General features: G+C 30.9%; 1 protein-coding gene across 1 annotated transcript; it reads left to right on the top strand.

Annotated features, from left to right (window-relative positions):
* Positions 1-22,167: 22,167 nt before the first annotated feature.
* On the top strand, positions 22,168-53,141 carry LOC134713800 (neuropeptide F receptor-like). The gene is made up of 2 exons (XM_063575082.1): positions 22,168-22,392; positions 51,766-53,141. The coding sequence occupies exon 2, from the start codon at positions 51,773-51,775 to the stop codon at positions 53,054-53,056; it is 1,284 nt and encodes a 427-aa protein (XP_063431152.1). The 5' UTR covers positions 22,168-22,392; positions 51,766-51,772; the 3' UTR covers positions 53,057-53,141.
* Positions 53,142-72,089: the final 18,948 nt, after the last annotated feature.

Below are 72,089 nucleotides of genomic sequence, written 5' to 3' on the forward strand. Positions count from 1 at the left end.
GAAACCCAGTAAAGACCTTTGGAAAATGTTTTTTGCAAATACTTATGGCATGAAAATTAAACGGAGCATTTACAAGTTATTTAAGGGGTTACGATGAAAAAGTTTTGGAAATCCGTCAATGAATCTTCAAAATCAAAAGTAAAAGAGATTCCAAACCAAAATCATATAGCTGATATCTACTCGTTCCGAATGTCTAAATAAATTTCCGACAATTTTTCAAGAAAATCAATTTGTTTTAACGAGAAAAAATATTCCCACATACGAGTTATTATTTTTAAAAAGAAAATGTCCGTCTTTTTCTTAGCTTATTTATTTTTTTTAACCTGCCTCGTTGTAAATATCTTTCTGTTTCATTATTTGACATTGTGTCTTGGTGAAAAAATTCTGATTGGCAATAATTATTGCGTTTTGCTGAACAGAGACTGTAATTTTCTACAGAATTCATCGACAATTGTACAGACAATTTAGTTTTCAAATTTAACAAATAGAAATGGCGATTGTACTGTTTAATTGAAGTCTATGTACATCCAACTGGTCTTTTTGTAATATTCACTGTTAATTTGCCAATATCAGAAGGCAAAGTCCGTACGGTGACCTATAGTTGTCAATGTTTGTGTCATTTTGGTCTTTGGTGGATAGTTGTCTCATTGGCAATCATACCACATCTTCTTTTTATTCACTGCATGATGATGTGGCATTCGATATGTTATTGTTTTTTCAAAACTGGTGTTGTTATTTAATTTTATTTGACGGTTTCTGTTCTGATATTGTACGTTATTTAGGCTACATTGCTATGGGTTCTCAATGCTCTTCAAATTTATACTTGTATGGCTTTCTGACTATTTTGATCTGATCGTCACTAATTGGTCTTATGTAGACGAAACGCGCGTCTGGCTATCGAATTATAAGCCTGATACCTTTGATAAATATTATAACAGTAAGCAACCTATAAAAGAAAAATGTCGTGTTATGCAAATGCTTTGTTATGTTCTTTTTTAGTAGTTTTTTGTGATATTTTTATCATTTTTAATTGTTATATATGTATAGATTTTTTTTAAAAACTTTCTTGATTCATATTGAGGAACAAAATCATGATTTCTAAATTAACAGCAACTATGATTATTCAACATATTGATATTTATTTTTTGATTGCCTGAGGTGTCTCGTTTATGCATCAATAAAGCGAAAGAATATACAATAGATATTATAACTACACATTCAAAGTAATAAAATGTTTGTGACGAAATAATTTCATAAAATTTCATTGTGTGAAAATTTGGATTTTACCAAACAAATCTGGGTCAACCCGTTTGATTAAGAACTTTCCGTTTTGAATTTCCTCAGTGTTCAGTATTTTTGTGGTTTTACTTTTTGGTAAATAGGGGAACTATAATCTTTATGAAACCTTAATTATGATGAGACAATCTCTTAACTTGAACGTGACATATCACTTTTCAAGTTCATGACAAGAACTAACAAATATATTACTTTTACTATCACTCTGAAATGAAAAGTGCATATTTACCATTGTATAGTATAACTGATCTGTTTGTAGAACATTTGTAGACTTTTGGCAGAAGAATCTTGACATAATGTGTTTTCTGTAACTATATTTATAGACGTATTCCCATGTTGGTTTGAGTTTCATGCACATTCTATTTTTCAGTTTAGTAATTGTCTCAGGATTCCAATGACATGCGGTAAATTTCTTTAGAATTGACCTGTAGGTGTTTGGAATTATTACGTTAATCCTTTAGGGTAAATTAAATTTAAGGGTTTTCGTACTTAGCTAAAAGTACAAGAATGTTAATGACCTTTTCTCAAAAAAAGATTTGATGTATTCAAATGCAAGTGGTCAACAAATTCAACATTTACCAAATATTTTTTGCAAGACTTGGAGCATAATATGCTTGTATAATGGTCCAAGGCAAGACTAAATAATAAGTCAACACGAATGGGTAGAAACATTCGTATTTTGTGTTATTTTATAATCGCCTCTAAAAGACAATATACTCAAACAATTTTTACACATGTTATGTTTATAAATTTCGAGTGATTCTTATTTATCTTACTCAATTGAAAATATTTAGTTGGCGTCGATTTCCAGCACGCGATTGACACTTATTAAAGACCAATTTACTTAAAAACAAAGATCAAAATTCCTTTTAGTTAAACAATTGCCTTCTTGCCTTGTAGTTCATTTAGAGATTTCAAAGGTCGACACATAATGTCATATAGTGTTTTGTAAGAATAAATCAATAGTGATCATAGAAAATAAGATTGTTTTAAAGAATAAAACGTATTTTGTCCAAATACTGATTTTGTTTGGAACGTATACAAATATTGTGATGTTAAATTCCGCTATCTGACGACATGCACTTCTTAAAAACTGATAAATTGCCTATATACCTTACTATAACATTTGTTAGAGGCAAGTGGCTGTGTATGTTACATGTCTGATGAAGAAAATGTTTATTCAGATGAGGTGAAATTTATCTTCAGATATCAAATAAGACCAAACATTTTACTATTTCTTCATTAATGCGGTCACCTGTTTAACCTTTTATATTTGTATTTTCGTTTTGTTTTTATAAGATAAACAACAGTTCATAGAAAGGATGCTATGTGATTAAGAAAGCCTTCTACTGTAATTAGAACATAAATAATTGGACCTTTTCGACATTACATTTATCATGATCAGTTGAACCAGGAATTTAGAATTTTCTTTCCCCCGCAGATATGGATCAGATGAAAAATATCCTCTTGAAATGAATTTGTTGGTCATTTCCTTTTTGAAGATTAATTAGTTTGTCATTGGGTAAGTGTTCTTGAAGCGGAAGTAAAAAGTTGAAGTATAGAATACAAAACTAGTTAAAGTACAGAGGATGTTGCTCATCAAGTAACGTGAAAAATGCGGACATTAAAAACGAAAACAATACCATACTTTTAAACAAAGACATACAGCAAAAAGGTGGAAGAATGAATAGAACTGCATAGATTAAAAAGAATGCATAAGGTCGAAGCAAAATTAGTAACATGAGCTTAAGGCAGAATTACTTTATATGTATAATAAAAGAGCGATTAAGATTCACACACATAAAACATAACTGGGCTTTTGCTGACTCCATCTGATATCAATATTGTACCACATTTTAAGATATAGTTACAATTAAAAATTCTTATACTTTATGTTTATTGTAATAACATGGTTTAACGCATTCAAATAAAGTTGACCCTTGACCGTTTATCAATCGTGTATATAAAATCTCCTTTTTTGTGCGTCCTAACATTTTTGGCTTGCTTAGCAAATGGTTTAAATCAAAGAATTTTATTTTAGAAAAAAAATAAAATGCTGTGCCAGTTATAATTACATGAATGTTGTAAACGATGGAAATATAGGTGCAACTTTATAAATACTTAATATACGTGTCACGGAATGTTCGTAGTCCCAAAAATACAACTAGTTGATCACCTGCGTAATGTGTGTTTTGTTGGCTTTCTTATAAACATTTTAAATTTCTATGTTGTGTTGTTAAAGCTGTTGATTTTTATTCTTTGTTTTAATGGTGTATGTTTTAACTAAGGCTTTCTTTTCCCTTGGACTTTGTTTCATCTGTTTATCATATAGTAATGTCAAAAGTTACCAAAAATGTATAATCGTGCAGTATTGAAGTAATTGTTATGTATAGAGTTTGTACAGACCAGGTCCAAGGTCCAGTCTTAAAAAAAAAATAAATACCAAACCCCGAGGAATATTTAAAAAGGAAAGTCCCTAATTAAAAGGCAAAATTAAAAGCTCAAATACATCAAACAAATGGAAAGCAACTATGATATTACTGACTATATACAATAATACTAAGTCTCAAAATAGATTAATTGTCATTGGGTTGTTCTTGATGCGGAGGTAAAAAGTTAATGCAATCAAACGGTAAAAGTACAAAGAGGTTTAACTGGATAGAAGGAAAGTTTAAGCCGAATTTCCTTCTATCCAGTATAGTACATTTTCTAACTACTTGCTTGATGTTTTCTATATATATAAACAGCTTCTAAAAAAAGTTGGACATGAAATAGTTTTGACTTCTGCTTTTGCAATAGTACTGTTCATTTGTTCAAGATTTGAAGTTTTTGACTAATCTCTATAACATCTGAAACCTTGTTGCTAGACAGTCAAAGAACTGTTTACGTAATGATGATAAGTACTAGATATATAGCTACCATCACACATCTTTCTAAAACCAAATGTTTCAATTTGAACACTCCACTGCAATAAATAGTTTATAGCGACATTCAGATGTATGATAAATATATAGTATGAAATACAATTTAAACGGAAGTGGGGAATGTGTCAAAGAAGAAACCATCCGATCAAAGACCGGAAAGCAGCCAAAGGAATGAAGCACACAAACTGAGGAGGTGCATTTGAAAGAAATACAGCAAATTTGCTGCGTGAAGGGGAACGTAATGGGCACATACAATTAAGATAAAACGAAATGCTTTTCAGGATTAGCATTTTCTCTTTTTGAAAAATTTAGCTTAAATGGTTGTTTTCAGTTTTGTTGTCTAGCATTAGTGTTGTCAATGATGAGGGGTATGTGCTGGTATGAGGAAGACCTCTTTGCTCTCATCCTAACCTATCATTTTGTAGGTAAAGATTGGTAAATATGGATTCATACAGTAAATTAAATTAAGTTATCATGTTTTTTTCCCTTTTTTTTTATTTTTGAATTAATTCGTTTGTGATATTTTAGCAATGACGATTGGCAGGTTGTGTATTGGAACATATTTCAACTGAATTAAACGAAAATGAATCGGTTAAACACCACCATTCTAAAAAAAACTTTCAACAGATCAGCATATATTTTAGATCCACAGAATAATGAAGAAATTATATTGTGAAACTAGCATTTTATTATTTTGAACTTCCTTTGGACAGTGATTACTGAAGAAGCTCATATCATTGAAAATACCAATTCAAATAGTTCCTTTTTCTAGAAACCGATACTCTTTTGATATCGTTGAAAAAGAAATTTCAGAAACAAAACAATATAACACACAACAAACAGTAGTTCTGATGCGGTTTGATTGACATCAACATTAATTGGTAATTGAACCCTTGACATTCTATGGCTTCAATAATCTTACAACTGTCAACTTTAGATGAGTGGAAATTTGAATATTTGCAATAAATCTGTCAATAAAAGGTTTCAATTTTTAATACAAATAGAGAAAAATACTATTCAATATTCAAATTGAATTTTCTTTCCTGTGGAAAAATTTCATAAGTGACATTAAAACAGATAAAGACATACGACTTTGTAGAAAAAAAATTAATTGAATTCGAACAGCAATGAATACGACTTATCAAAATATAGGCCATTCGAAGGATTTGACATAATAATTATTTCAACATACTAAACAGAGAGTACCGATTTTTAAACAGTTGTATACTTGTGTTGCCTTTCATCTTTACGCTAGACGCAGTTTTTACAAAGCCTTACTCATGCACACCCTTGACAAAGGCTTATAAGGTCTTGCTCAATGAAAAGGTAAAATGGTTTCCATATTAATATGTTGTATCGTATCATCAAGTATTTCTTCTTAAAATACTGATGAAAGTTATCAATTCGAGATTAAACTCTAGGTGGAAAATAAACTGACAACGTCATGGAAAAAAAAAACCAAACAACAGTATACAAAAAAACAAGACAGAAAATAAACTGAGCAACATAAATCTTACTAACACCGGAGTTGATCACATGTGGTCCGAAACGTTAGACAAATTCTGCTCCACACGTGATACCCGTCGTGTTTCTCGTGTTAAAACAACTCGTTTTATTCGGTAGGTTACATAAAACTATACACCTATTGGGTGCCGCTTTTCGTATAGTTTTTTTTTTGGTCATATAGTGTAAATAAACAATCACCTGATATCCTCTTATAACTGTTTATTATCTGTACACCGATGCAATGTGTCTCATCCCATGTTTGCTTTCGATTTCTTACTGAATTGTGTGCGACATAGTATCTCTGCATTGATATCATACCGTTTATTCATTGATAAATTGCAACATATTTCTACATCCATGTTATACCATCTTATCAACTTGTTCATTCTTACAACGTACATTTGCCATACCCATATGATACCGTCTTATCAGCCTTTTGGTTTTGCAACGTATTTCTGAAGGCAGAAGATCCTCACCCTGTCGACGCACCCTGCCTATATACATCGATATTCTTTTGGAACGCATGAGCAATACCGTTTTATCATTTAATACAATCTATTTTGCCGTCTTATCATATAATACAATATTTTTTGTAACTTTAGACAATGTGATCACCGTCTTATTAACTGATGGATTCTTTGTAACATAATTTGTCACGTGTTACTTCGTACTTATGATCCACATAATTGATCATGTCAGGGTTACCGTGAAGAAACTGTATTGTAATTAAGATATTTAATTTGTCCTTCTTGAAATGAGTATTGCATTCGACAAAAGCAATTTGAAGTCACGTTTTCCTCAATGAAAATTGATTTTTTGTTTCTATCGTATAAATTATTGCTTTCCACGCGCTTTTCTAATGTAATTCTTATTTAAAATATTCCTTAAATTGCTATTACTGGATATTCAAATTTAATTACAAGTTAATCACGCATGATATTATTTTCTAAATGAAAGAGGTAAAATCATGTTCAAAATAAAATTTCATTAGGATCTCCGTGGGCAAACTTTATCTTCTTTGAATGATCGTTTGCTGGGTTGTTTTAAAACGGTAATTGATTGCAAATTGATGTCACGAAGTAATCTGCAGTTAATTCATTTCATTGCCTTTAAGTTTTGTATTGAACATTTTCACATTCAATTTCAAATGATATGGTGGGTTATGAAATTACAGGACATAAAGTTTGATACTAAATTTATAGAATTATATATATATACAAAAAAAAACTTTTTTTATAAATAGTTGAATACCAAGGGCCATTTTTGTAATCAAATTTAACATGAATAATCTTAGTATCTACGGATTAAAATAAATGGTAATGATGTTTTTGATTCAAGTTTCTTTCTTACATTTTATTGTACATTTGCAATTATTAAATGCTTTCACGAAGCGCACACACATAGTGTACAAGTTGGCAATATGATTTGGTTAACATATAATTAGAGTTCTAGCACATTGAAATCTAATAATGTCAATGTACGAGGATGATCGAGTACTCCTTTTACCCTTCATCCAAAAACAAATTACTATTGATATTAAGATTACATTGCCTTAAGGAAAGCTTCGTGTCAAATTAGATTGATTACTAAGAAGTTCAAGTCCAAGGATTGGAAGTTCAGTAACGCTGAAACAATTTGATGTTCCAGTCTGATAGTATTAGATTACATATTATTAAAGGCATCTCTGTAAACTGTTACCATACACAAAAAGTCACACTGATCTATTTAGTTTTGCATTAAATAGTTATCAAAAGTACCAGGCTTGTAACTTTATACGACAGACGCGCGTTTCGTCTACATACGACTCATCAATGACGATCAGATCAAAATAGTTTTAAAGCCAAACAAGTACAAAGTTGATTTAGAAATTTTTGATAATATTTGTAATATTTTTGCAAGGTCAACTGAATCGTAAACTATAATTGTGAATACAAGGAGAAATACAAAATATGTCCAGACTTTATGAATGCTGAATGTTGAAGTTATGTTGGAAAATATTGAGAAAATACTTTTTGATAAAAACAATGGTATTTTTAAAATTGCATAACACATAGAGACGATACCTGTGCTGGTGGACTATTAGTTCCAGAGCGAATCATCCGCTCAGTAGTCAGTAGTTCGGTACTGACATGATTTATGTAAAACCTTTATTTAATTGCCCGTTTATAAATTTCTATATTTTTTAGAAACTAGGGTTCAAACTTCTTTCGGTAAATTTGACTTTAGATGGATCCTTGCCTTTTTGGCATTAAGGTTTCATGATGAAAGCTAATCCAAAAAAGCGTGTGACCATGAATTTTATAATGTGCCGTTTTCACTTATGACGAGTACGAATAAACAATGAATCAATGAATCAAACTGGTAGTTATGCAAAGGAAAGCTGACCGCTTAAAAGAGTTCGAAATTATGACTGCAATTAAAAGAGATGATATGCTGGAAAGGTCCAGAATTTTCCCGTAGAATAGAAACTCAAACAAATTTTTGCTATGTCAACTTATCTTTATAAATTCGGAAAACATGGAACAGTGATGAATTGACTGTTAAAGGTTATTTTATGTAAGCAATACATTATGTTTAAATAGTTTGGAATAGTTTTTCTATTTGTCTAATCTAGTTTGGCCCTGACAATGTCTTTTTTTTATATTTAAGTATGCTCTTCCTCTCTATCATCTTGATTGTTGTTTTTGAAAAATATAATCTTTATTCGTTTTTGTTTGACTTTCATATTATTCTCTTTAGGCTTTCAGACTTTTACCTCTAGGCTTTCGTTATGATGGATAATCAAGGAAAACAAATTTTCGTCTGATTGCTTTTATTTTTCCATAAAGTCATCGTTTTTCTTAATAGAGATGATCAGTTGAAGGACGCCTCCGGGTGCGGGACTTTCTCGTTACATTGAAGACCTGTTGGTGACCTTCTGCTGTTGTTTATTCAATGGCCGGATTATAGCTGCTGACTATATGCGGTAGGCCTTTTATAGCTGACTATATGCGGTATGGGCTTTGCTCATTGTTGAAGGCCGTACGGTGACCTATAATTGTTAATGTTTGTGTTATTTTGGTCTTTTGTAGATAGTTGTCTCATTGGCAATCGTACCACATCTTCTTTTTTATATTGTTGTCTCTTTGATACATTCCCCATTTTCATTCTCAATTTTATGATTAGAATTCAAACCGATATTATGGGAACCCGTATGGAGGGGTTTAAATCAATTAATTTTGCATATATGTTTCAAGAACATCAAATCTGTAAAAAGTGAATACAAACGGCTGATTTTACATATATTATTGTATTCTGTAGGGTAATGAGAGTTTCTTTACAGTTTTCAAGTCCTGTCGAACCAATATGAAGGCTAACTAGGTGCAGCAATTTCTAGTATCAATCAACCCCAAGATACAATAAACTATATTTACAACTAGACGTAATCTGTCAAGTGATGTATATATATATTGTACGTTTATTTCCCCCGTAATATTAACAGCTGTAGAACTGAAGACATAAAAAGGTAGGTCGGGGGACAAATGACCGGTTGTTATTAAGGTTCAACCGCAGTAATTAGTTGTAGGCAACGTTACATTTATCATTTTCTGTAAATGACTTGTTGTCAATGACAGTCTTCAATTTGTAATTTTCGGTAATTGATAAGTGACCATCTACGAATTGCGAAGTAAATGCAATATAGACGAACATAAGTAATTTACAGAGAAAAGTGGAAAGAAGAGGAAATTTGATCAGATTATATTGCTATGTTTACATCACATCTGTTTAAATTGTAGCATTTTAGAGCCTATAGAAAATTGATGGATAAACCAACTTGATTGCGATGGAAATTTTGAAGCACATTAATTTTGATGCGATTTCATGCACAGGCTAAATGAACCAACTTTACTCTTGTGATTTTAGACTATTAATGTAATGTTTATGATATAATTTGAGGGATCATCGATCTGATAAAATAAAATACACATTTCACCATATTATCTCACGTTTAACATGATGTTTATATGTAATACGAAATAGAAATGGAATTTATAAAACACTGTTCACACTGAAATGAATGCATAGATTTCATAATTAGGATGTAATGATTAAGCATTCGAGTCATTGGTGTTTATGCTATTGATGCAAAAATGTACCGCCATGTTCTTTAACCGAATATTGCTTTAGGAAGGGATGAGGAAATATATTTTGTATAAATTTAGACGCACAATACCTTGGATATATTGTATAAAAGAGAGACGAAAGATACCAAAGGAACAGTCAAACTCATAAATCTAAAACAAACTGACAACGCCATGGCTAAAAATGAAAAAGACAAACAGAAAAACAATAGTACAGATGACATAACATAGAAAACTAAAACATAAACAACACGAACCCCACCAAAAACTAGGGGTGATCTCAGGTGCTCCGGAAGGGTAAGCAGATCCAGCTCCACATGTGGCACCCGTCGTGATGCTTATGTGGTTACAAATCCGGTAAATAGTCTAATTCGGTAGGTCGCAGTCATGAAAGGGAAGGGGATTGTAGTTACGACGTAAGGAACATATCCGATATAATTTGTGAAACGTTTATTCCATAAAGGTCAACCAACTCGTGATGGCGTCCGTAAAAGTTTTGAAGGAATGATTTCAACTTCACCATTTAGAACTCTTTGTTTAAAAGATTCCTTGTGAGCAGCAACCCTCTATCAAGAAAATCATGATAGGAAATGCAAGCACGGGAATATCGTATCAATTGGGATATATATACCCCGTATGCAGGTGCTGCTGGAATGTTGCTACTTAGAAATGGACAGTTCACAATTGGAAGGCTGAAATCATCTCTTTTGTCGTAAAGTTTTGTTTTCAAAAGACCCTCATTGTCAATTTCTAGATGTAAGTCAAGATATGAAGCCGACTTAACTGTATCTGTAGTATCCTTTATCTCTAGTTCGATGGAATTGATGCGTTCCACGTAGTCACCAAATTTTAAATTGTTTAGTGAAAGAACATCATCTATATAGCGGAAAGTAGAGTTAAAGGATATTGCTAACTTCTTATCTTTCTTCCTAAGAAGTTCCTGCATGAAGTAAGTTTCAAAATAATAAAGAAACTAGTCGGCAAGTAGAGGGGCACAGTTTGTTTATAAATTTAGACGTAAAATACCTTGGATATATTGTATAAATTTAGACGTACAATACCTTGGATATATTGTATAAATTTAGACGTACACTACCTTGGATGTATTGTATAAATTTAGACGTACAATACCTTGGATATATTGTATAAAATTAGACGTACAATACCTTGGTACCTTTAATTTTGTTCATGTATGGTCGTTCTCGCATTGTGATATAAAAAATGTCTTCTTTTATTAAATATTTTGAAAAGTCATTACCGGTTTGAATGAATAAAGGTATCATCTGTTTTGTAAATGGCGTTTGTCATTTTCTAAAAATATGTTATTTCCTTAACACATTATCAAAATAGTGTTTTATTCACGCCATCAAATGAAAACTTCTTTCAATATTAAAATTTAATGGTCAAAAGTGTAGTATTATATCAGTTTGGTCAAATAGTGTCTGTTTTGTATTTTAATGGAAGGTTATTTCTTTTTTTTAGGTCCGAGTGAAAAACCCAAACAAAACACATTTCAGACGGACTTTTGAAAATCTAACTAATAATTTTCTAAGGATTTGAACTGAAATAAAGTAAATGTTATGAGTTATTGTTAATATTAAAAATATTAACCTCAATCTGTTTAATAGAAAGCAAAGATATTGGGTATCCATCCATGACACAATTAAGTAAGTACAAGACACAGAAATTCACAAAAAAAACAATGACAAAGAGCTTTTATTGCTTTTACTTCATCTCATAGTCACATGTTTAGTTTATTCTGTAGGTACTTTCATTTTTGTATGTTTATTTCTTCCTGGCTGACTATCATGTTTAGAAAATCTAGCGACACAAAACAAATTTTTATCAGACATGTTCTTTCAAATGTTTTTTATGGACCCTTAAGTTGTCATACTCTCAAGGTGTTTTATTCTTTTTACTTTCTTAAAGTTTTGTTCAAAATCTTATAAAGGTTATTTTAGAAACACGTGTTCATTATAAAAATCATCTTTTATTTATCGCTAGGTCGCAGAGTCGTCAATTTGATAAATAAAATTATTTTGTTTACTACCGAAAAAACAGAAATTATGAAAACACTGTGGCAGATGATGTAAAGTTATATACCTATATCTAATATAACTAGATTTTTCATCATCCTTACTTATCATGAATAGTATTAGATTAGTTTGATACAGAATATCAATAGTCTTCAAGATGTGACAAATATTGTGATTTAGTGCTGGAACTAGTCCCTAAATGGAGGAAATGAGATTTTAAATTGGTATAACAACATTCCCATAGAGAATGTCTGGACAAAAACAAGGCAATAGAAATCACATTAAGACATGAAAATCCACGACTTTCTAAAGTCTCATGCGATTAAGTAGTAGTGTTGCAAGTCAATTAATGGAATAAAAAAGTCGGATAAAAAGAAACAGCGAAAAGCAAAAACAGAATCATTAATCCTATTTAGGTTTATGAAGTCAAAAACTAACATGAATCCATAAGAAAAGTTATCAGATGGAATCCAATTGCTTATAGCATTACCTATAATCACAACAACAACGAACTTAATGCAAGCATCACATAAAAATGTTGATAAAAATAAAAGAGTTATATACTGTCTTACGCTTCTAAAAATCTCGTCATGGAAAATTCAATTACCCTTAATGAATGCTTGGAAGTAAACTTTATAGAATTAATTATCATACAGATTTCTTCTAAAATTGAATTTGGTCTTCAGAAAAAGATTAAATTAGAAACTGAGCAACATTTCTAAGGAAAAAAGAACAAAAGAAAAAAACAAATATTAAACTTGAAAAAAGACCTACACTGAACGAAAAACACCAAGTCTTGTTGTATTAAACTAAAAGGATTTGAATCTTATCGCTATAATTCATAAACCGTAATTAAGTATGTATTATACAAAGTCTATATTAAAATAAGTACCGAAACACTAATCGGGATCAGTTTGCCAAACAGATAAAATATTGAGGAAGTCAATACAATTTGTTTTACTGATTTAGCCGTTTTCTCCCTAAAAAAAGATATTGGTAAATTTTTTGAAAGTTTAAAAAAAAACAGTTTGACAGCATTATATTTAGGAATGTAGATAAACATCCTTATGTTCTAATTCACTTGTTCAAACGAACATAAAGTATTTATGTGCACATCGCTACTTATTTTCTAAAACCTTCAAACCCAAACTGTATACTATATATTTTGTAATAAAATAAAGAAACACATTTCTGATTTTGTCCAGAACGGTGACCTTGTCCATTTTATTAAACATTTATTAATACAAACTAAATCATCCTTAATTTTCATTGTCCACCAAAATATTGGTATCACTGAATGCAAATGCGTAACGTCCACTAAATAAAAAATTTCATGGTACACTGTCCTTACAGAATATCTAAAAATAAACAAACATCATAATTAATACACAATTAATACACAATCATCCAATTGATCTCTGAACTACATAACAATTCTACACTACTGTAAATATGTCTACACTGTCGTAGTAATCAACGTAGTGGTCACCGCCTAACCTCGATAACTGAAAAACGTGCTCCTTTACTTATATACTACCCGCGAAATCTAAACCGGTTCTTACAATAGGTACTATGCGTCTAAAAATAACTCCGCGTAGAGCACATAAATATATACAACCTTGTTCGTTTGAAAATTCACTACTTAAACACTTATTTCTCAGACAAAAATAGTGTTGTTAACAGAAGGATTTTGAATAAAATATTACTTGACAGAAAAGGAGTTCTGTGCTTATTGTTACCATGCTTTCATTTCATACATGTATACGTGTACCAGTTTTATTTTTATTGTTATGAAGATTAAAATTAATATAAAGCGAAATCTTGATCCCAATACTCTACTTTAGCTTTAGTTATAATATAAAAAAAAAACACTGACACTATTACTCGATAGGTATACTGTTTTCATAACTAATTTGGTTTTAAATGTGTCTTATTATTTTTTAGACGTTCCTGTTTTAAATATTAACATCTGCCGGAGATAAAAAACGAGACTACTATTAGAAGTTTGACATTATCGTCTGCCATGTTCTCATCATTGATGCCTGCAAATTGAGATTACTTTGGAAAAACATGACTGTTCATGTGTTTAGGTTTTATACATCCTTGGCTTTCAAATGTTTGGGTTTTAGCTTTTCTCACAAAAACTAATATGACAAAAGCGCATAAAATCAATAGTGTTCCTTTTTAGTGATGCATTTATGAATAGTTATTGTCATCTTTTCGACTTATTAGCTCTCTTGAGGTATGTAGTTTATTATTCTAGAGTTTCCATCGAATTTCACAGCATTAATTATTTGTTTGTTCATGGCAACTGAGTGCTTTTTATATTGTGTAATTGGACACATGACTGAGACCTCTAATTAATTGGGTGACCATTTGATGCAATTATAGTGGTCCGATTTTTATAATTTCTTGGAGAAATTTCTCTGTTCGTATGCCCAAGACTTAAGGAAAGATGACAAATGCTCTTGATATTATGAGCATCAAACTAGCAAAGGCAGAAAGACAGTAGCTAAACAGTCTGCGTTTAACTTTCCCTGAAATAATTATAAGCTTGATTTCAAGTACAATAAAAGATATTTATGCACAACTTTTACAATCAAACAGAAAGACAATTTGGTACTGAATAAGTTATACGGATACGAAAAAAAACTTCTACAACATCCTTTATCTTACCTCCTATACACACCTAGGAATATGAGTGGTTAAAAGCGTCTGCGTGGAGACCGTGTATATTCCATATTAGGTTAGGAGGGTTCTTTCAATACCCGGTTAATAGTGGTGTTTCGTCCTTTTATAAAAAATAAAAAGGTACTGAGAAAAAGGCTTAAAGGATTCAATAGACGAAGAAATTGAGGAAGATTGAAATAAATTCATAAAACACATTCAAAGCATATACATTTTATTATAAACTTTAAGTAGATGTTTTTTTTCTTTCACGTGCGTTGATGTAATACAGATCAAAGCTGTGATCAAGCCTTCAAAAGCGTTACTGGTATCGATAATGTGAAGTCCTAGATATGTAGCGGTTTGATAAAGTTTATACAACAGTTACTGATATCGATATCATAACGGATGGCTAATACAACACATTGCCATTTATTATATCACACATACAGTTAACCTGGATTAAATAATAAGTACACCTGTATTTGATACACACAGATATCATGACAATCATGAAAAAAAATGTATAAAGTTGTCCTGCTCATCATTTGCACAGATTTGAACTTTTGTACTATTTAGATACAGCAATTAATTAATTAATTTCTAGAAAAGAATATTATTAATAAATCATAAAAGGCAACCATGTAAGGACATGAACTTTTATTCTTCATTAATCATTATTCTTCTAAACCCCATACTTCAGTGAACAAAACAATCAATTTACCAAATGTAAGAGTGTGTGAAACAGAGTATAAAAATATTTTATTCTTATAAAACCAAGGACATTCGACAAATAACTTAAGTAATCCCAAATATGTTCTTTACCAATAAAGCTATTGCTGATATAACATACATGTTTATTATCTATTCACAATTAAATTCTCTTTCCTTAGCTTGCAAATGTAGTATTTCATTATGAAAGAAAATTCTAAAAATTGGACGAGTTCGAGCCGTCGTCAATAAGTATATATGATATACATACAGAAATGGTCACTAGAAAGCATGAGCTTATTATCCATATGGTGTGCAAATAAACAAGTATTTAATGACAAAATTAATACAAAATATTAGGAACTTGAAGGCTTTGGAAGGGGGAATGTCAAATATTAGAACCAATATCAAATACTAGTGCGGACATTTATAATATAATACATATAATTCTGATACATTATTCTTGACGTTTCCATAGCTGAATGATCAAAATCATAATTCAGGAATAAATTCATAAGGCGACTACAATATGACGGTTTAACAATGATTAAATATAAGACAACCATTCATCATCACTTCAATTAAACCCTATACTTTAGTCTAATAACATATATTTATGTTTATTATTATACCTGTTAGAGTAACTAACCGGTCATCGAAGGAATTACACGTATGTACGCACATATTTAAGCAGTCAATAAAGAACATTTATTTTCCTACCATAAAACCAGGTTAGTCCCATCATTGTTTCTTAAAATGTCCTGTAACATGTCAAGAATATGACAGTTGTTATCTAATAGTAAGTTTCTATTTGTATTGCATTTGGGTAGATTTTTGTTGTACTTCAAGGTTTTTATTGTTCCGTTGTTTTCCTCTTATAGTTGATGCGTTTCCTTCGGTTTTAGTTTGTAGCCTGAATTTGTTTTTTTCGCAATCAATTTATGTCTTTTGAAAAGCGGGTAACTACTGTTGCTTTTATTTGTACGAATCTTTTTAAGTCCTCTTACAATACAAACCGCGTAATGAAAATTGCACAGATCATCGAGACAGGGGATTTATGTCTTTTAATGATATCAAAACATTGCATTACAAACGGAGGCATGTCAATGCATAAGAATAACATCTTTATAGAACTGTCTTAAACTTCCATCATCTTTATAATGTTGACGCTCACTTGATTACCTTTATTTATTCGTTTTTTTTTCTCAATGTTTGGAGTTTTACTAACAAAGATCGACAGTGTGGAATTAAATAAAAACTACTTTGTCCATTGCATGTTATGTACATACGTAACATATATATAAGACCAATAAGAACAATTCTTTTACCTTTTTGAGCCTTGTCTGCTCAAAGTAATGGTTTTTCTTTTGCTACAAAAAACTGCAACCATAAGCGCGGTCGGTTTTACAAAATTTTAATGAAAACAGTTTCACATGTTCAGTTACAAAAGAAAAAAGAAAGATATATACATTGGGACCATTTAGAATTATAAATCAGACAACACCACGAAGAAATGAAAAGAAAACGAAAGATAAAAAGCGTTTGACAGAATACTTCAAAGAAAACAAAAATTACTTCAAAATATTATTTCTATTGAAAACCCGATATCTCAAATATTCTTAAAAGGAAATTAACCGAATCTATTTAAGTCTTAAAATTTGATTTATGTGCGAAGAACAGGAAATTGCTAGTTACTATGGCATGAATGGAAATTTTTATTTAAATTGCGAAAACAGTTACAAATAAGATTAGGTGAGTTAAAAAAACCATTAGATGTCAAAAGACAAACAGTACCAAATAACTAGATGAGGAAATAGAAAAAAGTGATCGTCTGTCAAAAATTTTACGCAAAGACATCACCGTTTTCATTTGATTTTCTTTGTCGCGTTTTGTATCCTGTTGTTTATATTTTGTCCTTCTTGCCTGTCTTTTTGTCGTTTTCCTTAATTTAACATGACATTGACAATTTGTTTTTGATTTTCGTTTCTTTTGCCTTAAACAACAGTTCTAACATTAACACCCAACAGATAGAACCATTTGCATCGACATGATACGCACCCTGCTACGCATGCACCACTAAATTCATAACTTAAATCAAGTGTAAAAGCTGAGAGAGTGTATGTAAAACGGAAGTAACGTCAACTTTATCAATGAGCATGACGTGTAATACATTATAAAAAAGTAGGAATATAAATAGTTGAATTAAGGAGAAATGCTAGTAATTTGGCACTCAAAATCCGTAAAACTCGTTTTATTCGTAAAAATTGATGTTAAATAATCTCAATGCGAAATGTCATAGACAGCAATTTCGAAAATAGAGTAATAAAATTTTTGGAATAAACATTAATGACATGAAATATTAATGAAAAATTGCAAATTGATTAGATGAAAAATTGTAGTCTGTATAATGGCAATATTTAAGCGAACTCTTGCATTTGTCAGAACCATTATAAGAAACACACGAATCAATGAAAGTAACGACCTCAATTTACAAATGTTCTACTTAGCCGGCGGAACCTTATAAGATGTAGGCAAATAATGGCTGTCGTGTATCTTAGACATTTTACAATTTTCAGATTTATGTAAACATTCCTTGTAGAATGACTGCTAAAATCAATACATATCACTACAAATTTTAACGTAAAATCATGTTGATGAAGATTTTATCTTATAATGGAGTTGTCTTTGTTTGATGATAAGTGGATTAAATTTAAGGGAATCCTTATAAAGGTTAAAACAATATTAATGCGACGTAATTTGGAATTGTAAGTTTGGCAAAAAAGGGATAGCATGTTAATAACAAACAGCAAAGGAATCAGACAACAACATCATGATTCTAGACACTAATTTTAATATCAAAAATATATATAATGTTCGGTATAGCTTTACTATAGAAAAATGATCGAAATTGAGAAATACATAATTGTTTTATACAACGTCATTGATTTAAACATAAATTGATTTTTTTTAATAAATTTGAAGCGGAGGCTAGTGATGTATTTTAATTGATGGCTCCATAGACATGACCGTGCTGTTCAAGTACTAGATCACATACATCTGTTATTCAATAACGACCCAATGTAACAGTAAAAAAAGCGTGAATCCTATCGGTTCTCACCATAAGCCGAAATTCATAATACGATCTCGCGTTATTTCTTTCTAGAACATATCATCATGAGGTTTATCCATGTAAGTGCAGTTACATTTTGATTCGAGAGATTGCATCAACTTGGGTAATAAATTCTTGTCACAGGAGTCTGATTTATAAATTTATTCCCACAAATATATCCCGCGGTGTGCAAGAATTTTTAAATGTTTGTAGTTTATTGGACAACAATGGAACACTTTATCGTGTGTTAAGGGAGTACCAGCTGTTAAATGAGTGTTTGAATGCTTTATAGAACATGTAAAGGTATCATATTAAATTTACTAGTTTTAGTAATAGCATTATAAATTTGAAACTAAGACGATAATATATTATCGATGTTTAAGTCTAGTAAATCGATTACGAAGTGGCAAACCAAGAGAACAAATACTAACTGAGGGAGTTGCATGAACTCTTAAAGTAGCAACATCGGGTAAGTCGAAAGGGTAAGCATTTTAACAAATTGCAATCACATGGTGTTTGGTATTTCTTTTAGCCTTATTATTTCATCTAGTAAGTGTGCTTGATGCATTTGCTTAAAATAGTTTAGTAGTATTAATTTTCTATGTTGTGATAATGTGTTTTGTAGTCTATTGTTTTCTGTTATTGGTTTTTTCAATGGTGTTTCAGACAAAAGAGTTTGAATGTCCCGTCCGTTATTTTAGCCTCTATTATATGAAATATGTGTCGCGCATTCACATTTTATTCAATAATATGCAGGTTTTGTTGATAATAGTTATCAAAGGTACCAGGATTATAATTTATTGCGCCAGACGCGCGTTTCGTCTACATAAGACTCCTCAGTAATGCTCATGCCAAATACGGCCAAGGTAAGCAATGCCTGGGATAAGAATATCCTTAGTTTTCCGAAAAATTCAAAGTTTTGTACACAGGAAATTGATTAAAATGACCACATTATTGATATTCATGTCAAAATTGAAGTGATAATATCGGTATCTGTAATCCTTCTGGTGTAATGTCAGGTTCATTGAACTTTAATACCATTTTTTTAAAAATTTCAAATGAAAGTTTTCTTGTTCAAATGTAAATGAAACGTTGGAAGAATAATTAAAATAGCTAATCGTTCTTCAGATTTAATTCAGTACCTATAATTGGGTTGTTTTCAATAATACACTGGTTGAGCTGAATCAAGTACACAATTCAATTATTTAATGAGGCATCAAATCATTTTGCAGTAACAATTTTACAAAAGAAACAGTATATGTGAACTTTTTGTTTTTGTATTTAATTCAGTAGTGTGTTTGTTATTTCATAATAAAACGCATAATGAAATAATGAAAAAAATTAATTTCTATCAAACAAAGTTACAGATATATATTTTCTTTACCATATGATAAAGGATATGATAAAATTAACGATACTAGTTTTCTTGCACCAGATGCGCATTTCGACAATACATTTCTCTTCAGTTAAGCTCGTGGTCAAACTGTATGAAATCCAAAGCTTATATAAAAGATGAAGAGCTATAATCCAAAAGGTCCAAAAGTATAGCCAAATCCGTGAAAGGATCAGAGCTTTGCACGAGGGAGACACATTCCTTAATTTATAATAACTTCAAATATTTTGCCATAAAACATGCAATTTATATATAATGGTATTAAAGGTTACCTACCAAAATTATATAAAAGTCACTGTTAGGGAATATATGTGTCACAATGAACCAAGTATGTCACTTTTAGCCACAAATCAGTTTATTTTTGCTTGATCTAGAAACGCCCGAATGCAAAATTGTATTGACTGATTCCTTTTTATGATAAACATCATCAAAACCTATGAAGTTACAGTTGCTAATTTCAGTCAGAAGCAGCTAACATTTTCAGCAAAGACTTCTGTGCAAATTTTGTATGAACCAATCTTTAGTTTTCGAGAAAGTGTTTTTCCAACCGATGCATTTCTATTTGGTGTCTTTCTTTTTGTCCATTGTATCATTTGTTTTTCTTCAAATTACAAATTGTTTTATTTTATTTGTGATCCTTTTTTCTGGTTCTGCAGTAGCGGAATTATAATTGCGCCTATAAAAGCTAGCTTTGCCATAAAGCCATTCAAAAACTATTGTCACAAATAATGAATTGATTATTAAATGTATAAAAATGTATAAAGATAGTTACTCCTAGAAAATGCTTATATATAAAGATAGAAAAAAAGTATTTTTCATTTTGATATATTCTTCCATATCATGTTGTTTTTCAACTGTAATTTATATGATATAGTTTGTCTAATTTGGCCGACTCGATTTATTTTTAGGTTTTTGTCGTATAAAAGGTCTTTGCGTCGGAACTAAACACATTTATTAAAAAAACAGTTGTTGGCATGACACGGGTTATGTTCTTCTCATATATGTTATGATGGTATGATACTAAACCCCTAACGGGAAGGATTGTGCCTGATGTACATATGATGAAATCATAATCTTTCAGTCAGTTTAATTGAAGTCTGGAGCTGGCATGTCAGTTAACTGCTAGTAGTCTGTTGTTATTTATGTATTGTTGTCATTTTGTTTATTTTTTTTGGTTACATCTTCTGACATCAGACTCGGACTTCTCTTGAACTGAATTTTAATGTGCGTATTGTTATGCGTTTACTTTTCTACATTGGCTAGATGTATAGGGGGAGGGTATAGATCTCACAAACATGTTTAACCCCGCCGCATTTTTGCGCCTGTCCCAAGTCAGGAGCCTCTGGCCTTTGTTAGTCTTGTTTTATTTTAATTTTAGTTTCTTGTGTACAATTTGGAAATTAGTATGGCGTTCATTATCACTGAACTAGTATATATTTGTTTAGGGGCCAGCTGAAGGACGCATCCGGGTGCGGAGACCTGTTGGTGACCTTCTGCTGTTGTTTTTTTCTATGGTCGGGTTGTTGTCTCTTTGACACATTCCTCATTTTCATTCTTAATTTTATTTGAGACAGTGAATACATGATAATGTTTTTGAACAATTCTGGAAAATAAACTCACCTACTAGTATTATAAAACGAAGTAGGATTGCGTTAGAATACGGTTTTCCAGAAAATAATTTCATAAAATGCAGTTGAACCAAATGACCAAGTACTGTTAAACCATAAGCACAAAAATGCGACCATTATTGTTTTAAAAAGTAAATTGGTATACTTCGACAGATTGGGCACGTGTTGAAACATAACATCCGGTTTAAAAAATTAAACTTTAAATTCACAAGATTTTACAAAAACATTCATTTCAGTTGTATCATTCCCGACTTTGTTAACTTCATATCAAGGTTAATCAACACAATGTCTGTAACAGTACAAAATATATTCTGTTTACTGTTTGTATAATGAAATCGGATTGTCTAAAGAAAAGAATAGAGATGCAAATGTTTCGGTAAGATAGCGGAAAGTATTATGTGATTAGGGTTAATAACCTTCATTTTAATGCTGGAGAAAAAGATTTATTCTAAGAACACAAGATATTTTGTACTTATTTCTTATTTGCCATTCATAGAAATAAATCAGAACTATGGCTTACGCATGAAATGATTCCGTCGTAGCTCAGTCAATGTTAAGTTAAGCGAATAAAATAAGCTTAAAAATTAGAATCAAGGAAATCAATTATTTAGAAAATGAATAAAAAAAATCACAATACTGACATTTAACACTTTAGCATGATCATCATTCTAAGCATATTGATTTGACAAAATATTGGATTTTATAGGGCTGTTGCTATATCATTTGGGTTTATGAGATGTGTGATCATACGATGTGGGTGTCACTAAACTGTCATGCAACGAGCTACATTCAAAGACAATCAGCATTATTGCATTAGTATTGTTGCAAGCTATCTGTTAAACAGCTTCAAGTGAACGGTTATCTAATTGTATCTACTGTTAAACGTAAACAGTGTGATTCTGACAATGACGTTTATATTTCAGTTTTTATGACTTTTTTCGAAGGACATAATTTTACCAAAAAAATCTGGGATTTTCCAAAAAAGAATTTTTATGAAAGTGGTGAGTCCATTTTTATATCTTTAAAATGATTATAACAATTTGTGTTATTCATTTCCAGTTATTGCGGTTTAAAAAATAAAATGTTTAATTTGTATTACAGATATTTACAGATTCCCTGAAAGTATCTGCTTGAAACATTATCATTCCACTTAGTGGAAATTTCATAGATAATTTAAATAGAGGAGTATGACAATTATTTTTCAACTGCTATGTTTTAAAATTAATGACAGTTGAAGGTCTAACTATTCCTTTATCAACTGCTTTCTTTTTAATGAATTATGTTTGTTTGTTATAAACTTAATATAGATATAGGAAGACATAGTACGAGTGCCAATACGACAACTCTCCATCTAAATAAAATTAAAAAAAGTAAACCATGTACATATTTGAGGAATTTGAATTACGGAAATATGCAAAATGAATCTAAATAGCAGTGTGTTATAAAACAAGGAACACTATTTACAGATCGTTAAAGTTATGGTAGGATTTACATGCTCGTGCGATACGGTGTAAATTTGTAAATAAGATAACAATTGTGTATCAGATTTATAACGATTTTAAAATATTAATACTATGCTTAAATAAACAATGTAGTAAATTGTGCACATTCCTTCTATCAATTTGTTTTAATTTAGGGAAATAAAAAAATGATGCTTCACTGACAAAGATAACAGCTTTATGAAAAAGTCATTAAATTTTAGTACTTGGTATTATGGATGATATAACTACTATGACTATTAATTTCATATTACAAATATCTTTTTGTGTAATATTGTTCATTTCTATCTATTTGGCATTGTTGTAAATAGAAATTTGACTATAAAAAGTAAATTCCCCCAAAATACCTCCGAGGAAAACGCAAAATAGAAAGTCCGTTATCAAAAGACAAAATCCAAAGACTAAACACATTAAACAAACAGATAAATACTGTAATTTTTCTGATATGGTACTTTCTTTATTATTCTATTAGTTGGAACCAGAGGTTGCAGCAGGAGTACGCTCTTTGCAATGCTTTATTCTTTATAACATATTATTTTGTCATAAACAAATGATCTTTAAGATAATTTTAAAAGCTACAATATTTACTTGTCCACTTTCTATTTTTTCTGTATACACAAAATTTAGTTAAATTAGAGGCTTTTTATGTATTCTTTGTTTAGTTTATATTCTAATATTCCAAAATAAGTTGAGTGGTAGTTCAAGTTGGATTTTAGAAATTTTCCACTTAGTAAGTTCTTCACAAACATCAAATACTTTCGATTATGTCCAGAATATGCGTTCTTTGCTTTCTTTTGAATCCGTACAAAAAGTACACATTTTAACCTTCAGTAAAATGGTAGTCTTTATGCTTATTCTAAATAACATTATAAATTGAGAATGGAAATTGGGAATGTGTCAAAAAGACAACAACCTGAACAAAGAGCAGAAAAAGAATGCTCGTTATTAAATTTGCTAGTGGCACTTAACGAAAAAGAAATCTCGTTATCAAATTTCCTTGTACCACTTTCATTTGAAAAATCCTTACAAAATGACACCAGCCGAGAGGAAAAATGGGAATTGAGACAATTTGCTGGTACTTCCTCATCGAAGACGTATTTTTTTTTTAAGTTTTTGTTTGTGCGTCGTGTCAATCTGGCGATCAGCCATTTTAAACTTATTTGTAAATAGTGTTCTAATGTTGTACTCTTAAACGAGGTAAGGGATAGGGGTTAGGGCTTTAGAGAACGTTCTACCCCGCCACCTTCTAGATATATCTGTCCAACGCGTTTATCGGTGGTTGCTTTCTGTTATATTTGTGATTCGTTTATAAGTTATCACTCAAATCAAGCCGGTCGCTGAATTACAGAAGCTAGACTTAGAAGAGGCGCACAAAGACAATAACGTTTTTCTTACTTATTAGCTGGATGTTTTAAAAGATATTTTTGAAAGTTTCCGTTTAGTATCATACTTGGATTTCCGTATTTTTGTCCTTTTACTTTTTAACTAGTAGGTGTAGTTTTAGGGTCAATGAAAACGACATAACTAAACCAACCATAGTAATGTAAACAATCTTTTTTTTAGGACATTGTCTACAAAACAAAAAGCTACAAAAAAATACTAATTTTAAAAAGCAGCTAACATGTATAACTGTGTGTTCAATTACTCAATTTTGTGAATGAACATTCAATTGAGTTGAAGCTTTTGTTTATCTTTACAATATGCAGAAAAAAACTGTCTTTTATTCCATTGTAACATACTTTGTTTTCCTTAGCTGAAAACAAAGGGTTATGAAGTCTTATACATTTTTTAAATGCATCGGCAAAAGTTTCGGGCTAAACAGAAAAATAATTGTTTCACACGAGAAACGCCATTATCAATTTCTTCCTGATATCGTATTCATCATCACTTTTTGTTGATGCCTCACTTAATATTGTTACAAGAATAAATAATTCCATTATGTTTTCTTTCATAGTAAGGTTATAGCTATATAAATTGCATTATAATTGCTTGGTTAAACTCTCTCCGTCGATACTACCACATTAAGCAAGCTAATTTGCTTAGTTCTATACATCGGACATTGTAATTGTTTAGTAAAAGGTCACGCGGGAGTATTTTAATTGCAAGATGGGGCTATGATACCTGTAATGAAAGACATCAATTAATTGACACTTTGGGACGACTTGATAAAACAAGTAAAAAGTGGCACAAACAAATTTAATAACGAGCTTTCTTTTCGTAAACACAATCTAGCGGAAGTCCTGCGATGTACTGAACTCAAAGCAAATATAACGAATTCTTTCAGATTAATAAATTTAAAAAATGTAACCTAAGAGATGAATTCTGTGACGCATAGTTCATTTGAAAGATTTAGATAAAATATCATCTCAGGATAAGGACAACAATTTTTATTTTGTTTTTATGTTAATTTAAAGTGATGGTATTGCAGATGAATTGTGAAAAGATGTTCTGTCACACCCTAGTCAGAACTGGTGATATTCATAGATTTTAGAAAATGTGATATGAGTGCCAATAAGATAGTTCTCCATCCAAGTCACAATTTGAAAAAAAGTAAACCAATAGAAGTACATCCTTGACTCGCACCGAATAGCAAGCTATACATGCCCCAAAAGGATGAATGTAAAACCATTCAAACGGAAAAACCAACGGTATAATCTGAATTAATAACCAGAATCGCAAAAACCACATCAACAAACCAAAATTACTGAACATCACTATCCTGACTTAGAAAAATTGTTTAAACGTTTCAACAAGAACCAATCTTCCCCCTTACACGATGCAATAATGTAACATCACACAAAAAAACATTACAAACATTTATAAAATCTGGTATGTATTAAACATAGAGACGAGTTATAACACCGAATATAAAAATATTAAATGATGAAAAAGCATTAAACATTGTACCAACATGTCAGAAATATTTTTATGACTTTCATTTTTGGCAGATTTGTTCAACAATTCTTTTAACTACATATTTTATTTCATCTTTCAACTTTGTTGATTCGAGTGCCAAAGATAAGTTTTTTGTAAAAGAAACGCGTGTACTCTCTTTCCTTCCATGAAGTATGTAAAATTTTACAGAGCTAGATTATTTAGCTTGAACACTTCAATAAGATACTCATTATCATGATTATCATATTTCTGGTATAAAATGTAATACTGGCCATAAAGTAATGATTTATTAGCCAAAATTGCTCAAATTGTAAAGAAAGAAGCGACATAATTGAACCAAAAGGAACCAAAAAATGAATACAAAGTAGTGCATTAAAAATAATTATCATCGTTGAGTCCTCGTTTATTTCATAGACCGTTGATTTTATGCAAATAAAATAAACCCTCAATCATTAATGTATTCGATATACAATAAAGTGGCAACCTTACCTCATGAAATACTCGAACATTAGTATTGAAACCAGGTACATGCCAATATTTTCTACATAACATAATATCTGAACCAAGTTAGGAAGATAACAGTTGTATTCCATTCGGTTGACATGTTTGAGCTTTGATTTGTTCAGGGACTTTCCTTTTTGAATATTCTTGCAGTTCGGTATTTTTGTTATTATTTACTTTGCATCAAGAAAAAATCACGGAAATTAAGTCCTCTACAGTATTGTTCTGATAAAATTATGAAAGAAAGCATAAGGATTATCACAAATTATGAAATCATCCAGCTTTCCGTCCACGGGTGAAACAATGAAAGCTCGCAGAGACATAATAAATGTTTCTTTCATACATGACGCTTAAATATAATCTTCTGATAGGAAAACTCATTAGTAAATTGTAAGTCACTAAAGGTAATACTTATCGGTTCGGAAACAACAGTGGCAGATGTAATGAAAAATAAATCACTATCCGATTTAATCGTATAGAAATAAGTATGATTTATGACAATATCATTAAAGATTATCAACTAACTAGTAATGAAAACCATTGTAACACATGCAAAATTTATTACTCAATTTGTCTACTATTTTTGAAGTTATACCCAAGTACATGTGCCAGTAGAGTTTTTTAAATTGAAGATGATAATTATCAAATTGTTATATATAGAATTACTTTATCGTGGGACTCGTTTTGCGTAGTCTTTGGGTTTTTTTACATCTAAAACCACCAAATTATGTCTGTCACATCCGGTTGAATACGTGAAAAAAGTCGAAAAAAATATTCCATTGATTTTGACAGTTGTAAGTAATTAAACCTACATTTTATTGCATTTAAACATTTCTGTGTAATAGAAATATGTCTTGGGTATTTCAAAGCACCATTGGTTTTTTTATTTCGGATTTCTATAGAATATTTGGTAATCTTGAGGTTACATGGTAACCCAACCTTGCGCACAGATAAAAAAAGGGGAGACATTTGATTGGTTAACTTCCAATGGTGGTTATTTTCTTAAATGCAATGAAATGTTATGTGAAATGTTTTTATAGTACTGGACAGGATAAAACCTTACTCATGCCAAGTATTTCTTTAGTCAAAGATAAATTCTGCACACTTTTTTTTAAAGTGCAAATTTAACAAAGACTAATAGGGGAAAATCAATGGTGGTATTACACCTATATTTTGTCTTGTGTACTATTATTTGTTTGTTTCTTTTGTTTCGTTTTTAGCCATGTAATTGTCAGTTTATTTTCGATCAATCAGTTTGGTTGTCCCTCTGGTATATTTCGCCCCTCTTTGATGCGGTCTTCGATGCAACTTTTTTTAAATTTTTTATCTTTAATCCCCATCATTATCAAAACAACACTGTTTAAATAAACAATTTCGGCCTTGAACGATGACGTATGACTATTGAACCATTGAAAATAAAACTCTTTTTTGCAAGATATTTGAGGAAATGATAAAAAAAAACCTCAAAGATTCACTGTGGCGAACACGTTGGATGAGCTTTAGTGAACGGTTAGTTGCCTACAAGGCAAGTAAGTTAGGAAATGACTATATCAGGTGTCGATACATAAAAATTCAATTAAGATTAGATTAAAAAATGCTTTGACGGATCTGGCAAACGAACATTGAAAATAAAATTAGCAGACAATATAAAACTTTGCTTCAATCACTTTCGTCACGTTGGAAATGTATAAAAGATATAGTTTTCAAAGAGAAATGACAAAAAACATCATCGTAAAATCAATACTAAATGCTGTAGAATTTGAACTTTTGAGGATTAAATAATTAAAATAACCAATCTATACACTAGACCGTTTATTAAGCTTTCATGAGAAAACAATATGAAGTCGTAAATTTCTATCATTTGTTTATCTCAATAAATACATAACATGTAACATGTTTAAGACTTTTATAAAAACACAAACGTTTGATAAATACAGGTTGATACTATAATGTCATGAATGTGTAGATCTGTCATGGTTATCATTGGTTTATGTCTGTCAATGTTTTTTGTGAATTGCGTTAATTGTTTTGTAATAAATTAGACCTTTTTTTTTCTCTCCGTTTCATATATGCCTCAGCTGAAGCCTTGTATTGCCGACCATATGGTATGGGTTTTTCATTGTTGAAGGCACACAGTTGTCTATAATTGTTCACTTACTTCATTTTAACTTTGGTAGATAATTGTCTCATTGGCGGTCATATCACAACTCCTTATTTTTATGAAAAAGACAAAATTATATCTGATGACCTGTGTATAAAAATCGGAAATTTGCCCTTCTCATGTTTACTCATTGGTAAATAAAAATGCACTAAAACGTGAAATAGCAACGTAAATTACAAAATAAACCAATTAGTTCATCTATTTATGGTATCATTGGCAGATCGCAGATTGCATTGATTTAGATCCTTCTGTGCAAACATCACTGCTATATGACTTCAAAAATGTATTTTTCTATAATGATACTGAAGATTCGAAAGCCATGCTTTTGTATTGTTAAGCACCGACCAATCAAACGGACGAAACTAAACTACATATATTTAAACAAAATAAAAAAAAGCCTTATTTTACTTTATACATGAACAAGAAGTCTGTGATTGATTGTTGTATAGAAATATGGTCATCCATAGATTTTTATCTTCCGACAATATAACTCTTGCTAAAGTAATTGACGTCCGATTAACTTTTGGGAATGAGGACGTTGCTCCATGTACGAAAGTTTTACGATCTCTGTTTCTCTGTTTTTCTGTCTCTCAGATGTTCGAATGTAGTCTGTTGCCAGGCTTGTATTTGCTATTATTCAAGATGCTCTCTTTATCCCATTTATCTACTGTCCTAGCAAAAGTGATATATGGTAGTAATTGTTCATTTTTTTTGTCCTGAATATGAATTATACATTTGTCACTGGACCATAAGCAAACGACAATTAGTCAATACATCAATGTCTCCCTGTCTCCACAAGCTGAATGTTTGGTGCATTAAAGTTACTCGGACATGTGGTATACAAGCAAATACTTTAATCCTCATTTTTGACATACTGATCTCATTTCTCAACATAGCGCTAGTACTCGTTATACGTCGATACGGCAGTAATTGTTTTTGCTAACCAAGTAATTTTTTTTCTTTTCATGAATAAAGCCTTTGTCCGCAGTAAATAAATCTCTGTTAGCTTTGTAAATTAAGGGTGAATTCCCTATAGATATACTTTATGTCTGAATCGATGTTTAATGACAATAGTGACAGTTTGGTATTGCTAACTGCTATAAAATACAGTACAAATTACACATAAAGGAACTTAATTGATAAACGTTTTTATCCAGGATAAACAAAAATGTCACCAAAACGCTACAATATGTGTATAATGTTAATGAAAAAATTTCGGCCAATATTGAGAGGTGTAAACCCACCTAGCTGATATTGATGTTATTTTCTTTATTTTGATTAAAGCTAGTAATACATTTATTACATTATTTTGATAAACAATATAGTATTTGCTAGTTCCCAACTCTCCATTGCTTCAATTCAATCAAAAGGTAAAACATATCCTGTTCTTTGATTTTACTACTAAAATGGAATAGAAAAGGACTTACAGGATTGCACTGTATCATACATATAATGTGTTGCTAACATGTGATGATTCGTACTTACTGGACTAACTTCAGAATACCTTATATAAAGATGACCTTTAGAGTGAACTGAGACGTCTTCAATGAACATTATATATCATTTCTAATACAATATTTTACATCAGATACAAATACTATATTTTTGGCAACAATTTAATAGCATATATAAATATGACCTTTGAAGTGAATGAAGACCGTTGGTTTTCCCGTTTGAATGGTTACTAGACAGTTGGGTTCCCGTTTGAATGGTTTTACACTAGTAATTTTGGGGCCCTCTATAGCTTATTGTTCGGTGTGAGCCAAGGCTCTGTGTTGAAGGCCGTACATTAACCTATAATGGTCTACTTTTATAAATTGTTATTTGGATTGAGAGTTGTCTCATTGGCACTCACACAACATTTTCCTATATCTATTAGACTTCTTCGCTTAGCGTCATTATATTATCATTAAAAAAATCATTTTACATCAGATACATATATCATTGTGTTATTTTGTTAAATACATTGTCTAGTTATTCAAATACTGTTCATCTCTTTCGTTGTTTAAAACAAAAAATGAAATATGTTCGAGGTATCCAAATGTAGTGCTATAAGGATTAAAAACAAAAACCACAAACTCCGAGGAAAATTCAAAACTGAAAATCCCGAATCAACTGGCAAAACCAAAAGCTCAAACATATCAAACGAATATATATATCAATTATCTCATTCCTGTGGTGTTATTGGCATTTTCTTTTTGTAATCGCCCTTGTTGTTTAAAGTGTAAGCATATCTTATCTACCATTTACATAAATTGATCGTATTCATGCAATGGAAGACAGATGTATTGATAAGTCTAAATCTTACAATACATTTTTAACGGTTGGTAAGCAAATACAAATCAACCATTACCTTATTTCAAGTAACAAATCTGGTATTTGATCTATACATTTTAACAACTTGTTTTACTTTGAAATAGATGAAAACGTCAAAGACGTTATATTTCCCTTTAGTGTCGAGATTTAACAGCAATATTAGCTTACACATTTATGTTTGGGATGGTGTTACAATCCAAATAAACAGCATAGGTGATATATATTGTATACCAATACTAAACCTATTTAGAGTCGAAAAGTGCCGGGTTACCTTCAGAAATCATTTGTCCTAAAACTCACTGTTAACAATTGCGTTGTTGCAATCAATTTATATTGAAAAAATATTGGAGAGAAGATACAATCTAATTAATAGCTATAGGAAAAAGAAAAAGGAGGATTTATCGTGAGGGTTAGTAGTTTTAGAAGATTATAGAACATCTCCTAACACGATTGAATGGTATCTTGATTGATGGTCAGCATCCTTACTCTATTCAATTTAGACACACATTTCATCAATATACTTCCTAAGGATTACATGGTCAGGTCAAGATTCACACATTTCAATGTAAACAATGTATAAACTTCTTATCTTACTGGTCATAATTGAAAGGTTTTCTCCTTTCCCGATACCAATAGGTCAACATATTTCCCTTGTCGCATTATTTCTGAGCCATTGCCTTCTGTTTAGACAAAAGGTGTAATTTTGTGTTCCTAGTTCAAACGAATACTAGTTCGAAAATAACAATGAAAACTCCGATGAAAATTCGAAACGGATAGTCCTTATCAAATAGTAAATTAAACGATGCTGAAATTGATTATACTAAAGGACAAATTAATTTGAATATGTACTGTAAAAACTTTTGATTGAGAGGATTAAGGCATAACAAATGTGATCCCGTTTTTTTTGTAATGCGTTTAGCTTTCTATTTGGTCGTTTATTTTGTATCTATAAAACTTTTTTGATCTGATACTTTATAACGAAGATCAAAAGTGCGTAAAACATACTATAAATCTATAGTAAAACCACTATAAAAAAATCTTGAGAAAGTATTTAAAACAATAAAGCCAATAGTCATTACTACTGACAGTTTGATTAAATGCAAAACGGAAAAGAAGTGTCAAAGAATGAAATATACTTCAATCTTATTGACAAGGGGTTTTACAGTTACTTAAATTACCACTCTTTGAAACATTCACAGCAGTTTTCAGTAAAATATCGATATGCCAATTCAACTCGGCTTGATTCTTATAGAAAATGTATTTAACAAGGAAGTAACCGTTTAAAATTGAACACATTGGTTTAATTATAAATGCCATTAACATTGAGTTGTATTACGAACATGGCAGTAACCTGCAGGACTTATTTCTGACATTTTAACGGTAAGAAGCATTAGTTTGTATTCAAGTTTGATATTAGTTAGATATGACTTTTATGATATCTTTGTCGTTCTTATAAGATAAAGTGGTAATATCTCAATATATCTTGACAAGAGATAGGGGGCTGCAAAAATATAAGAATTGTATTTTGTGTGGATGTTGTTACGATTTGGAAAGGTATTTAAGTATCAACAGTAATTTTCGACAGATGAACGAACAGACTGACTTTTGTTTTTTGAAAGGGTCTGTTAGACCGCTAAAATATTTTCATCTTTATGATGTATTATTTCGTTCCTTTCAATTAAGAGACAACATTTCTCTTCCTGATATATTTGAAAAAAAAAAGATAACATTTTATGTTAAAAGGATTAATTAAAATTCGTGCAAATAAATTCGGGATATTCGAATACGCAGGACAAATGAAACAAATAGAAATCACAACCTAATGGAGACAGCAAACCTAATAATATGCCCTTTTCAGCACAAGCTGCAAGTCGAAGTAGATACCAAAGGTACAATAACATAACATTCTCAACAAAACCTTTTTTTTTTTACCTTAAATGATGCAGTAAATACTGAACAAAAAGGGCGTTAGATTAATTTGTTCTGACAGTTTTTTTTCTCCATTCAGTTAATATGAATGAGCTTTTGATTTTGCCATTTGATAATGAACTTCCGTCTTGAGATTTTCCTTCGAGTTCTGTATTTTTTCTTTTTGTTTGATCGTTCAAATGTAATTTTATTCAAATTGATTCATTTGTAGTAATATATTTACTATTTATTTTTAATTTACCGTTATGTTGCGTGTTGTCTCCACTTTTTTCATCCTTACCTCATTTTTGATTGGTATCTTCTTTCCTTCATTATGTATTTCGTAAAGTTGATAATCAACAAATTCGCAAAAAGATAAAAGGATTTTTTTTTTGCAAAGATGAATACTGACAGGTTTCTACAAAATCTTGAAGAAATAAATACAAATAAACGTATTCGTCCAAAACGTTGAAACTTATAATAATTAAAGCTTTTTTTTGTTACATAAAATAAAATATATGATGTATAAAGATAATTGCAAAGGACTAGTATGAATCTGGCAGCTGTCATAAGAATCAACACATACTATAGACGATTTCTACAAATATTTCAAGCAATATAATACACAAATTTTTTTTTTAAAGATCATTTGATTTATTTATCAAGTGTTTAAAACATTTTTACCATATCAGTTGTTGTAACAATCAAAATAAATCTTGTTATCCTTGTTATCCTTGAAATAGACTTATTCAATCAGATCGACAAAAAAATAACTTACTGAGAAGCAGATTATATATACAAAGTACAGGTCTGAGGGTTCTCACATGTACTAAAAGCTATTTGAAAGCCAAATAGAAATAATTGCAAAAAATAGGATCATGCACTCAAGCCTGATCATTGAATTTAAACCAATCAGGCGACAATTATATTGTAATAGTAAATACTTAGAAAGGACATTCTTAAACGTGTGAAGAAAAGATATCCTTGAACAGAATAATACATTCATGTGTCTATAACCCTGGAAAAGAAAGGAAATTACTTCCAATAAAGCCTTTGTTGTTCATTAAAATTCATCGCGAGGTAGATTAGCCAGGAAACGTTCGACCCTACAAGACCAATTACATTCTCAAGGGAATCTGTTTTCATTTGTCAGCCGACACATTTCTCTATAATTGCTTCATTAAGTGTTATAAGTTTAATTCTTTCGAAGCATTCTTTTAATTTTGAATTCATTTATCCTTGGCTTCACTCTACAGAAAGGATCGATAACGAGGCTATGTTATAACAAATTGTCTAAGATGGAACTGTCAAGATATACGGAACTGTTCGTTCTTTGTGCTATGAGTTTTGTTTCCCTGTCAATATTGCTTACTAATATTGTTTACGTACGAAATGATGACATACTATTCGCCGACCTTACCCTACCATTATCATTCTATTGTCCGCGGAATATTCTCAAGTTTCTTACTATATGATCTGCATATTCGCAAAAAAAGTGTAACAAAAAAAGAAAATTTCAATGTTATTAAAATAAAAAGGAATTCCAACAGACCAAGTGGAAAAGTATATATCAAATTCCTAACTTGGTAAAGGAATTTCCAGGCAACCATTCATTTAAACAGGAACGTTGACGTTCATTTTAAATAATGAGTGAATCTAAAAAATAAAGACAGTGAAACATATGAACTCAGTTTTTAGAATAAGAAAATAACTGAACAAATAGACCAAGATGAAATATTAGAACTCAGTTTCTAAAAGTTGAAAAGTTCAGGTACAAATAGAAAAATATGGAATCCCAACAACTCTCTTTTTGGGGCCCAGGTAGTTAAGTTACAAATAAACAAAGAAGTCTCTGAAGGAATCGATTTTTTCAGGCACGATGAAACGTAGAAGGAACCTTATGATTTATTCTCTTGGTCTAAAAAAAGACAAACCAATGATCATATAAGTGTCCAGAAATCAGTGTCTAACAGACAGAAAAAGATTAAATACATTTAAACTTCGAATGCTGTGGAGTCAGCTGGGGAGTCAAGGTTCAGTTACACATAGAAGAAATCACATGAATTCATTCTTAACAGACCAGATACAAAATATCTAAAGTCAATGTTGCAGCAAGTGTTACCTCCCTCCCATACTCTTGTTCGAGTCATATATTAGCAGTCTCGCTAGAGGATATCTTTTGTAATATCTTAATAAAAGTGTATACCTCCCAAAGCCATGTTCAGGCATCACTCGTTTTCCTCTTTGTTTAGCTCTTCGTTACAAACAGATTTTGGATGGTAATCTTATTTTAAAGCTTTGCTAGAAATTTAAATTGAATTATGTTTTGTAAAACCATTCCGTTATGTAAAGAAACATAAAGACAAAAAAAAGCATTAGATAAACTCTTTCTCGGGAATTGGTAATTTCAAAAATAAATGTACGAACAGGGAATTACTTTTACTTAGTCCACAAAAGTAAAGAAGTCCTTATACCAACAGACAAAGAAGGAATCACATGAACTCAATCTCCTCTGTAGATGGAGGAAGACTAATTCGCAGAGGTAAAAAAATAATATGGAATTATCACTTCAAACGTCCATACGGGCTATGACTAACTTGATCGTTACAGTCATTATTTATCAACATCAATGTCAGTCAACTGTGCTAAAATGAAAAAAAATAAATAGCATCGGCAAAGTTAAACACCATAGCTTGAAAGAAAGACAAACCTAAACCCTCAGCACAAAAAATAAAAAAACAACACTACTCACTGTTGTGTCATGTTTCAAATGAAAGCACCTGCCGCTTTGTATGGATTTGTTATTGACCAACAGGTTAGGCTTAGCTTATCAAATCCGACTGATCATCTTCCAATGTTTGCTTGACTTTACCGATACCCAACTGTATGCCTGTCATTGGACTCACAGCCCGATCTTTGCAGTTTATGACTTGACAGACACTCAAATGAATGCGTGTGATTAGACTTTTGGACCATTGTTTGCCTGCCTTTTTATGAACTTACAAACAACGCCAATTGTTGTCGGTCATTGGTTGTACACATATTTTGTAATTGAATTCTTATGCTGAGTCCAGTTACCTACCTGAAGCGTGCTGCTTATGGTTTACGAATGTCTTCTCATTACTTCATTGAGTATCCTTTAGTACTATTCTACCTTATCTTATTATACTGAGTTTTATAATATTCATCGAAGCAATTCATTACGATGAACTATAGGCTTCATTATTATAATATCAAATGGAAGAATATCGCCTGACTCCGACATGATAAATGTAATGTTATAAAATACATTTATGTCTTACATTGTCCTTTCCAGATTTATAACAATCAAAGCATGTCAATTAATCTCAATGACTAAATGTGTTTAATTCTGTTTTGCATCTCATATAACATTACTCTTTTGAAATATGGAAAATAGAGGTTCATTCATAGTGTCATATCTGTACTTTCTATACCAATGAGAAGGAACGATATCATAAAACGTGCTTATTTGATTGTTTTCGTCGCCTTTTTACTTTCTCCACGAACAATTCTATGGTGATTGCCTAGAGTTTAGAAGAAAAGTATTTTTCAAATAGTATTTTATAGACGGGTGAATTACGACAATATGAAGGAAATTAATAATGGGTTCTTTTATTTGTAGTTCCCTATGTAATAAATCTGATTCAGTGCAATATTTCCAATTCATTCATGGAAATACTCATTTTGTTCAATAGAGAACATTTTTTACCGGTCAATTCGACGTTCGATAGGTAAAATGACAATCCTAGTCTATCAAGATTGGAGACGAGTTCACTCGCACGAGCAGAGTTTGAACTCACAACATCAGTGTTGACTGGCTAGTGGTTACAGTAGTAAGTACTCAGACAACTCGGCCATCGAGACCACTTTTGCATTTTTAAGAACTCAAACAATATATCAATTGACATATGATATGCTAATTAAGCAGAAATGTGCATGGAATTTTTGTGTTATTGTTTTTATACAAAATAATGTGAAGTGTTAAACACTAATCGATTTTTTTCAATATCTTTTAAACCGTTTAGGTATTTATATTGTTGATATGAAATGATTATGAAAGTGTTATTAATTGTCTTATAATGACAGAAAACTACACAATAATTTCGAACAAGGAAAGTTTAAAAAGGCATATATATGGCGTAAAAAAAATCTCAATGGAAATAAACAATTTCGGTGTTTACTGCTTACGGATACAAGATTGTTGAATATTGATGGATAAGACATAACCCGCCGAATGACAAAAATAACGATAACAACTTATAAAAACCTACAATATGATAAAAGAATCTTGATTTGGTTTATTAAATGGTATGTGATTTTCATTTTAGAGTCGACCAAATCCCTTCTGGAGCACCTAATATCATACACAGCTTTTGGTGTAATTCGTGTGGCTTAGTCTTATTTTCTATATTGTGTTTTGTGTACAACATGATTTATTTGTCTGTTTCGTTTTTAGCCATGGCGTTGTCAGTTTATTGTAGACTTATGAGTTTGAAGTTTTAAATCCCCCTGTTTTTTTTGGCCTCTCTTTGATGAGTTTCCCTCAGTTTTAGTGTGTAACCCGGAATTGTTTTTTCTCTATCGATTTATGAATTTCGAACAGCAATATACTGCTGTTGCCTTTATTTGATAACCTCTGTGTGAAGTTATTTTTCTCGAAGTCGAAAACCTGAATACCCATAAAAACTACCTTTAACAGTGCTGTTTAATTGGTTGTGACTTTTTTCTATATGAAGTTTATGCAATGAATGATAACTCATTGTCCCTTTTTTCAACTAAGAAGATAGCATCATTCAGTATGCAAGAAAAGGGAACTTATATATAAAATAAGAGACATTTAAACATACTTTTAATAAGAAATTCCCCATTTCTATTCTCAATTTTATTTTAAAAATAAATAAACTTCTAAACCTTTATCCGAATGAAATATAAGAAGCAATAATTGTAAAGTAACTTTGAGTAAAACAATGAACTCGATTATCTGGTCCTAACTGTTTGTACAATGCTTTCATATGTTTGTGTAAACACATGCTGTTATATGGCTGTTTACGTCATGGTGTAAAACAATAACTGACTGTTCTGAAGGTCATGTTTACATCATTTTTTCCCTTTGCTGTTGCTATTGGGTATATCTTGTCACTAAAATGATTAAAAGAAAATACATTATTTAATTACGTGACTAATGAAAATATTTTCTCTTCGTCGAAAGTCCATTAGCGAATCATTGTCAGTTTTACTATAACATGAGAGTCTACAGAAATTATTAATTGAACCATAATTTTACTTCTGTTTGTCTCAAGGCAAAAATATTTCTTTTCTGTTCGATATAAGAAATATATAAAAAAAAATATATAAAAAATACTAAACATGTCATTAAGGACAGATTAAGAAATGAAGCCAGTAGTCTAAATCAGTCGTAACATTTGGTTCTCAGTGCTCTTTAACTTTATTCTTTAATTGATATTTGTAATTTTATTTTATTTTGCTCCCACTTATAAGTCTTTTGTTACGAATCATTAGTAAGATATACTAAATTTTCACACTGGTATGGACTTCCAGGTTTTCGTCAATTTTTTTATATAATTAATAGCATGAAAACATTATAAAGGCATGTAATTGTATAAATATTGTGCAGTATATTCCTTGCACATTGCTGCTTCTAACAGAAAATTGATATTGGGAGTAAGATGCAATAAGGAACGAAACAACTAGTACGGTTTGTAATCAATTAGCTGATGTCAGAATGATTCGAAACTACTTGCATTACGACCTCCGGGAATCTGTTAGAAAATGACAAACTGCCAATATGTCAATAATAATTTAAAATACTAGTAAAGAAAATAAAACAATCCTTAAGAAGTGCATCTTTAATGAGAAAAAATGTAATAGTTGAACGAATTATACAAGAACAAAGTGAAACAACGGGGGAAACAAGTTTCGAAAAATTATTTAATTTTTTTTTACTAGTATTCATACGAAATAAATAATATCGGTTACCTGTATCTTCGGTTTATATTTTAGATCTTCAAAGTAATGTTGTGTCATGTGTACTATTTGTTGTCTGTTTGTCTTTTTCATTTTTACCCATGGCGTTGTCAGTTTGTTTTAGATTTATGAGTTTGACTGTCCCTTTGGCATCTTTCGTCCCTCTTTTATATTATTTAAATATGTAGTAAAGAATCTTTTTTTATCTTTATTTGTCTCTTCAAATTATGTCAACAAAAATACTTAATAAAATGTATAAATAAAGGCAACAGATATATACCGGAGTTCGAAAGTCATAAATCAATTGAGAGACAACAAATCCGGGTGACAAACTAAAACTGAGGGAAACACATTAAATATAAGAGGAAAATCAAGAAACAATAGAAATTCTTTCGTGCAACAAAAAACCAAACGACAATGTTACACACACAGAAACAAATTATAAGATAACAATTGCAACTCTGTTCGATAACAATTTTATTTGTTTCTTTTATCACAACTGATAAATTGTAAATCATAAAATGTTTGCGATATATGTATCATTGTTAAAATTGCGACAAAAAATAGCATTGCAAATTTTGACAGCATAATTTTTATGGACCATTGCCTGAAATTGCAATAATAAATTTGCATTTTATCGATTATCCAACAAATCTAATTATGAGCGCGCGTGATTATTTCTCAAAATTGCAATACCAAATCCTGTTGTTTACAGTGATGGTGTATGTTATGTTCGATAATTATGATTCGACCACACAAAATGTTCTTTTAAGTAATCAAATTCTTAAAGATTATTATTTTGTGAGATATTTGATCTTTAACCTTGCAGCGGTTGCTTAGACCTAGAAGATATATAACCGCTTTTTATAAGATGCAACAATTGCTAACTCAATTATCTAGTACGGCGGTTGCTTACAGCGACAAAGGTACAGGTTCCAACACCATATAGCAGTTTCAACAAAAGATCGATGTATGTACCTGTAATTTTTTCTGTAAATCTTCCTTTGTAATCTTTTTGTTTTTCTTCATTTTTTGTACATAAATAATGCCGTAAGTTTTTTTCGTATATACTGTTTTTTATTTGTTATTTCATTGTTGAAGGTCATACGGTGACCTTAAGTTGTTAATTACTGTGTCATTTGGTATCACGTCTCTTGTTAAGAATGGTTTATTGGCAATTATACCACGTGTTTTTTTTGTGTATTTATATAGTAACTATTTTTTCATGTTAATATCTTTTATAGATAAAACAAGATGTGGTATGAGTGCTTATAAGAAAACTCTCCATTATTAAAGTAAAGTATCCTTGGCTTTACATTTTTTTTTGTTATAGGGTTTCTAGTGAAGGAAAATTCCGTAAAATGCTTTTGACGCACTATATGAATAAAATAATATTTTATTGTTGGTATTGTCTTAACCAACAATATGTGTTCCTGTCATCATAATGCACCTCTGTTTTCCGGTTCGTCGAGTTTAGCTCTCTCAAACTTTGTATCATGGGTTGTTGTCGTCTATATCACATACTTTTATATTTTTTGGCATTTCGAATGTTTGTCGTATAGTCTCTGGTGAATTGTTGTCTCATTGTAAATCGTACTGCATCTTAATTTAAAAGACATAAATGTCTAAATAGATTATTTTGGTCTGCACGGAAAAAGCATTTAAATGTTTTTGCTAGATTTCTATTAAATACATAAAAGTAATGAAAATTCTGCTGATATATGTAAGGACAATACGTGATGTTTTTCCTACAGAAGATTCGTTTCCAACTCTTGGGTTATATTGCTCTGCAGTAAAAACCATTAAAATGTTATTGCTAGATTAATTACATAATAGTTCTTGGGAATCAGCAGACAACCGTAAGGTAATACATAATGTTTTTCCTACACAAGTCTGTTTCCAACCCTTAATACAAAAAACGTATAAATCAGTCTTCTGTTTGTAATACTAAACAGAACAGTGGGATGTTATTGTCGCATAACATGACTTAAGTATAAACAAGTGCATTTATCATGAGTATGGAAATAAGCCAATGTATAAAACTATAAACGTACTTGAACGCAGAAAAGTAACGTATTTGACTTAATGTTTATCAACTTGTTTAACAATATTCAAACATTAGCAAAAATGACTTTATACCCTGGCTTTGCAATGATAATAATTGGTCTATGCAAAAATGTTTGTGACAGTTCTTTGATTTTTCATCATATAAAATATAACAGGAAAGTGACAAAGAATGTTTTTATTCAGTATCTTACATTTCAAATGAGACAAGTTGCTGAATTTTAAAACTTTTTACATATGAAAATTTATCTGTTCTTCTGTTCATAAACAATAGCGAGAGTAAACTTTTAAACTCTTAAACAAATGTTACTGAAATGATTACACTCATGGATACCAGGCTTATTATGTTGAACGTCTACCAAGGATTCTTAGTTATCGGAGGTACCAGGATTATAATTTAGTACGCCAGACGCGCTTTTCGTCTACATAAGACTCATCAGTGACGCTCAGATAAAAAAAGTTACAAAGCAAAACAAGTTCGAAGTTGAAGAGCACTGAGGACCCAAAATCCAAAAGTTGTGCCAAATACAGCTAAGGTATTCTAGTTTTGTAACAGGGAATCGTCAGTGATGCTGGATAAAACATATTTTAAATAGCCGAACAACGTTCGTTTCAGCACCTTTTGATTACACTCTTTTGTTTATAATTCTTACTTTCTATGAACAAAGGAGATGTATGAATTTAAAAGCATCTGAAGTCTTTGCATCAGTAATTCATTCTGGAGATTAAACTCCGAGCATTGAAATGTAAAATACTTTTAGCAAACAATATAACACATAATAAAAAATCACAGCAGTATAGTATTTAATCAAATGTTTTCAAAATTATGACATGTGGTCTCTTAAGTTGAATAGCAGAATGTCATTTCAGTAGATTACATACATTGAATGTAATTATCTTACAGAAAAACTAAAAACGAGTTTATTTGTACAGCTTAATTTTATTGACATTTAATTTGACACAGATCCGTTCATTTGATAGAAAGAACGCAAAAGGAAACTGTTTTAATTATTGTTTAAACTTAATTCTTAATTCCATATTACATTTTCAATTATAATTGAGGATAGTTAAAAATTTTGCTTACAAAAAGAGATAGAGTTAAGCATGAATGCTACAACAACTGAAGATATAAGAAATTATTTATATCATTTAATACAATATACGTATACGATGTATACGATGAAACATCTCTTTAAGATAAACTCAGTAATCAATGAAAATATCCAAAGCATACAATACAATGTATCCACAGTTCGCTTTGCTGAAATTAATATGAAAAATACTGTTGTATTTATGCTTACGTCTTCTTGGCATTGAGGTTCGAACAGTGGGAATAGCAGGTCAATAACGAAATAGAAGACTATTAAAGCTTGGCAATTTTTATACATTAACGTTATACTTATATTGCTTTCTAAATATTTTTTATCTCAGCGTCACAGATGAGTCTTATGAGGACGAAACGCGCGTCTGACGTATCAAATCATAAGTATGGTACCTTTGAGGTCTATTTGTACCACTGGGTCGATTCCACTGCTGGACTTTCTTCCGGCATAGTAGTCAGACTTGAATATCAATTATATGGTCATTTTCAATTTCTTATCCCAGACATTGATTATCTTAGCCGTATATGGCACAACTTTTTGGTATATTTGGGTCCTCAATGCTCTTCAACTTTATACTTGGTTGTCTTTCTAACCGTTTTAATCTGAGCGTCCGAGTCTTATGTAAATGAAAAGCGCGTCTGGCAACTCCATCTACAAATGTATTAATACTGTTTCGAATGATTTAAACATTTCAATGGATATAAATTTATAGAAAACGATCACATCAATGATGTCCACGTCGGCCTTTATATATATAATATTCATTTCCAAGTTGTATCAACTTATGTATATTTAAATAGTGAATACACTGTAAAGTCTTCAAATGAATCGACAAAGTTATATATTACTTTTAGATGTAAGTAATATATCAATATGTCATATCCACGATTTTTTCCCCAAAGTTTCGATTTATCATATGTTTATATTACAAGACAATATCGTAAGCCTGACATCTTATAATTACAAAGAATTGTTTTTATCTATTACAAAATTTGTTTTTGACAGGAAGCATTGGGTAAGTTTACAATTACAAATTTAAATTAACGCATCTAAAATATCTGACTTCGTAAATTTTCATTATATATTGTTATTTTTTCTACGCCAGTTTTCTCTGAAGATTTGTTGAAAAATTGCTTTCGTTGATTAGTCGAGATAGAAGCTTATTTACATCACAACTAACAAGTTCTGTTTACAGATGACTGATGCTTTGGAGAAGTACACAATTTGTTTTATTCTTTACTTTGAAAAGCGAACAAATTTTGTACATAACTCATCAAGAGAAGTATATCATTGCAAAACGGTGGTTGATTACAACAACTCAAAACAAGCGGATCGATTCTTCAATAGAAAAATGAAGAAAAGAATATCTTAACCTTCCTAGCAGTTGTGTATAGATATGTCTGTTATGTAGTCTAAAATTAACAATCAAAGTGTTTTCCAAAAATTAATGTTTATGATCGCTTGATTTGTTTACCTGCTGACATTCCTTTAGTGAACTAGTGTTGTTGGGTTTCTATCTCATTGACAATGACATACATAATATACATTGTATAAAGATAAATGTAAGAAGATGGAGTACGAGTACTAATTGAACAATTCTCCATCCAAGTTACAATTTGTTAAAGTAAACTATTGTAGGTGCGTTTAAGTGATTCGGTTATATGAATACAAATAGCATAGAAACGGTAAATTTGAGCTTTTGATTTTACCATTTGATAAGGGACGTTCCGTTTTGAATTGTCGTCGGAGTTCAGTATTTTTGTGATTTTAATTTTTGCTGTCATTAAAATATTACATCACTCTACTAAATTCATTTCAAATAATCTTTTTCAATCGGAATAACATACAACATTTATAACTATCTATTAGACAAATAATCTTATAATTATAATTTAGCAATGGTTCAAACAAAAAATATTAAAGGAAGGATTAAAATCTCGCGGTATCTGACTATATCTAGCTTTTTGTATTGCAGCAAAAAATAAGTTTATAATGGTTGTCGAATAATAATTATAAAAACATCAAACAGAAATCATAAAGGTATATATTTCAAACCACTTCAATCCTACTTAAGATAATACTAAAAGTAATTCGTCAGTTATTGTGGGTATTTGCAATGGACTTTCACAGTTTTAGTGGATGTTAATAAGCTTATATATATTGAAACTATAATCTCCCAGAACTTCTTTGCGTTCACTAACACTTTCGTACGATCAAAAATATAACTAAAAAAATAATATCTTTGACTTTGAGATAATCTGTTTTTTATCAGCTATGATTCCTAACAAAAGAAATCCAATTTTCTTAAAAATAATAATGCATCTTTATCAAAGAATCAGAGCTACATGTATACTGTCGATCATCTATATTTATTAAGAGAGGGAAGACTTTATGTATCTAAAAATAATTTGTAACACTTACAATATGGTAAAAAAAATTATAACTTCTTTAAAAAAAAAATCTTGAAAAAAAAATTGCTAAATATCCTTCAAAGAGAGAATCTCAATTTAAGAAATATTTACCTTTTCCTATTAAGGTACTTAATCTTGTAAATGAAGCAAAAAAAAAGGCAACAGTGGTATACCGCTGTTCGAAAGTCATAAATCGATTGAGTCAAAATAAATCCAGGAAACAAACTAAAACTGAAGTAACCACATCAACTAGGTCGTAAACAGGCGACATGTTCACTTTTAACATAAAAAATACTTTTTGAGTAGTATTAACTCTGGGTTTTTTTTCTATAACTCAACCATCTGGTAACCTAAGGAAATAAAGCATGCCATTTTACTCAAATTTCACACAACCTTTTAAAATTATTGACTATTATTGTATTCCAACATTCCTGTTAATAACAAAATAATAACATCCTCAAATATATAAAACTAAAATCTGAAATATAGACTTAAATCTTACTTATTTGTCACTACAAATAAAAAATAATGTGATATTAAGTGAACAGTTGAAACAAGATACGTTGACCTCTACAAATAGTTTTACATTGTGAAAAAAACCAACATAAATACACACAACAAAATGGTAATGGTAAAAATACAATTTATGTAAACTGTAAGCTAGACCAAGTTGACCAACACATCATATTTTTTTGGGGTCAATACAAAAATAATTCGTGTATATTAGACTGATTACTGTCATCTTTGAGACAAAGGCAGATGGGTACTCTTTTTAAAAGGAAAACTGAAATAAAACTCAATTCCATGAGTAGATTGAATTAATAGAACTTCACAGAAAATCTTAAGACAAATTTTTAAACGCAAATTTAACATTCAGTTATACAAAAATATGGACGAAAAACGAGTCTGGCGTAAATATGAAATTTCAATCCTGGAATCAATGATGAGTTAATTTACAACCCCTGGGTCGATGTCACTGCCGGTGGAGATTTATTTCCCCAAGGGTATCATCAGTCCAGGATTCATCACGTCTGTGTTGACTTGAGTAATCATTGATATGTTCATAATTATAAATTAACTGTTTACAAAATTTTTATTTTTTTAATTACTAAGGCTTTTCTACCTCAGTAATAGATAATCTTAACTGTATTTTGCTTAACTTTTAGGATTTTTCGGTCCTCAATCTTCAACTTCGTACTTTATATGGACTTTTAAAAATATTTTGATTCGAGCGTCACTGAGTCGTTTGTTGACACGCGCATCTGACGTAAATATGAAATTTCAATCCTGGTATCTATGATGAGTTTATCCTACAAAAGTATGGATTCATATTCGTGTGATGCCCTAATGAGCTGATTAATGATAAAATGTAAACATTGAGATGAAATAGCCACAAGGAAAGAAATTAGCTAAAAAGCCAAAAAACTAGCGTTCTTCATGAAAAGAAAAATTTGACAAGTCACTAGTAACATTCGATTTCCCAAGAATATGTTCAATTTAAAAAAAATAATGTTGAAATGCAATGCTGCTAGCACAAATCGCTATATCAATTTCATTACATTTCTTTTATGTGAAGATGGTCATAAATAATCTTACAACAGCTGAATTATCTCTACGAACAATATTTTATGATTAGCCATTAAAGGACCCCAATTATCAAAACAGCTGCAAAACTGTCATGTGATTATGAAGAAAAAATATTAAAGCTTTAAAAAAAAACAATTCTGTGAATAAAAAATAACAAGTTTTAGAAATAATTGTTATCTTAACATACTGACATGGAGACAACATTACCATGTAAATAGTCGAAGATAATAGTTATTCAAATAACTAAATAGAAAAAAGCAAATCTTACATATTTTGTTCCTTTCAAATCAATTAGGTACTGCTTATATCTAAATCGCATATAAGTATCTGTAAAAATTTAATAAGAGATCAAAATAATTTGTGGTTAAAATCCCTGACAATTTACCATTTACAAGTATGCATAGTTTTTAATCATAGAAATAAATATGTGTAGAGACACGAGCAATGTACATGTATGGAGTTATATATACCATAAGTACGAGAGAAAGGATCATCATTTTAACAAACTAAAACTAATAATATGGAAAGACAAATATTCTTATTTGCTGTGAATGTTTCCCCTTTGAAACTGAAACAGTCAAATTTATAAAAGAACATTATTTGATGTCAAATTCATATTTATTTGAAGTGATTTCTCTTGAATAATTTTCGCAGTAAACTGGATGACGCTAAACTATCTGAAGCTATAAGAAAGGATTAAGAAGAATCGGTGCTTAGTTTGGCCAAAACTTGTGACTCATAACATTACTGGAACAAGTCTACCATTAAAAAGGACGCAATTCACATTCAAATGAATATTTACAACCTATTGATAAACTTTATTGCCGATTGAGAAATTTATTCATCTCATCACAGTTCTACTACAAAAGACTACACTTATCTGAATAAATAAAAAAACTTCATTTTGATAAATCAAAACATTACTAGTTTTCTGATGTTCAAATCCCGTAAATCGATTTGGAAATAAAACTGAAAGGCAATAAACGAAAACTGAGGTAATCGTATGTAATCCAAAGGGAGCGAACTCGTGTGTGATTATGATCATCTCCTGCTAAGCATGCATCAACCGCCATGCAAATCCTCACTGAGCTAAAATCTCGCAACCGGGAATAGGACACAATCAGTAGCATTACAGATTAGACGACATGTATCTAAAGATCTGTTAATGTGAAAACATGTCTCTCGTGAATTGAGGTAAAGACATATCAGATCCGCCGATCAATTCTTGATAGGTCGTTTGGAAGAGTAGCGTAGAAAAATTAAAAGCAATGATTATCAACCGAACTGAAGGGACCATCAACGGCATGTAACAGTATCTTGAAAATTAGTTGTGTTCACTTACCAGAAGTAAGGAAACATTATCATGTACTTTTTTGTGTAGTTAATGCATCTAATACACAGGAGGGATCTGTATATGTATTGGTGAGACCAAAAGCTGTGATATGGTAATGATGATATTAACCTCTATTTGACTAGCGAACAGTCTTTTATTTAGAGGAATTGATAATTTTAATTTATATAACAAATAAAATTGTATTTACGTTATTTATCGACCACGTATTTTGTTTAATAACTTCTTTGTCGTTAAGTAACTGCACAAAAAGTCTTCTAAGCACTTAAATTGTATTTCTTATTCTAGAAATGTTATAACTCTTAACCCTTGTATTGTTATATGATACATTTATTCCAAATATATTCTATTGTTGTTTTATGTAATCTGCCTTCTCGCATTTACTGGTATCTATGAGAAATTCATTAACACATATGTTTACCATATAGTGTGTTATTTATGAGGTTAGCTTTAGATATTTGTTTTTATATCACGTTGACGGTCCTGTAGGTGCCTCAATAATACATTCTCTATATGCCATCTATTTTTTATCTACAAGCAGCCTATATAGTGGTCTTTTCATTGATTAACAAATGTACAACGATTTGTATCTGCCTCATTTGTTGGATATATGTTTTCCAACTTTATCTCAAGAACTTTAAAGCAAGTTTACGTGTACTCTTACTTTACACTGTCCTACACGCAATACTTGTGTATAATATCCCTAACTGTTTGTGTTGCTTAGTCTAACATGAACCCTTATTGTTAATCTTCAGGCCATCCTTACTACTAATAGTTATAAATGTAAATCATTAATTGTGATTGTTTTAAGAAAGGCATGACATACTGTAACTAAAAGGCTTTGCATGAAGAATTGAAACATGCACATTGTTGTCAAGGATAATTATGAATGTCGTGTTGACAAACATTAGCATACACTGTCACGCTTACAACTCTTTAATGTCTCATAATACATTTTGTTCTAATCAACCTTTCTTCACTGTGTTGTGTCGTGTAAAATGTTTAATTCCATGTGTTTTTGTACCTGTAAATCTTAAATTAGGTGTTTCTTACAGTTTCAAAATGTTGAAAATGTTTCAGTAGATGCTAGTTTAGATAAACAGTTTTTTAAATTTAAATTGAATTTTATTTGGTATCAATAACATTTAAGAATTGAATGCTTCTTTTTGTTACTTCATTGGGCTGTAAAAGCGTTGACCGAAGTACATTTTGTATGTAGCGCGGAAGCGCTTCATTCTAAAAATTCGCGCACGGTCAACGCTTTTACAACCCTATGAAGTTACAAAAAGAAGCATTCAATACTTTTTATAATTATTTTATTCAATTCACCTGTGCACTTTATTGTGGAACCACGTGTTATCATGAATGAACAGTTTTACTGAGTAATGCAATTGCTTAAGGAATAACACGCGATGTGCAGTTATCCAATCATAATAAAGTATTATGATGAAACATACATCTAATGTAATTATATACACATACAAAGCATTAATGGGTGACCTTTCTGTATTTTTTTTTTAATCTGGGCATCAATTATTATACTGTGTTATTACAATACACAAACAATCAAAACAAATAAAAACAAAATGCACTTAGTGTAAATACTCATAAAGTCATATTCTTCTTACTAAAGGCTTTAATAAAATTCCAAAGAGCGTTTCACAAAATTACGGAATACGGAAGTGACATCTAAATTGAGCTTGTAAAGTCATATGTCTTATCTCATAGTTTGATATTCAATTTTGAATACTTGTGGAAAAAAATTATAATTTCAAAACATTCTTGCACTTCACATGTCAACGCATGAAAGGTAGATTCGACTGGAAAAAAAGCAACAACAAATTCTTAAAAAAATGAAAATTAACATAAGACATACAAAAACGCGTAACAAAATGCCGAACTCTAAAGTAGGTTGTGTCGATTTACATTGGCTGCAATCAGTCACATTGAAAGACTATCAACAGCCAATATAAAAAAGAAGATGTGGTATGATTGCCAATGAGACAACTATCCACAAAAGACCAAAATGACACAAACATAAACAATTATAGGTCTCCGTACGGCCTTCAACAATGAGCAAAGCCTTACTCAATGTTTTTAATTCCCTTAAGCACTGTTTATCGGAATTGAATGGTGTAACACTCGAAAAGATATCATTATCGCACTGATTTTGTCACTCAGATTGTCTGTCTTGTCAAAAGTCATCCGACAACAGGGAATGTTTTGTAATCGTGAACGGTACTGCATACTTAATCTACTAGCACTTTCTCCATAAACAATATCGAGGAAGATGTCTTTTTTTTATTTAGCATCAGATGTTGTATGTCTTATGTAACGTGACTGGAATCATTGATGTAACAGAATTCACGTGTCTTTGAAACAAATAAACTTAATGTACGGGAAACAGACACCTACATTATCTAACCTTTGTAAACTACTAACAATTTTATAGTTCACATTATACAGGCTTATAAGATTGCTGTGAAATTCAATTTGTTTCGGTTTTATGGCCATCTTAGAAAGTGCAATGTTTTAAAACGCGATCGTTTTATATACGGTCTTATTTACCTTCTGTATATTTTGTCTTGAAAGTTAATAATATTTTTATGGAAAACACGTTTCGTACGCAATGAAATTACTATCGCATATTTACATTATTTCGATTGGTTAGCTTTTGCGGCTGTAGACTGTTTTATCCAAAGAGAACTGTCAATCAGCAGTCAATAATTGCCCATGTTAATTTTGCCTAAAACAAATTAGGACTGTAAATTAGAAGATTATTTATAGTCATTTCATAATGACATGTTTTTCTCTTACTATTAATAAAATCTTTACATTTAGTCCATTAGAAGTTTGATGTGTACCTGTTGATGATTTTTTTATATGATATGCATGATTTTTAAAATTAGTTTTTATTGGCTCTGGACTTGATAGAAACTGCGAGTACTCGTCGGTTGTAGGTAGTATCTTTTTGTCATAAGTATGTACATGTATACCCTGCCACATCCGGTTAGAGATTTCGTATGCTGTTTTCTGCTTGAATTGATCTGATGAGCTAAACCCTTTTCAACTTATTTTTATAGTTATTTCTTATGTTGCACTGTTACATCAGTGTGAACTGTTAGGGGGAAAGTTTGGCGCCACCAAATTTTAACCCCGTCATATTTTCTGTGTGTCTGTCATCTAGTTCAGAACATTTCATTTATTTGTTTTCGTTTGATACTGTAAACAGCTTACCGATTGTAACTTATCGAAAAGAGCAAATGACTGAAACACCATAAATATATAAATGTAATGACATAAACAACTTCCTCCACCGAGTGTCAGATAGGAAATCAAAAATACGAAACCCGAATTACTTAAGACAGGATCTGAAGAAAATTTGAATTCATCATTAGCAGGGTGGTTTTTGTTGATGCTATCATTAATAACACAAATTGTGTAAAATATTAACACAATTTAACTGATAGATATAACATGGCTCTGTTCTTATACATCCCGTCATTGTGTTTTTGTACTATTTGTTAATTGGTGTATTATTGCCTTTAATTTTTGCTGATGTGCATGGTCTATATGCCATTTTGTGCATATTTGTTTTTTCAATGATTGGGATTGCAACGCAATATTGACTGATGTATTGTTGTCATTTTTACCTTTTATGTATGTCTGTTTTGTTTTCGAATCGTTGTCAGTACAATAGAATTCGATGCGACTGTCATTCAAGTGAGGGTTTAGCTAGCTATAAATCCATGTTCAATCCACCATTTTCTACACCAGAAAATGCCTGTTACAAGTCAGGAATTTGAAAGTTGTTATTCATTCGTTTGGTGTGTTTGAGCTTTTGATTTTTTCCATTTAATTAAGGACTTTCCGGTTTGAATTTTTCTCGGAGTTCAGTATTTTTGTGATTTTAATTTTTAGATCATACTTAAAAAGATATCTTATTATTTTTTTGTGTTTTTAACAATTTGAAATAATTCTAGCGAGATCACTATGTCGTCAATTAGACAACACATTTCATTTTAACGCCATCACATCTCTCGCTAACAGATAACACATGTCGTATAAAGGGAATAGTATCTGGTTAAAACCACACGGAGGTGTGAATCACCGACTTCTCATCTCAAACTCGATTTATAAAAAAACGCTAAGATTTTAAACAATAACTGACTATATTAGAAGATGATGTTTGATTGCCAATGAAACAACTCTCCAAAGGAGACATGATAGAACAAATGACATAGAAATAAACAACTATAAACAACGTACAACTTCAACAATGAGCAAATTCCATACGACATAGTCAATAATAAATCGTCTGTAGTAATGATATTTATGCTACCGTAATCCATGTATCTATATTCAACGCGGAGAGTAATGATGATATAGTCGCAGATGACGTATCCTACAACAAAATGAAAGATAGTAGTTGCTTCATGTGAAAAGTTGACAGAAAGGGTGGCATTTTCATTGAACTCGCCACAACATTTGTAATTAAAATTTATATTGTTTAGCCGAAAAAGTAGTTAACTTTGATCGATGTGATCATAATATGATACTTTTATTTTTCAGATTATTCATGATGACAAATGACACTGACTACACAATTATACAGAATACAACCATGACAAATTGTTCTAACACAAACCTGACCTGTAATCATACAGATTGGCTTTTAAAGTATAACTATGATATGTTTCAAGTGGCAACGGAAATGTCACAAACGCGGAGATTTGACGAGACAACAGAAGCAATCATAATTGCTTTTTACGCCATCTTAATCGTATTTGGTGCAACCGGAAATGGGCTTGTCTGTTATGTTGTGACTAAAAACGCCCACATGAGAACACCAAGGAATATATTTATTATCAATTTGTCGATATCAGATCTTACACTTTGCCTTTTCACACAACCATTAAATTTGTACAGATTATTAAATCATTACTGGTTTCTGGGAGGATTTATGTGCAAGTTTGTAGCAATGTGTCAAGGCACTAATATATTTGTATCAACAATTAGTATAACAGCCATTGCACTTGACAGATTTCAGGTAATTGTATATCCAACAAAAGACAGTATGAAGAAATTAGGCGCAGCAGCAGCACTTGTGTCGATTTGGATCATTTCATTTTTCATGGCAAGTCCATTATTAATATTCAACGTATATAAGGTGTCAAAGCCTATTGCTGTTCCTGTGTATTTCTACCATTGTCATGAAGACACAACATTAATTGAAGAAAAAGGAGCATACTCAATTGCATCTATGGTTGTTCAATACATATTACCGATTGCTATTGTGGTTGTTGCGCATGCAAGAATATGTCATAAACTCAAATACAGAATGGTCAATCAAAATAATCCAGCACAAAACACAGGTCGGTCACCATTTCAGAAAAGGAAGAATGAACGTCAAGAAAGACGAAAAAGACGAACAAACATTTTACTAGCCTTTATTGCAAGCGTGTTTGCAATCAGCTGGTTTCCAATAAACATACTAAATATATTACTAGATGTATCAAACGGTAAACTGAAAGCTTTAGAAGAAAACGTTTCCGTCGCATTTGTCGTCTGCCATATTTTAGTTCTCAGTTCTGCGTGCACAAATCCGGTTCTATACGGATGGTTAAATGAAAACTTTCGAAATGAGTTTATAAAAGTATTGTGTTGCAAGTGTTGTTATAAAGTTAAGGCATCGGTACAGAATTGTTGTGCACCAATAGAAGGCACAGAAGTGCCAGTTATTATATTTACGCGCGAAACAAATGGTGGGAATGGAACGACACACGTTGAAAAGGATGGCTACTCAGTGACTGGAACTGCATTAAATTCCGTCACCGAGTTCAGATCTCAGGTTTCTTTGTAAAGAACTTTGCTGCAAATGCCTTTTTACAATACCAAAGTTTTATTAGCAATGTAGCCCTTTTTTTAAAAGTATGATTCATAATCTTATTGCGATGATTTTAATGAATAATTCTTTTTTTTGCAGGATTTATAGAACAAACACAAATCTTATTGTAGATATTTTCAATGAATCACTTTGTTATTCCTATAATTTTATTGTTATTGGTCTACATTGTACATGTATCTTGCACATAAACAAATATTAGTACGTAAATTTGATAAAATCTAATTTGTTTTCTCTTAATCATGAAATCAATAAGACTAAGGCTTAGGTGTACATCAAAATCTAGATTTGTGAACTTAGTAACAAAAACCCAACAACGTTGGTATGATTTTCCAATAGGTATTAGTTGAATTTGTTAACGTTCAGCTCTTTTTGAAACTAAGAAGTGTTTTGACAACTTTACTTAGCACTCTGGAATGACATATCAAATTTCAAAACCTACATCAATTATTAACAAATTCGAGATTAAAACAGTACAGTTTTCAAAAACTAGACGAATATAAGGGATTTTTTTTACTGTACATTAACAAAAGTTAATTTTTGCGTTTTTTTTTTATCATTTAGCTTTTTTAGTGAATTAATATATTTTATGAGAGATAAGAGCTATATATATATATATTACTTCGATACTGAGGGAGAAATTCTACTAATTAAACTTAAGTTTTCTACATGTTCAGGGTTATATATAACGGTCGATACACAAACGCATAAACAATATGTAAATCACATCAGGGCTAAATTCACTATCGTAGCAGCTACGTAGTGCTACGTAGATTCTGACTATTGAACGTGTAGCTATAGACTAGTTGTTACATAAATATTGATAGCAGCTACGTAGCTGCTACGTAGCTGCTCCGATATTGACCTCAACCCAGGTATACTATATGCTACGCTCTTAGTTTAACTAGTCCTACTATATGCAGAGTTCAAAATCACGCCGAGTCTACTATATACTAAGCTTTGAATCAGGTTGAATCTACTATATGCAATGCTCGAAATCTGCTCCCTTTCATAAGTTGTAGATACAAACAGCATCCACAATGCAATATCACGAATACACAATGCCGCTGGCGAAGCACCTACCTTGACATAGACACATTTAGATGTACTGTTAATATCAATCAATGAAATACAGTGATGCCGTTCTTTACCTAGATTCGAACCCCTGGGTGGTTCAGCAGTTATTTTGAAAGAACATCAACTTCATGTTCTAGGGGTCAAGGGTTCGAACTGTCAGAGATAATTGGTAACTGTCAGGTAAAAATCATTCTGTAATATTTTCACAAGTATTAGCATTATAGATGCCTACACTACAACAAGTGTGTTACGATATTCACCAATTCAAGACAGATAAGATTAATATTTTTAAAGTCGGAAGGCTTACCTTGTTTTTGGAGTAATTAAACTGTTGAGAGTCGACAAATATCGTCATACATGAATAAATGTGATGAAACATTATTATTATCGATGATTTTTATCCTCACTTTCAAAGATTTGCCGAAAATTGTTATCTGTCTATGCAGCATCATCAGGCATGGTCGACTTTTTTTCGTGACGTTAAACAGGAAATTCAGAAGAAATTAAGAAAATGTGACGTCGTAATTAAATTTCGACCAATCATTTGCCGAGAACAGATATTTCACGAGTAGGAGACATAACATTTTTTTGCATCGGTCAAGAAATGTGAAAAAAGCTTAACAATTAGATAACACAGAGTTTTTAAACAAGTAAGTAAGTAAATTTAATCTATAGCCGGGCATGATATGTACAATTCAACAAGGTAAAGATGAGCTCTGTAGAGCTCTTAATCGACTTGATATTTAAAAGAATTAACAAATTACAAATTATCAGCACATTTGACAGACTACACATACAAATAATACACAGGCATAATATAATAGTAAAGCAAACATGCATAAATCAAAACAAGCAAGCTAAAAGAAAGAAAAAGCAATTTTTTTACTTAACTGGCACAATGACATAAGCTAGGCAAAAAAATATAAAAAAAGTAAACCATAAACAGAACACAGGACCAAAAGATTCCAGCTCTGAGAACAGCAAAGTTAATGTCTACATGAGCTACAGAAACAATGCATCGGGTAAAAAACCCGAATATACATGAACATACAGTTCAGTGATAACGGTTTGGAATCCATGTTTATAGGTAAATACATGTATTTAATGACAGAAACTATATTTTGATGTCATTGAGGTGACGTCATTTCATGGTAAAACAACTTTGCCAAATTTAGAGCATTAATTACATTTTAAGGACAACCAAACTAATTATTCGAAAGTATACTGAAGGCGGCCTGACAAAATTAAGACAGACCACAAGACTAACAAAAGCATACAAAACACAAACAGGTCTTTTTCGGGGACAAGGAAATATGGTTATGACGATTGGAGCATACCCGTCGTCATCTGTGAAGCAGATATTTCATAACGGGTTACATAAAGTTCATAAAAAAACATTCCAAGAAGTGAATATTCAGATTTTTTTTATTGTGAATATATCTTTGGGCCGTTAGTTGTTCTATATGATGTTTTAACATATACGAGCCATTTGAATTTATCATGTTTCAATGACAAACTGTAAATCTAGGGACGTTTGCACTTTCACCCAAAACGTTCTTATTGCTAAAATTGTGGAAGAATTGTCGTAATTTTTATATCTTTTGAAAAAGATATATTTATTTCTACCATAGTTACGATTAAAATTTATTTAAGTAAATTATTGAATTAAAGATTGGATTGCAAAAATTATTGAAAGTGTCTATATTAGTTTAATCGTTACTTTAAGTAAAAAAAACATGACCATTAATCAATACATTCTTTTATAATCTAGTTGAACAAAAACATTTGCACATTTTGGCGTTTGATTTTGAGATGTGGCGAACAGGCTTTTCACTAAGGAAATCTTCTTTGTGAGTTCGAACAATATCTAGCTACAATATTTATTCTACTAGGGCTCTGCGAACGGCAAAGTTTATACATTGTTATGACATCGCATTGTAAATGCTGTCTTCTACAGATCTATAATGTAGAATTTTAAAAATCGGTTAGAAATCCATCTTTGAAGGTCAATAAATTCATTCAATGACAAGAGAAAGAAATACTAATTTCAACTGAAAATTTTCTGAAGAAAGCAAGGAGTCAAGCAGTAATAAACTGAAAACGGAACCACTGCATGTATTGATACCATACGTTTAGAAATAAAGCTACGATGTTTTGGAGGACATCGGAGGGAAAACATTCTTCGAGATTTCTGTACTTTACTATAACTTCTCGTTCCTGTATATGGTAGTTATGACCCCGTAAAGATTTCATAAACTATATACTCTACATGGTATTTGATATCTTTAACCTCTTTTGTATCAAAGAGAACAGTTCCAAAGAAAACATCTTTTACAGCTAAAGTTTATAAATATATTGGTCTGAAACAAGTATTCTTGATATAAGATTCAATGAAAGCCAGAATAGTACATACAATTACATAGACGATTCCACCATGTCTTCTTAAAACGCTAATAACTGAAGAAATTATAAAAAAAACTCACTTGCTGCGTCCCTTTCGGTTAATCATTGCAATGAAGTGCAGAAACTAAAAACCAATCTCGCTTGCCACCAGACGCAGTGCCTCCAGACACGTATTGCATAACACTCTTGTAATTGCTCGATCATAAGATATCATATTTTTTCAGTATGGATAACTGATTTTTGATGCCTACACTAATAGAAAAGCAAGTGTACTTTATAATACAAAATCCCTACGTATTATTGTACACTTTAATAATCAAAAAGCACAATTTTCACCATCTCAAAATAGTAGTAAGACGTTTACATAGACAACTAGCGAAACCATCAATGTAAGTGCAAAGCGGTCCTTCGCAAATGTCGATGCCGCAATATGCTTTTTTTTCAAAATGAAAATAATGTCATATTTTGTTAAACATACAGAAATTATTGAAGAATGCAGAAAACTAAAATCCATATCAGTACATGCTCTAACGAAAGGTTTTGATTTTGCATATGTAATAGTTCTAGTCATATTTCTTTCCACTGTTAGTAACCGCATGCGAAGCATAATCTGATAACCCTTCCGAACCACCTGAAATAACCCGTAGTTTTTGATGGGTTTGTGTTGCTGAGTCGTCAGTTTTCTATGTTGTGTTATGTAAACTGGTTTTTTTTCTGTTTGTCTTTTGCTTTTTTAACACCTGGCGTTATCAGTTAATTTTCGACTTTTGAGTTTGCATGTCATTTTGCCTCTTTATCATTTCTGTCACATACAAAATAATTGCACTGTTCCAAATGGCGTTGTAAGTGTTCTGAAAAGTATCTCTACATAGAGTTCCTAAAAATTCATTTCAAGAAGTGAATATTCAGATTTTTTTTATTGTGAATATATCTTTGAGCGACGTTGCTTTAAATGATGTTTTAACATATACGAGTCAAAATTGTATTTATCATAGTTCAATGACAAACTGTAAATCTAGGGCGTTAACACTTTATAATAAGTCATCCAAAACGTTCTTATTGCTAAAATTGTGGAAGAATTGTCGTAATTGTGATATCTTACTGAGTCTTCTTTCATTTTAAGGATGTAAAATCCAGAAAAAAGGTATATTTATTTTTAGCCTAGTTACGATCAAAATTTTATTTAAGTAAATAGTTATCAAAAGTACCAGGATTATAAATCAGTAAATTAAACATTTAATTGCAATACTTATTGATAGTGTCTATATTAGTTTTATCGTTACTTTAAGTAAAAAAAACCCTGACCATAAATCAATACATTCTTTTATAATCCAGTTGACCAAAAATAAAGAATATTCATTTGCACATCTTGGCGTTTAATTTTGAGATGTGGTGAACAGGCTTTTCACTAAGGAAATCTTCTTTGTGAGTTCACACAATATCTAGCTACAATATTTACTCTACTAGGGACTCTGCGAACGGCAACGTTAGTATATTGTCATGACATTGCATTGTAAATGCTGTCTTCTACCGATCTATAATGTACAATTTTAGAAATCGGTTAGAAATCAATCTTTGAAGGTCAATAAATTCATTCAATGACAAGAGAAAGAAATACTAATTTCAACTGACAATTTTCAGAAGAAAGCTAGAAGTCAAGCAGTAATTAACTGTAAATGGAACCACTGCATGTATTGAGACCATCATGTTAGAAATAAAGCTATGGTGTTTTGGAGGACATCGGAGAGAAAAACATTATTTGAGATTTCTGTACTTTACAATAACTTCCCGTTCCTGTATATGGTAGTTATTACTGCGTAATGATTTTATCTACCTCAACATTGTATTTGATATCTTTAACCTCTTTTGTATCAAAAAGACCAGTTCCAAGAAAACATCTGTACAGCGAACGTTTATATTTATATTGGTCTGAATAAGTTTTTTTTTTATATAAGACTCCATGAAAACCAGAATAGTACATACAATTACATAGACGATTGCACCTTGTATTTTTAAACACTCATAACTACAGAAAACTATACAAAAAATCTCACTTACTACGTACCTTTCACTTTAATTATTGCAATGAAGTGCAGAAACTTAAAACCAATCTCGCTTGCTACATGACTCAACTTGCATCTAGACAGGTATTGCATAACACTATAATATATCATCTGTAATCATTATAATAGATGATTATTGAAGCCTTAACTAATAGAAAGGAAAGTGTACTTTATTATACAAAATCCCTATGTACTAGTATACTCTTTAATAATCAAAAGCACAGATCAGCGATTTTATTGCAGTTATTTTCATCATCTCAAAATTTATATATATGGCGTTAACATAAAGAAATAACGAAGACATGACTGTTAAAGCAAAGCAGTCCTTCGCAGATGCCGATGACGCAATAAGATTTTTTTTCAAATTGATATATTCGTATTACGAAACGTTTTGATTTTGCATATGAAATAGTCCTACAAACTCCCTGGCAGTTCCAGCTACGATCCGCCTACGGGTCCGCATACTACTCTTCACTAATTGATGGAGTAAAGGAAAATAGTTTCGGAACGATAAACGATAACGATCACTGTACGGAGTTTGATAGTCCTAATCATTCTTCTATCTGGAGTAAATAACCGCATCCGAAGCAGAATCTGCTATCCCTTCCGTGCCACCTGAAATTACCCCTAGTTTTTAATGAGGTGTGAGTTGCTTAGTTGTCACTTTTCTATCTTCTGTTTCGTAAACTTTTTTTTTTTTTCTTTTTTTTTTCTTTTTTAACACCTGGCATTTTATTTTCGACTTTTGTGTTTGCATGTCCTTTTTCCTCTTTATCATTTGTGTCACAGACAAAAAATGAGTAACAAGCAATTATGCACTGTTCCAACAAACGACGTTGTAAATGTTCCAAACAACAATGGTTGACGATTGAAATGCGTGTTATGTTAACATTGACAGCGGTATTTGTTTAAAAAAATAAACAACACTTTTAATTCACTTAAAAAATATATGTCAATGTCATCATAAACTTTGAGGACTATAGTTTAGCACTATTGAGATTCGTTATTACATTTATGACCATATGAACGTGTGTGCATCCTGACAGATAATACTTTTAATATCATTTGTGGAATATCTGAATCAAATATAAAATTGTACCTTTGCCTGATATTGTCATTCCATCATTACCTCTATCTATCAATATTGCTTAATCATGTTATATAATAATTAAGATAGGGTACATGTAAGAAAGGTTCTGAAAATTTTGGCGGGAAGCGGCTTCCGAGGGTACAAACAGAATATCTGAATAGCCAAATATCACGATAAATTGAGGCATATTCAGCAGCAGTAGTTAAAAAAAAGAAAATTCGTTTGAAATTCGGAAAACGGTTAGTTTATGCGCACATTGAACTGGCTACCAACCAACCAACCAATCAAAATATGGCATTCTTGTAAAGGCGTTATTAACATGCACATTCTACTTAGTATTTCATAACTCAAACAAAACTAGATTCTAGAATTGAACCTCAGAATATCCAAGCTAAAACGGGGATAAAGACAGGTAAATTAATTTAAAGTGTTAACCAACGTTTGGTATTTTCGTTAGTTTTTGAAAAGTCTCCGGTCTATTTATTTCACTATCTCGTGTTTATTTTTGATTTTTGATTCGCTAACACTTATTTTCAAACAATTTTTCATTGATTTCTTGCAATATGGTTAGGAAATAATTATTTCTGCAATGAACTGTCAACAGAAGTAAAAACCTATGGAACAGATTCCTATTCATTTTCTTTATGTTTACCCACAGACAAATTGCTATTTACTCACACCAGAAAATTGCAGTAGAATAAATGAAATTAATCCTGAAGCAGATTGATAGGGAGGTTTGGTGGACTGATTTTAGACATGACAGAGTGGTATATTCTCACAAGATATATATCTAATATTGAATGTTCGAACAATATTCAACAGACACTAACATTATATACACTACGGACCCTGTAACTGACAATATGTATTAAGTGTTAGATTTTGTATAAATGATTTACATTTTTCTGTTACAAGGAGACAAAATATTGGTCACCGAATGACTAAAGGCCATCGACAGTTTATATTCAACTCTTATTAACCCTAAACTATAAAAGAACATAAGGACGTAACAGGTAATTTATGTTTCAGCTTTGTGAAAAAAATAACACAACTTGAAAAATGTAGAATTTACAAATTAAAAAAGGAATAGCTCTATGTACATGTAATGAACAATTACAATAATTCATAATCTAGTGTTGGATCCCGCACTAGAAGGAGAACTTATCATATTTTGTTTTGTATATAACTGAATCAAAAAATTTAACTTTAATTGCTTTAACGTCTATATGTTCAGGCTTACGGCAGATTTGCTGAAAATTATGTTATAAACATTGCAATAACATCGGTTTCCATTGTAAAAAATATTCTATACCCTTCATTCCCATATGATCAAAAACAGTCATATTTCCAGAATATTTCTTCTGTTTGGAACTTATATATTTGTTCTCCTCTTTCTCAAATATAATATTTGTATTTACGTCTAAAAACGGCTTGAAATGCTTGGCACACTATTACAATATATCTATATTTTAACTCATAATATTACACAGTAAGGAAGGAACAGCAGACTTGTTTTAGTTAGATCCAAGTAATGGTATGCATTCTAGAGAAGCCGGGACTTAACATATTGTGAAGGCACTTGTCTAATTATAGATTATCGTTGATCATCCCAACGAGATTGATTTTCTCGCTTGAGCTGGTACAGCGAAAGTGAGAAAAGCAATCGAGTTGAGATGACCAATGGTAATCTGTTTATCGCTATTTTACCTATGACGACGTTGTCAATTTCGTTAGCAACGCCATGTGGCCTCCTTAGTTTCTAGCGATAGTTTTTCCATCTAAAGCGAGAAGCATGATATGAGAATTATCACAAAAAAGATCAAAGGAAAAATGCACAAAATAGCGATAATATTGTATATAATCGTTTTTTGAAAGCCTTTTATTTTTTTTTAACATAAATGCTTCATTTATGTGATTTTAAAAGTACTTACTTAACTTATTATTAACATTAGGAAAATCAGTTTTAAAACTATATCAAAACAATAATGAGCTAAAAAAAGTGAAGCAACACTTTTAAAAAAAAAAAAATTTTGTTTGTTTCTGCCAAAAACAGTATAATCCTAAGGTTCACCTGTAATTTGAACAATCGTACTTTTCCCCGGGCGATTCATTTTAAGCTTCGTACGTGTAGTTGATGTTTTACGTTCAGTACCTGTACTTTTAAAACGAAATTCTATATTTCTTATTCACTAACGTTCAGAGACAAAACATTGGTAGGAAAATCACATCAACGTTCAAAATAATTACATGGGGCGTCAATCAGGCCTTCCTGAAAATGACCATCAGAAAACTCTTGGAATGATTGATGCCTAATTGAGTGTTGCTGACCTCACGACTCGATTTAATGTGCAAAAGTCTTCAGTTGAGAGACTAACAAACAGATATCTACAAATTGCAACTGCACAGAAATTTCATAGACCACAAAAAACTAATTCAAAGGGAGGGGCGCTATTTTCGCTTTACGTCAACACGTGACAAGTTTGTTGCGATCACATGAGTAGTGCATTGATAAAGGGAAGCTGCTGAATTGCTTGCCTACCCTTCATTTATGCACGTGGAGCATGGATAAGAAATAGATTTTCATTATCACTATACCCATTTTTGAAATTTGACCCTACTGCGCTCCATACACAGAAATTCCTAGTGAATATGAGTGATAAACATGCATGTTACTTCTGATATGTCATTATTCCAATTTGTAATCATTTGAATTATATGTTGTTATGATTTTGTAATCAAATACAATTTCATATTTTTGTTGAAAAACTTTTTTGGCTTAGTATATATATATATATTCTGATGCAACATAGAAAACAAAAACCAGATCACCATTTATATCGTACCAGGAATTTACTTACAGCACTAATCACTGATGAGAACTCAACAGAAACGAATCGAATATTACTCGTATTGTCACACAGAAGTATCTATCTCCAGACAATGTAAGATAACAAGCACGACAGTTAAATCCATTTCAGCATATTGAGGTAATTATACGACTGATTGTCATTTCAACAGACAAATTTCCTTTTCAGATTATTGTTGAAAACAGTGGAGAAGATAGAGTGTTAATTCATCACCTGCGCTTCGAAAGCTGCGTTCATGTTAATATGAGAAAAAAACCTGATTACATTCTAATAAAAAAAATCAAAACCAGGGCGTAGATAAACGATATGTTTAGAAAAAGCGAAAATATTATCATCTTGCACACTAATTTTTTTATGGCTCAATATTTTTTTTAATTTTTAAGGGAAATTTCTGTGGGTATAGTCGTATTAACAAAACCTAAATGAAACAGTGAACTGGTTATTAAGATTACTACCGAATATAGACTATCTCCAACAGCATATCTTGTTCTTGGTATTGTCGCAGATGGACGAATTAAAACTTAAATCTATGATATATCTGATGATTTTAAATTTCTTAAATTTCACATCGGTAAACTACGGTTGCTTTATTCAGTAGCAACACGACAAGAGGTTTAAGGTACAATACTTACTTATTCATTTTCAACATTTAAAAAAAAGGAAAATAAACAAATATCGAACTTTGAGGAAAATTCTGAACGAAAAGTCCCTTATCAAAAGGCAAAATCAAACAACTATCATATTCCTGACTTGATAATGCACTATCTGTATTGATAAGGGTAGATCAATCATTGTGTTATAAATATCGAACCCTTTCAACTGTATGACAATCACATGAAAATTCCATTATATTGACAACATTGTGTGAACATATCTAACATAGGTAATATGTATAAATGTCAATCTTAGAGTATAGCAGTCAATATTGTCTTATAACCTTAATCACTATAAAAACAAACAAATATTCAAACAAAGAAAACAAAAAAGACTTATATATATGTTTTTCTATGTTGTGATGTTATGCTATTGTTTCAGAAAAAGGGAGAAGGTTTGTATCCATTAAAACGTTTAATCCCGCTGCAAATGTTTGCACCTGTCCTAAGTCAGGAATCTGATGTACAGTAGTTGTCGTTTGTTTATGTAATATATACGTGTTTCTCGTTTCTCGTTTTGTTTATATAGATTAGACCGTTGGTTTTCCCGTTTGAATGGTTTTACATTAGTTATTTTAGGGCCCTTTATAGCTTGTTGTTCGGTGTGAGCCAAGGCTCCGTGTTGAAGGCCGTACTTTAACCTATAATGGTTTACTTTTTAAATTGTTATTTGGATGGAGAGTTGTCTCATTGGCACTCACACCACATCTTCCTATATCTATTATAGACAAAACAAATTTTCCAAAATGAAATACGGAAATACAAAACTTTATCATAGCATAATAATACAATGACGAATCGTATAGAAACCGAGCCACGTCAAATAAACATTACCAAAAATAGAATTTACAGTAACAGCAGTACTATACGAAGACAAGTAAAAGAATATTTTTATTATTTGTGAAGTTGATATAGAATATTTATCAAGGACTTTGTATCTTCCAATGAACTTTTTTAAATAACGAGACTTTCTTTGATATATACCCTGTTTCATGTACTTTATGCTCAGACACTGGTGACGTTTTACAGAGTAGTAGCTGCAAGTTCTTGATAACCGAAAGAGCAAGGAAATGTATATCGCATATGCAGGTGAGGTTGGTATATTGTTTCAAATTAGTTTTAGCATATTTTAGATTGAGGTTTTTGATAAATTCTATAAATTAGTTAAACATTTTTTTGAAAGCGCTCATTACTTTGCTATTTCACCCACAAAGAAAAGTAGACAGCGGATTTATTGATATACTTACAGAAATCACTATTGTTAATTCACTAACTGTTGTTTACTATGGATGGTTTTCAACAGTTTTAAATTGTTTTCTGTTCGTGTGCATGTTTTCTAGCTGCATCGACACCTATTCAAAGGCATGTCATATTGTGAGCCTAAATCCATCTAATATAAAAACAAATTCAAAATGCTGATGAATTCAGTCAAGGATTATGCTAGGCCATAGGCTTAACGCCAGATGGAAGACGTATATAATCTTTCCCAAATGAACTAAGGCAGTGAGGTCGTAAATGCAAATCAAAATTAAGAAACTGGATGGGTTTATCAATACCCATGCTACATTTATCTTTTTATACCTAAATTTGGCAAAACACTTGTTCTACTTCTATCACAAAAATATTGTTGTACCCTCAGATGTAGCCCCGAACATCACTGTTTCTGGGTGTAAATCCCACTACATTAACTGCTTGAATGACAAATGAATTAGGCAATGATAATACACTTGAAATCTTAACATAAATTATACCCACTAGAAACTAACTTCAGAAACAATCCTGGATAATCGTAGTTCTGTTCAATGTTCGACCACGAAACTTCTTTTTTAATTATCAAAATCAATTTAGCAAAAATCAAAGATGATCTTCAAACTTACTTTTAAAACTGCCTTTTCTTTAGAGGTGGCGTGAATCAAATGTGGATACTATAAAAATGAAAGATCTTTTCGAGTACATACAATCTAAGACTCTTTTTTTCTGAATGTGAACTACCGAATTAGACTTATAACAGTTATTGTACTAACATGAGCAACACGACGGTGACATATGCGAAACAGGATCTGCGTACTATTCTGGAGCAATTGATATCACCTCCAGTTTTGATGGAGTGCTCGTTTCTCAGTCTTTAGTTTTCTGAACTTCTTACTGTTATGTGTCTGGTTTTTTTTTTCTTTTCAGCCATGTCAGTTTATTTTCGACTCATGAGTTTGAATGACCCTCTGATACCTTTCGCCTTTCTACTCTAACATTACTAGTAAAACACTTTTTCAATGGTATAGGTCAGTCTTTTTTAAGGTAAGTTTTTGTACATGTAACATGCTTTTATTATTCTTACCGAGGATGTCGTTAGCCCAAAGAAATAGATATAACAAATCATTTGGTGCAATAAACACATTTTGATATATGTCAACAATCCCCACTAGGCCTTCAATAATAAACAAAACCATATTGCTATAAAAGCTATAAAAATACGAGTGGGCAAAAAAGTGTAAGTCATATCTTTTCAATTGTCCATATTGGTTGTGGCGAGGTGAACATACTTGGACGTCCTCAACCTTTCCCGAACCGAGGTCAATCATGTAAACGCACACTATGTAGTTGATGAAAGCTAGTTTAAGTTCTAATGCAATTTATGAATGTTCTTTTTTTCTCTGACTTAATAATCAATCAGTACATATCAAAAGGATTTAAAGCCCCTCTTGGTTGACTTGAGAACTAGATAACAGTTGATCAATGTGTTACTAGTATCAGTGATACCAACGATGTTGGTTTAAAAAGGTAGTTTGAATATAAAATTCTTATGGTCATAATGAAAATATCAAATGAGTGGAAAAGGGTTCAATTCTAAAACTAGCAAAAAGCTTGATGAGAAGATATGTAACAAGTTCATCTTTTCAGTATCAATTGACAAAACATCAGAATGACACATTCTAAAATAAAGCCTATGACTAAATAAAGCAACAGTAGTATACCGCTGTTCAAAACTCATTAATCGATTGAGAAAAGAAAAAAATCCGGGTTTTAAACTAAGATTGAGGTAAACACATCAAATACGAGAGGAGAACAACGACACAGCAAGAACACAATATTAAAATTTAACAAACACAGAAACGAACTATAATATATCAATGGCCATTTTCCGACATTTTAAGAAAAAAATGGTTGATTGAACCTGGTTGTGTGGCATGCCAAACCTCCCGTTTTTATGGCAATGTTTAATATGACATTTAAATGACAACATTACACGATAGGACTACAATACAAATAAATGATAAAACATTTTGGACAGAGAAACATATTTTTTATTTGATGGGATTGCATGAAATCGTTCTGTTACATTCAAGTGTCAAATATGGAACATCTAGAATAGAATTTGTAGTGGTGCTACTTCATACAATAGTCGACTTATATCCAGTCATCGAGTCCTTTCATTCACGGATTAGATTAATAGAACCTTTCATTTGACCCCCTTTTTCGGCTCGATGTTTATTTGCTTTATAAAAAAAAACTCCCGCTCAAGTGATATGGAAGTCAATGTTATACGTAAGAAGAGAATGATGATACAAAATTTCATCAAAAATATAAAACTCTTATGATATTTGTTTTGCCAAACATGAGTTTTGTCTATACATGACTCACCAGTGGTCCTCGATCAAAACAAATTGATGCTTCGAGCATAATACAAATATCCAAGTTCCAGACCATTAGTTAGCTTTATCATTGTGTTATACTGTTTTTGGTTTATCAATGTATGCTCTTATGCAGCATCAATATAGATTCCCTTTTTTAATTACATTTCTTTCATTAGTTTGGCATTATAAGAGATGATTTTTTATGAGGATTACATATATTGAAGCGTGATGTAATTTGGTATGTTAATACTTAACACCATCACAAAAGCGTTCAAAATTGCATATGGGCAATGTTGGACGCATGTAACTTTAGAAAAAGGAAATTCCAAAACATATGCACCAGTTGTAACCAACTGTATTAATTCAAACAACAAACATAACTTGGATTAAGAATAATGATACAAAAAATGAATGAAATGATAGAGGTGAATAAACTCTGCAAACTAAAATAGTATTATTGGAAATAATATTTCAGACAAAGTTGAAGCTGATTTTTCTGTTAAATATCGTAATATCAAGGGACAGGAATATGGTAGAAACTAATGGCAGTATTATCTTTTGCTGATATTTATATTATTTGCTTCATTTGGAAATGAACTAATCTCCAGACACATTTAGTTAAGTCTTACTTCTAGATAGTATAATGTTTACATAATGACAAGAGTTGTTGATTAAAATTATTTTCGTTTTTCTTATTCACATGTCAAACATTTTGCAAATTCAAAATGAGATAAAATTATTCTAAACAATTACATAAATATTTAAAATAATTGGAATGTTTCCTCTGTTTTACATAACGTTATTCACCTGCCGCGTTTGTATCTCTCAAGCAAAACATACTTTGTGAGTGCGCTTGTAACAAGTCAGGGATATGACAGTTGTCTTTCATTCGTTTAATGTGCTTAAGCTTTTGATTTTGTCATTTAATATTCCGATTGGAACTTGAGTTCGGTATTTTTGTTATTTTACCTTTTAGGTGTTCTTTTTATTTTATTTTATTGATTTCATTTGTTTTGGACTGTCATCTTGTTTAAACCCAAATGACCCCCCGCCCCCTTCCCTTATAAATTTCAAACCAACGAAAATATGATATAACCGTTTGTCCAATCATTTATATAAATTTCTGAAAATTAAATGAAAATGATACACAACTGTGTGAAATTAGTTTAAATTGATGTGACTTTGTTCATCCCGTCATTGTGTTTTTGGGCTATGATAGATTTTTGTATTTTCGTCTTTCATTTTTGCTAATGTTCTTTGTCTATATACCTTTTGTTGTTTCTTTGTTACCTATTTGTTTGTTTTTACAGTAATTACGATTATAACACTGTGTTTACAGCTGTATCCCATTTTTTGGCCATTTTCTCTTATTATGTCAGTTTGTTATAATGGAATTTCAATCGACTGTCATATAAGAGAGAGGTTAAGCTAGCTGTAAAACCAGGTTCAACCCACCTTTCTCTACATATTTAGATGCATTTACAAAGTCAGGAATTTGACAGTCGTTTGATGTGTTTAAGCTTTTGATTAAGCCATCTGATTACAATTTGTTTTGTTCTGAATTTTCTTTGGAATTTGGTATTTTTGTTATTTTCTTTGATTGTTTTAGGATTCTGATATTTATACCTGTATATCAGACTTTTAATGTTCTATTTAGAAAACATAATAATAATTCAACAGTCTTTTCTAACATCGATAAAACAATGGAATTCGATAATTACGAGGCGAAGTATAACATATTCACATTTTGATAATGTTTTCTTACGCTTTATGTTGTTTCGTCATTTTCAAACATAAAGTTAAATATAGAGTATTCTGAAACTCATCCGTGGCAAAGAAATTTGCAATTATGGTTCAAGCATCTACTTTTTGTTTATCTTAGTCAAAAATAAAACACTTTAGAAATTTTATGTGCGTCCGAAGCACTTTCTGAAGGAATGCTCCAAAGCACATATTATTGAAGTGAATACGAAAATCTTTCAATCTAAAATATTTTCATTTTTGAAGATTACTGATGGTATTTTGTTCTAAAAATAAACAACAGACCAGTAGTCAGCTCTTTTGGGTTGACATTAAATATCCTTTTAATACTGTTTTGAAAGAAATATTCAATTATTATAAACGGTAAGATTATTGTAAACACAGTCATATCTTGCCTTTAAGTTATTAGGCAATCTTTAGTTAGTAATGTGTGGTGGATAATTTAGAATAGACATGTACTCTTGATTTATTATGGACATATTTATATATATAGCATGCGAAATTTGTTCAATGGTTCACATATAAAAGATATAATACTTGTAATATTACAATTTATCGTTATTTATTTTGCCTTTAACTACTTGTTTTAACGCAGCTAAAATAAAAATTTTGACGAAACGCGCATAAAGGGTTCTTATTTAAGATCAAGAAGTCTTTCATTATTTGTTTAAAGGCAATGCTTCAGTTGGTTCGGTTTTTTAAACGTTTTTGGTTTAACGTGTTCGTGATGAATTTGAGCTTTAACTTGCTTCGGTTAAAGTGCCATATATGCGTCGAAAAGACAGAATGCGCCTTCATCTTACTAGAGCCTTGTATCTTCGAAGATTTTTATAGTTTATAATAAAACCAAACCTAAAAATTCGGCAAATCAATAACGATAAAAAGTATATGTAACTTAAAGATGTTTGCTGCTCAGTTTCAAAATAAATAACGTTCCATATTACTAGTATGTATTGATAGGGAATGCATTGAGGAATCAAAAAAGCAAAAAAAATATAGTGGTCAATGTGCTTGTTTTCGAGATATTAGCCATTTGAATTTCGGCGGGAAAATGTTCTCTCTTGATTTTTCATAGCTTAATCATTGACCAGTTAAAATTGTCAAAAACTATTAAAAAATAAATGAAATTTATAGACTTTTAAAAATGAATTATGATTATACATTTAAAATATTTATAAAAAGAAAAATGGGGGTTCATGGGGATTTTTTTTAAGGCATTGAAATTGATAAAATCAAAGGATTCCGAAAATCTGACAAAAATTCCAAAACATGACAAGCAGACATCCTTAACATACGGTTTAATTGCCGTATTTGGTTTTATACAGTTTGCCTCCAATAATTAAAGCTTTATCACACAAGATAAAACCACATGCCTTGTAATAAGTCATATGCCAGTTATGTTAAACTTAGCAGAATGATCTTTATATTAATTTGAAATTTCAACATTTCTACATTCTACAATACTCAAACGTTTGAAGAAGTTTTAAAGTTCAAGTGTTTTGTCCTTAAGCATCACCGATGAGACATTTATTGTGTAGTGAAATTGGAACCGTTTATTTCATTTATATACCGTAACATTATTCAAATGGTTTTTTTATGAATACTTAATATAAGTCAAAACATCAATCGATAAATAAAATCAGGTTGAATTTATAATTTAACATGAAACACAAAGAATCTTGACAATTTATAATGAGTTGACAGTTATTCTATAGTTAAACAATCAATGAACACCAAGTCCTTAATTTGCAAATATAGAATTTACTGTTTAAATATTTTATATTGTTAGATTTGTCTTTACTATTTGAAAGAGGTAGGGCCAATATGCCGAGGATTTTTTTCACAGAAGGGCCAATTTCAAAAAGTGCCAACAGAGTAAAATTTCCTATAAAAACCAAAAATAAAAATGCTTTTTGATCAATATCTCGATTTACATATAGTATGATATGTGTGATCAATAGTTAATTTAACCCTAAAAAAGGATGAAAGTCCAATATCCGGAATTTCGGGTGTTTTTATGTGGAAAAAACAGGGAATCCCCCAAGAAGGACATTTCAAACAAAAGAAAAGTTATGCTTTTTATGACTGTTGTTATTCATACTACTTTTTACTTCAAAAATGAAATTGGTTTAGTGTGTCCTTATTACATAAAAAAACAACTTTTTAAAGAAAAAATTGTAACATCGATAAATTGTACCAATATAGCTTCTAAATAAGAGTGAAAATGATAAGAATCACCGTAGCTCCACCAGTAGAGCACAGAACTGCTAATAAATGACAGTTTTGAAGAAAGGGTTCGAACCTCGCTCAGAACTTTTGCATTTTTTTGTGTTGTTATATTAAATTTTAAAGTTTCTATCATATTTTTTCGGTTGTTTGCTTGATTCATAGAGTCATTTTGGTTCATTTTGACTTTTCAGTTAGTGTACTAGTAAATAATGTTACGAGTATCAAAGAAAAAACAATGTATCGCTTATTGTGTGCAATCCTATGACTGTCCATACTCTTGAATTACTTTCTATTCATGTGTTTACGTTATTACATATATCCAAGGGACAACTGCCGTCAAACTGATTTAGGTGCCTGTACATAACCAATAACACGAGAATTAATTCTATAGAAATTAAGCCTACATGTTGCGGGTGCAATATACACATAACTTAAAATAAGGCCATTGTATACAATTTTCATAACAACAAAACACATTTCGTCGAAACCGTTTTTGAACATGGTATTATATGTAACAAATGCAGTCAACAACAATTTTGTCGCCAAATCACAAACTGTAAAGATACTTGTACTGAAATTTTTACCACCGTCTATACACGGGTACATAACTCATCAGAAAAATAAAACAACATTACAGAACAAATCAATTACACTACAAATCGTGATTGTAGGTAAAACATCAAGAAGCTGTTGCATCTGTATCACAACGAAGGGCCGATTTGTTAAAATTACAGAAAAGGCAATACAACATGAAGTAGTAACACAGGGTGATCTATGACCAACTGATGTAAGATGTTCTCCGGTTAAAACATATACATGTACATGTATTTTCTTGTTTAATCTTATAGACGATAAAACCTTAAAAGACCATGACAAATACTGTGTAACAGATATACATATTCAGAATGAGAAAATCACGATTTGAATTAGTTCGATATTATTTGGCTCCTTGAGAAGTTACATGGTATGGCACCTTGCATAAAGAATGTTAATAATAAAATAAAATCAATATTAAAAAATCAATAGGCATGACCTTGTTTTTGTAGGAATACCTGTTCAAGGTATGAAAATAAATTATGTGACGTATTTTTATGTACTATAAATAGCATCTATCGGGCTATTTAAAACATTATTTACCTATCTTATCGAATGAAACAAATTGCCGACAAATTGTCCCTACCTCTTTAAAAATTCATAAAAAAAAACGTCAAAAATG

The sequence above is a fragment of the Mytilus trossulus genome, chromosome 4 (genome assembly GCF_036588685.1).
Source record: "Mytilus trossulus isolate FHL-02 chromosome 4, PNRI_Mtr1.1.1.hap1, whole genome shotgun sequence".
NCBI classification, from domain to species: domain Eukaryota; kingdom Metazoa; phylum Mollusca; class Bivalvia; order Mytilida; family Mytilidae; genus Mytilus; species Mytilus trossulus.

What these genes read in the sequence shown, in the direction of transcription:
- LOC134713800 (XM_063575082.1), top strand. Translation starts at nt 51,773, where the DNA reads ATGATGACAAATGACACTGACTACACAATTATACAGAATACAACCATG.